At 53.5% G+C, this 63,971-nt stretch overlaps 1 long non-coding RNA gene across 1 annotated transcript; it reads left to right on the top strand.

Moving 5' to 3' along the window:
* Positions 1-3,742: 3,742 nt before the first annotated feature.
* On the top strand, positions 3,743-30,499 carry LOC116665076. The gene is made up of 3 exons (XR_004321666.1): positions 3,743-3,756; positions 17,487-17,527; positions 30,461-30,499. It is a non-coding gene; the product is annotated as an uncharacterized LOC116665076 (long non-coding RNA).
* The last annotated feature ends 33,472 nt before the right edge of the window (positions 30,500-63,971 follow it).

Raw genomic sequence — 63,971 nt, 5'->3', positions numbered from 1 at the left:
AGGCAGCACTCCCCATTTAGATAGGCACACAGAGACACTCTAGGCTGAATCACCAAGGTAGATAGGCAGGGAGATAGGCACACAGAGACACTCAATGCTTCACTCCCCAGTAGATAGGCACACAGAGATACTCTAGGCAGTAGTCCCCAGGTAGATAGGCACACAGAGACACTCTAAGCTGCATCTACCACGTAGACAGGCAGAGAGATAGGCACACAGAGACACTCTGGCTGCATCTCCGAGAAGATAGACAGGGAGATAGGCACACAGAGACAGTCTAGGCTGCATCTCCCAGGTAGACAGGCAGAGAGATAGTGACACAGAGACAGTCTAGCTTCACTCCCCAGGTAGATAGGCACACAGAGACAGCAGGCTGCAGTCCCCGAGGTAGACAGGCAGGGAGATAGGCACACAGAGACATCTAGGCTGAATCCCCGTTGGTACAAAGACAGTGATGTGGGATGGAGATAGGCACACAGAGACACTAAAACTGCACTCCCATGTAGATAGGCACAGAGGACACTCGAGGCTGCATCTCTGAGGAAGATAGGCAGGGAGATAGGCACCAGAGACACTCCAGGCTGCAGTCTCAGGCAGAATAGGCACACAGAGACACCTAGGCTGCATCTCCCAGGTAAACAGGCAGAGATAGGAAGACAGAGACACTCTAAACTGCACTCCCCATGTAGATAGACACAGAGAGGACACTCGAGGCTGCATCTCTGAAGGATGATAGGCAGGGAGATAGGCACACAGAGACACTCCAGGCTGCAGCTCCAGGTAGATTGGCACACAGAGACACTCTACGCTGCAGTCCGAGGTAGATAGGACATAAGGGTAGATAGGCACACAGAGACACTTAAGGCTGCACTCCCCAGGTAGATAGGCACACAACAAGACACTCTAGGTTCACTCCCAAGTAGATAGGCAGGACAGAGACACTCGAGGCTGCATCTTCGAGGAATATAGGGTAGGATGGATAGGGAACACAGAGACCACTCAAGGTTGCACACCCCAGGTAGATAGCCACACAGAGACACTGCAGCCTGCAGTCCCCGAGGTAGAAGATAGCAGAGAGATAGGCAACAGAGAACACTAAAGACTGCACTCCACCAGGTAGATAGGCACACAGAGACACTCTAGGCTGCAGTCCCCGAGGTAGATAGGCGTTCGATAGGCACACAGAGACACTCAAGGCTTGAATTACCGGGGTACAAAGACAGTGATGTAGGCATGGAATAGGCACACAGAAACACTCTAAACTGCACTCCCAAGGTAGATAGGTATAGAGAGACACTCGCGGCTGCATCTCTGAGGAAGATAGGCAGGGAGATAGGCACACAGAGACACCTCCGGCTGAACTCCCCAGGTAGATAGGCACACAAAGGACACTCTAGGCTGCACTCCCCAGGGTAGATAGGCAGGCACACAGAGACATCTGGCTGCATACCCAGGTAAAACAGGCAGAGAGAAGGAAGACAGGGACACTCCAGGCTGCACTCCCCAGGTAGATAGGCAAATAGAGACACTCCCGGCAGCATCCCCAGTTAGACAGTCACACAGAGACACTCTAGCTGCATCTCCGTGGAAGATAGGCAGGGAGATAGGCAGGGAGATAGGCAAACAGAGACACTCTAGGCTGCACTCCCCAGCGTAGATAGGCACACAGAGACACTCTAGGCGCATCTCCGTGGGAAGATAGGCAGGGAGATGGCAGGGAGATAGGCAAACAGAGACACCTAGGCTGCACTCCCCAGGTAGATAGGCACACAGAGACAGTCTAGGCGCATCTCCGGGAAGATAGGCAGGGAGATAGGCAGGGAGATAGGCAAACAGAGACACTCTAGGCTGCACTCCCCAGGTTAGATAGGCACACAAAGACACTCGAGGCTGCATCTCCGAGGAAGATAGGCAGGGAGATCGGCACACAGACACATTCTAGGCTGCATCTTCCAGGTAGACAGGAGGGAGGTAGCCAAGGATATAAGCACACAGAGACACTCCAGGCTGCAGTCCCCGAGGTAGTTAGGCAGGTAGATAGGCACACCGAGATTACTCCGGCATCCCCGAGGTAGATTAGGAACACAGAGACACTCTAGGCTTGCATCTCCCAGGTAAACAGGCAGAGAGGATAGGAAGACAGAAACACTCAGGCTGCCACTCCCAGGTAGATAGGCACACAGAATCACTGTAGGCTGCAGTATACCCGAGGTTTATAGGCAGGTTGATAGGTACACAGAGACACTCAAGGCTGCCACTCCCAGGTAGATAGGCAAATAGAGACACTCCAGGAGACACTCCCATTTAGATAGGCACACAGAGACCTCTAGGCTGAATACCAAGGTAGATAGGCAGGAGATAGGCACACAGAGAGACACTCAATGCCTTCACTACCCAGTAGATAGGCACACAGAGATACTCTAGGCAGTAGTCCCCAGGTAGATAGGCACACAGAGACACTCTAGCGGCATCTACCACGTAGACAGGCAGAGGTATAGGCACACAGAGACACCTAGGCTGCATCTCGAGGAAGATAGACAGGGAGATAGGCACACAGAGAAGTCTAGGCGCATTCTCCCAGGTAGACAGCAGGCAGAGAGATAGTGACACAGGACACTCTAGGCTTCACTCCCCAGGTAGATAGGCACAGAGACACTGCAGGCTGCAGCCCCGAGGTAGACAGGCAGGGAGATAGGCACACAGAGACACTCTAGGCTGAACCCCGTGGTACAAGCAGTGATGTAGGCATGGAGATAGGCACACAGTGACACTCAAGGCGGCACTCCCCAGGTAGATAGGCACAGAGAGACCTCTAGGCAGCAGTAGTACCCAGGTAAATAGGCACACAGAGACACTCCAGGCTGCCCTTCCCAGGTAGTGATAGCAGGGAGATAGGCACACAGAGACACTCTAGGCTGCATCCCGTGGGTAGGTAGGCCACAGCGACACTCTAGGCTTGCAGTCCCTGAGGTTGTAGGCACACAGAGACACTCAAGGCTTCACCCCCAGGTAGATAGACACACAGAGCACTCTAGGCTGCAGTCTCCAGTTAGATAGGCACACAGAGACACTCTAGGCTGCAGTCCCGAGGTAGATAGGCAGGGAGATAGTCAAACAGTGACACTATAGGCTGCATACCGAGGAGATTAGGCAGGGAGATAGGCAGGGAGATAGACACAGAGAGACATTCTAGGCTTCACTCCCCAGGTAGATAGGCACTCAGAGACACTGCAGGATGCGCTCCGAAGGTAGATAGCACACAGAGTCACTGTATGTGCACCCGAGGTAGATGGGCACACACAGACAACTGTAGGCTTCATCTCCTAGGTAAGTAGACAGGCAGAGAGATAGGCAGGGGAGGAAAATAGCACACAGAGACAGTCTAGCCGGCCAGTCGCCCAGTAGATAGGCACACAGACCACTCTAGGCTGCATCCCCAGTTAGATAGGCACACAGAGACACTCAAGCTGAATCCCCGAGGGTACAGAGACAGTGGTAGGCAGGGAGATAGGCACACGGACACTCAAGGCGGCACTCCCAGGTTAGAAGGCACAGAGAGACACTCTAGGCAGCAGTCCCCAAGGGAGTAGGCAAACAGAGACATCCAGCTGCCCTTCCCAGGTAGATAGGCATAGAGAGACACTCGAGGTTGCCATCTCCGAGGAAGATAGGGCAGGGAGATAGGCCACCACAGAGACACTCCAGGCTGAACCCCAGGTAGATCGGACACAAACAACACTCTGCGGCACTCCCCAGGTAGAGTAGGCACACAGAGACACTCCAGGCTGCATCTCCCAGGTAGACAGGCCAGAGAGATAGGCAACACAGAGACACTCTAGGCTGCACTCCCCAGGTTGATAGGCACACAGAGACACTCTAGGCTGCACTCCCCAGGTAGATAGGCACACAAAGACACTCTAGGCTGCACTTCCCAAGTAGATAGGCAGACGAGACACTCGAGGCTGCACTCCGAGGAATATAGGTAGGGAGAGAGGCACACAGAGACACTCAAGGTTGCACACCCCAGGTAGATAGCACACAGAGACCCTGCAGCCTGCAGTCCCCGAGGTAGATAGGCAGAGAGATAGGCACACAGAGACACTAAAGACTGCACTCCACCAGGTAGATAGGCACACAGAGACACTCTAGGCTGCCAGTTCCCGAGGTAGATAGCAGTTCGATAGGGCACACAGAGACACTCAAGGCTGAATTACCGTGGTACAAAGACAGTGATGTAGGCATGGAGATAGGCACAGAAAACACTCTAAACTGCACTCCCAGGTAGATAGGTATAGAGAGACACTCGGGCGCATCTCGAGGAAGATAGGCAGGGAGATAGGCACACAGAGACATCCAGGCTGAACTCCCCATAGTAGATAGGCACACAAAGACACTCTAGGCTGCACTCCCAGGTAGATAGGCACACAGAGACACTCTAGGCTGCATCACCCAGGTAAACGGCAGAGAGATAGGAAGACGGGACACTCCAGGCTGCACTCCCCAGGTAGATAGGCAAAATAGAGACACTCAGGCAGCAACTCCTCAGTTAGACAGTCACACAGAGACACTCTAGGCTGCATCTCCGTGGAAGATAGGCAGGGAGATAGGCAGGGAGATAGGCAAACAGAGACACTCTAGGCTGCACTCCCCAGGTAGATAGGCACACAGAGACCACTCTAGGCTGCATCTCCGTGGAAGATAGGCAGGGAGCTAGGCAGGAGATAGGCAAACAGAGACACTCTAGGCTGCACTCCCCAGGTAGATAGCACACAGAGACAGTCTAGGCTGCACTCCGTGGAAGATAGGCAGGGAGATAGGCAGGGAGATGGCAAACAGAGAACTCTAGGCTGCACTCCCCAGGTAGATAGGCACACAGAGACACTCGAGGCTGCATCTCCGAGGAAGTAGGCAGGGAGATAGGCACACAGACACATTCTAGGCGCCATCTTCCAGGTAGACAGGCCAGGGGTAGCCAAGGATATAGGCACACAGAGAACACTCCAGGCTGCAGTCCCGAGGTAGTTAGCAGGAGATAGGCACACCGAGATACTCCTGGCAGCACCCCGAGGTAGATAGGAACACAGAGACACTCTAGGCTGCATCCTCCAGGTAAACAGGCAGAGAGATAGGAAGACAGAAAACACTCCAGGCTGCACTCCCAGGTAGATAGGCCACACAGAATCACTGTAGGCTGCAGTACCCGAGGTTATAGCAGGTTGATAGGTACACAGAGCCACTCAGGCTGCACTCCCCAGGTAGATAGGCAAATAGAGACACTCCAGGCAGCACTCCCCAGTTAGATAGGCACACAGAGACACTCTAGGCTGAATCACCAAGGTAGATAGGCGGGAGATAGGCACACAGAGACACTCAATGCTTCACTCCCCAGTAGACGGCACACAGAGATATCTAGGCAGTAGTCCCCAGGTAGATAGGCACACAGAGACACTCTAAGCTGCATCTCCCACGTAGACAGGCAGGAGAGATAGGACACAGAGACACTCTAGGCTGCATCTCCGAGGAAGATAGACAGGGAGATAGGCACACAGAGAACAGTCTAGCTGCATCTCCCAGGTAGACAGGCAGAGAGATAGTGACACAGAGACACTCTAGGCTTCACTCCCCAGGTAGATAGGCACACAGAGACATGCAGGCTTGCAGTCCCCGAGGTAGACAGGCAGGGAGATAGGCACCACAGAGACACTCTAGCGAATCCCCGTGGTACAAAGACAGTGATGTAGGCATGGGAGATAGGCACACAGAGACACTATAAACTGCACTCCCCATGTAGATAGGCACAAGAGAGACCACTCGAGGCTGCATCTCTGAGGAAGATAGGCAGGGAGATAGGCACACAGAGACACTCCAGGCTGCAGTCTCCAGGCAGATAGGCACACAGAGACACTCTAGGCTGCATCTCCCAGGTAAACAGGCAGAGAGATAGGAAGACAGAGACACTCTAAACTGCACTCCCATGTGATAGACACAGAGAGACACGAGCTGCATCTTGAGGATGATAGGGCAGGGAGATAGGCACCACAGAGACACTCCAGGCTGCAGCTCCAGGTAGATTGGCAACACAGAGACACTCTACGCTGCAGTCCCCGAGGTTATAGGCAGGTAGATAGGCACCAGAGACACTTAAGGCTGCACTCCCCAGGTAGATAGGCACAAGACACTCTAGTTGCACTTCCCAAGTAGATAGGCAGACACAGGAGACACTCTAAGCTGCATCTACCACGTAGACAGGCAGAGAGATAGGCACACAGAGACACTCTAGGTGCATCTCCGAGGAAGATAGACAGGGAGATAGGCACACAGAGACAGTCTAGGCTGCATCTCCCAGGTAGACAGGCAGAGAGATAGTGACACAGAGACACTCTGGCTCACTCCCAGGTAGATAGGCACACAGAGACACTGCAGGCTGCAGTCCCCGAGGGTAGACAGGCAGGGAGATAGGCACACAGAGACACTCTAGGCTGAATCCCCGTGGTACAAAGACAGTGATGTAGGCATGGAGATAGGCACACAGTGACACTCAAGGCGGCACTCCCCAGGTAGATAGGCACAGAGAGACACTCTAGGCAGCAGTACCAGGTAAATAGGCACACAGAGACACTCCAGGCTGCCCTTCCCAGGTAGATAGGCAGGGAGATAGGCACACAGAGACACTTAGGCTGCATCCCCGTGGTAGGTAGGCACACAGAGACACTCTAGGCTGCAGTCCCTGAGGTTGTTAGGCACACAGAGACACTCAAGGCTTCACTCCCCAGGTAGATAGATACACAGAGACACTCTAGGCTGCAGTCTCCAGTTAGATAGGCACACAGAGACACTCAAGGCTGAATTACCGTGGTACAAAGACAGTGATGTAGGCATGGAGATAGGCACACAGAAACACTCTAAACTGCACTCCCCAGGTAGATAGGTATAGAGAGACACTCGAGGCTGCATCTCTGAGGAAGATAGGCAGGGAGATAGGCACACAGAGACACTCCAGGCTGAACTCCCCAGGTAGATAGGCACACAAAGACACTCTAGGCTGCACTCCCCAGGTAGATAGGCACACAGAGACACTCTAGGCTGCATCACCCAGGTAAACAGGCAGAGAGATAGGAAGACAGGGACACTCCAGGCTGCACTCCCCAGGTAGATAGGCAAATAGAGACACTCAGGCAGCACTCCTCAGTTAGACAGTCACACAGAGACACTCTAGGCTGCATCTCCGTGGAAGATAGGCAGGGAGATAGGCAGGGAGATAGGCCAAACAGAGACACTCTAGGCTGCACTCCCCAGGTAGATAGGCACACAGAGACACTCTAGGCTGCATCTCCGTGGAAGATAGGCAGGGATGATAGGCAGGGAGATAGGCAAACAGAGACACTCTAGGCTGCACTCCCCAGGTAGATAGGCACACAGAGACAGTCTAGGCTGCATCTCCGTGGAAGATAGGCAGGGAGATAGGCAGGGAGATAGGCAAACAGAGACACTCTAGGCTGCACTCCCCAGGTAGATAGGCACACAGAGACACTCGAGGCTGCATCTCCGAGGAAGATAGGCAGGGAGATAGGCACACAGACACATTCTAGGCTGCATCTTCCAGGTAGACAGGCAGGGAGGTAGCCAAGGATATAGGCACACAGAGACACTCCAGGCTGCAGTCCCCGAGGTAGTTAGGCAGGTAGATAGGCACACCGAGATACTCCTGGCAGCATCCCCGAGGTAGATAGGAACACAGAGACACTCTAGGCTGCATCTCCCAGGTAAACAGGCAGAGAGATAGGAAGACAGAAACACTCCAGGCTGCACTCCCCAGGTAGATAGGCACACAGAATCACTGTAGGCTGCAGTACCCGAGGTTTATAGGCAGGTTGATAGGTACACAGAGACACTCAAGGCTGCACTCCCCAGGTAGATAGGCAAATAGAGACACTCCAGGCAGCACTCCCCAGTTAGATAGGCACACAGAGACACTCTAGGCTGAATCACCAAGGTAGATAGGCAGGGAGATAGGCACACAGAGACACTCAATGCTTCACTCCCCAGTAGATAGGCACACAGAGATACTCTAGGCAGTAGTCCCCAGGTAGATAGGCACACAGAGACACTCTAAGCTGCATCTACCACGTAGACAGGCAGAGAGATAGGCACACAGAGACACTCTAGGCTGCATCTCCGAGGAAGATAGACAGGGAGATAGGCACACAGAGACAGTCTAGGCTGCATCTCCCAGGTAGACAGGCAGAGAGATAGTGACACAGAGACACTCTAGGCTTCACTCCCCAGGTAGATAGGCACACAGAGACACTGCAGGCTGCAGTCCCCCGAGGTAGACAGGCAGGGAGATAGGCACACAGAGACACTCTAGGCTGAATCCCCGTGGTACAAAGACAGTGATGTAGGCATGGAGATAGGCACACAGAGACACTATAAACTGCACTCCCCCATGTAGATAGGCACAGAGAGACACTCGAGGCTGCATCTCTGAGGAAGATAGGCAGGGAGATAGGCACACAGAGACACTCCAGGCTGCAGTCTCCAGGCAGATAGGCACACAGAGACACTCTAGGCTGCATCTCCCAGGTAAACAGGCAGAGAGATAGGAAGACAGAGACACTCTAAACTGCACTCCCCATGTAGATAGACACAGAGAGACACTCGAGGCTGCATCTCTGAGGATGATAGGCAGGGAGATAGGCACACAGAGACACTCCAGGCTGCAGTCTCCAGGTAGATTGGCACACAGAGACACTCTACGCTGCAGTCCCCGAGGTAGATAGGCAGGTAGATAGGCACACAGAGACACTTAAGGCTGCACTCCCCAGGTAGATAGGCACACAAAGACACTCTAGGTTGCACTTCCCAAGTAGATAGGCAGACAGAGACACTCTAAGCTGCATCTACCACGTAGACAGGCAGAGAGATAGGCACACAGAGACACTCTAGGCTGCATCTCCGAGGAAGATAGACAGGGAGATAGGCACACAGAGACAGTCTAGGCTGCATCTCCCAGGTAGACAGGCAGAGAGATAGTGACACAGAGACACTCTAGGCTTCACTCCCCAGGTAGATAGGCACACAGAGACACTGCAGGCTGCAGTCCCCGAGGTAGACAGGCAGGGAGATAGGCACACAGAGACACTCTAGGCTGAATCCCCGTGGTACAAAGACAGTGATGTAGGCATGGAGATAGGCACACAGTGACACTCAAGGCGGCACTCCCCAGGTAGATAGGCACAGAGAGACACTCTAGGCAGCAGTACCCAGGTAAATAGGCACACAGAGACACTCCAGGCTGCCCTTCCCAGGTAGATAGGCAGGGAGATAGGCACACAGAGACACTCTAGGCTGCATCCCCGTGGTAGGTAGGCACACAGAGACACTCTAGGCTGCAGTCCCTGAGGTTGTTAGGCACACAGAGACACTCAAGGCTTCACTCCCCAGGTAGATAGACACACAGAGACACTCTAGGCTGCAGTCTCCAGTTAGATAGGCACACAGAGACACTCTAGGCTGCAGTCCCAGAGGTAGATAGGCAGGGAGATAGTCAAACAGTGACACTATAGGCTGCATACCCGAGGAAGATAGGCAGGGAGATAGGCAGGGAGATAGACACAGAGAGACATTCTAGGCTTCACTCCCCAGGTAGATAGGCACTCAGAGACACTGCAGGATGCGCTCCGAAGGTAGATAGGCACACAGAGTCACTGTATGCTGCACTCCCGAGGTAGATGGGCACACACAGACACTGTAGGCTTCATCTCCTAGGTAGACAGGCAGAGAGATAGGCAGGGAAATAGGCACACAGAGACAGTCTAGGCTGCAGTCGCCCAGTTAGATAGGCACACAGACACACTCTAGGCTGCACTCCCCAGGTAGATAGGCACACAGAGACACTCTAAGCTGAATCCCCGAGGTACAGAGACAGTGATGTAGGCAGGGAGATAGGCACACAGTGACACTCAAGGCGGCACTCCCCAGGTAGATAGGCACAGAGAGACACTCTAGGCAGCAGTCCCCAGGTAGATAGGCAAACAGAGACACTCCAGGCTGCCCTTCCCAGGTAGATAGGCATAGAGAGACACTCGAGGTTGCATCTCCGAGGAAGATAGGCAGGGAGATAGGCACACAGAGACACTCCAGGCTGAACTCCCCAGGTAGATAGGCACACAAACACACTCTAGGCTGCACTCCCCAGGTAGATAGGCACACAGAGACACTCCAGGCTGCATCTCCCAGGTAGACAGGCAGAGAGATAGGCACACAGAGACACTCTAGGCTGCACTCCCCAGGTAGATAGGCACACAGAGACACTCTAGGCTGCACTCCCCAGGTAGATAGGCACACAAAGACGCTCTAGGCTGCACTTCCCAAGTAGATAGGCAGACAGAGACACTCGAGGCTGCATCTCCGAGGAATATAGGTAGGGAGATAGGCACACAGAGACACTCAAGGTTGCACACCCCAGGTAGATAGCACACAGAGACACTGCAGCCTGCAGTCCCCGAGGTAGATAGGCAGAGAGATAGGCACACAGAGACACTAAAGACTGCACTCCAGCAGGTAGATAGGCACACAGAGACACTCTAGGCTGCAGTCCCCGAGGTAGATAGGCAGGTAGATAGGCACACAGAGACACTCAAGGCTGAATTACCGTGGTACAAAGACAGTGATGTAGGCATGGAGATAGGCACACAGAAACACTCTAAACTGCACTCCCCAGGTAGATAGGTATAGAGAGACACTCGAGGCTGCATCTCTGAGGAAGATAGGCAGGGAGATAGGCACACAGAGACACTCCAGGCTGAACTCCCCAGGTAGATAGGCACACAAAGACACTCTAGGCTGCACTCCCCAGGTAGATAGGCACACAGAGACACTCTAGGCTGCATCACCCAGGTAAACAGGCAGAGAGATAGGAAGACAGGGACACTCCAGGCTGCACTCCCCAGGTAGATAGGCAAATAGAGACACTCCAGGCAGCACTCCCCAGTTAGACAGTCACACAGAGACACTCTAGGCTGCATCTCCGTGGAAGATAGGCAGGGAGATAGGCAGGGAGATAGGCAAACAGAGACACTCTAGGCTGCACTCCCCAGGTAGATAGGCACACAGAGACACTCTAGGCTGCATCTCCGTGGAAGATAGGCAGGGAGATAGGCAGGGAGATAGGCAAACAGAGACACTCTAGGCTGCACTCCCCAGGTAGATAGGCACACAGAGACAGTCTAGGCTGCATCTCCGTGGAAGATAGGCAGGGAGATAGGCAGGGAGATAGGCAAACAGAGACACTCTAGGCTGCACTCCCCAGGTAGACAGGCACACAGAGACACTCGAGGCTGCATCTCCGAGGAAGATAGGCAGGGAGATAGGCACACAGACACATTCTAGGCTGCATCTTCCAGGTAGACAGGCAGGGAGGTAGCCAAGGATATAGGCACACAGAGACACTCCAGGCTGCAGTCCCCGAGGTAGTTAGGCAGGTAGATAGGCACACCGAGATACTCCTGGCAGCATCCCCGAGGTAGATAGGAACACAGAGACACTCTAGGCTGCATCTCCCAGGTAAACAGGCAGAGAGATAGTAAGACAGAAACACTCCAGGTTGCACTCCCCAGGTAGATAGGCACACAGAATCACTGTAGGCTGCAGTACCCGAGGTTTATAGGCAGGTAGATAGGTACACAGAGACACTCAAGGCTGCACTCCCCAGGTAGATAGGCAAATAGAGACACTCCAGGCAGCACTCCCCAGTTAGATAGGCACACAGAGACACTCTAGGCTGAATCACCAAGGTAGATAGGCAGGGAGATAGGCACACAGAGACACTCAATGCTTCACTCCTCAGTAGATAGGCACACAGAGATACTCTAGGCAGTAGTCCCCAGGTAGATAGGCACACAGAGACACTCTAAGCTGCATCTACCACGTAGACAGGCAGAGAGATAGGCACACAGAGACACTCTAGGCTGCATCTCCGAGGAAGATAGACAGGGAGATAGGCACACAGAGACAGTCTAGGCTTCACTCCCCAGGTAGATAGGCACACAGAGACACTGCAGGCTGCAGTCCCCGAGGTAGACAGGCAGGGAGATAGGCACACAGAGACACTCTAGGCTGAATCCCCGTGGTACAAAGACAGTGATGTAGGCATGGAGATAGGCACACAGAGACACTATAAACTGCACTCCCCATGTAGATAGGCACAGAGAGACACTCGAGGCTGCATCTCTGAGGAAGATAGGCAGGGAGATAGGCACACAGAGACACTCCAGGCTGCAGTATCCAGGTAGATAGGCACACAGAGACACTCTAGGCTGCAGTCCCCGAGGTAGATAGGCAGGTAGATAGGCACACAGAGATACTCAAAGCTTCACTCCCCAGGTAGATAGGCACACAGAGACACTCTAGGCAGCAGTCCCCAGGTAGATAGGCACACAGAGACGCTCTAAGCTTCATCTACCAGGTAGACAGGCAGAGAGATAGGCACACCGAGACACTCTAGACTCCATTCCCCAGGTAGACAGGCACACAGAGACACTCTAAGCTGCATCTCCCAGGTAAACAGGCAGAGAGATAGGAAGACAGAGACACTCTAAACTGCACTCCCCATGTAGATAGACACAGAGAGACACTCGAGGCTGCATCTCTGAGGATGATAGGCAGGGAGATAGGCACACAGAGACACTCCAGGCTGCAGTCTCCAGGTAGATTGGCACACAGAGACACTCTACGCTGCAGTCCCCGAGGTAGATAGGCAGGTAGATAGGCACACAGAGACACTTAAGGCTGCACTCCCCAGGTAGATAGGCACACAAAGACACTCTAGGTTGCACTTCCCAAGTAGATAGGCAGACAGAGACACTCGAGGCTGCATCTTCGAGGAATATAGGTAGGGAGATAGGGACACAGAGACACTCAAGGTTGCACACCCCAGGTAGATAGCACACAGAGACACTGCAGCCTGCAGTCCCCGAGGTAGATAGGCAGAGAGATAGGCACACAGAGACACTAAAGACTGCACTCCACCAGGTAGATAGGCACACAGAGACACTCTAGGCTGCAGTCCCCGAGGTAGATAGGCAGGTAGATAGGCACACAGAGACACTCAAGGCTGAATTACCGTGGTACAAAGACAGTGATGTAGGCATGGAGATAGGCACACAGAAACACTCTAAACTGCACTCCCCAGGTAGATAGGTATAGAGAGACACTCGAGGCTGCATCTCTGAGGAAGATAGGCAGGGAGATAGGCACACAGAGACACTCCAGGCTGAACTCCCCAGGTAGATAGGCACACAAACACACTCTAGGCTGCACTCCCCAGGTAGATAGGCACACAGAGACACTCCAGGCTGCATCTCCCAGGTAGACAGGCAGAGAGATAGGCACACAGAGACACTCTAGGCTGCACTACCCAGGTAGATAGGCACACAGAGACACTCTAGGCTGCACTCCCCAGGTAGATAGGCACACAAAGACACTCTAGGCTGCACTTCCCAAGTAGATAGGCAGACAGAGACACTCGAGGCTGCATCTCCGAGGAATATAGGTAGGGAGATAGGCTCACAGAGACACTCAAGGTTGCACACCCCAGGTACATAGCACACAGAGACACTGCAGGCTGCAGTCCCCAAGGTAGATAGGCAGAGAGATAGGCACACAGAGACACTAAAGACTGCACTCCAGCAGGTAGATAGGCACACAGAGACACTCTAGGCTGCAGTCCCCGAGGTAGATAGGCAGGTAGATAGGCACACAGAGACACTCAAGGCTGAATTACCGTGGTACAAAGACAGTGATGTAGGCATGGAGATAGGCACACAGAAACACTCTAAACTGCACTCCCCAGGTAGATAGGTATAGAGAGACACTCGAGGCTGCATCTCTGAGGAAGATAGGCAGGGAGATAGGCACACAGAGACACTCCAGGCTGAACTCCCCAGGTAGATAGGCACACAAAGACACTCTAGGCTGCACTCCCCAGGTAGATAGGCACACAGAGACAGTCTAGGCTGCATCACCCAGGTAAACAGGCAGAGAGATAGGAAGACAGGGACACTCCAGGCTGCACTCCCCAGGTAGATAGGCAAATAGAGACACTCCAGGCAGCACTCCCCAGTTAGACAGTCACACAGAGACACTCTAGGCTGCATCTCCGTGGAAGATAGGCAGGGACATAGGCAGGGAGATAGGCAAACAGAGACACTCTAGGCTGCACTCCCCAGGTAGATAGGCACACAGAGACAGTCTAGGCTGCATCTCCGTGGAAGATAGGCAGGGAGATAGGCAGGGAGATAGGCAAACAGAGACACTCTAGGCTGCACTCCCCAGGTAGATAGGCACACAGAGACACTCGAGGCTGCATCTCCGAGGAAGATAGGCAGGGAGATAGGCACACAGACACATTCTAGGCTGCATCTTCCAGGTAGACAGGCAGGGAGGTAGCCAAGGATATAGGCACACAGAGACACTCCAGGCTGCAGTCCCCGAGGTAGTTAGGCAGGTAGATAGGCACACCGAGATACTCCTGGCAGCATCCCCGAGGTAGATAGGAACACAGAGACACTCTAGGCTGCATCTCCCAGGTAAACAGGCAGAGAGATAGGAAGACAGAAACACTCCAGGCTGCACTCACCAGGTAGATAGGCACACAGAATCACTGTAGGCTGCAGTACCCGAGGTTTATAGGCAGGTAGATAGGTACACAGAGACACTCAATGCTGCACTCCCCAGTTAGATAGGCAAATAGAGACACTCCAGGCAGCACTCCCCAGTTAGATAGGCACACAGAGACAATCTAGGCTGAATCACCAAGGTAGATAGGCAGGGAGATAGGCACACAGAGACACTCAATGCTTCACTCCCCAGTAGATAGGCACACAGAGATACTCTAGGCAGTAGTCCCCAGGTAGATAGGCACACAGAGACACTCTAAGCTGCATCTCCCAGGTAGACAGGCAGAGAGATAGTGACACAGAGACACTCTAGGCTTCACTCCCCAGGTAGATAGGCACACAGAGACACTGCAGGCTGCAGTCCCCGAGGTAGACAGGCAGGGAGATAGGCACACAGAGACACTCTAGGCTGAATCCCCGTGGTACAAACACAGTGATGTAGGCATGGAGATAGGCACACAGAAACACTATAAACTGCACTCCCCATGTAGATAGGCACAGAGAGACACTCGAGGCTGCATCTCTGAGGAAGATAGGCAGGGAGATAGGCACACAGAGACACTTCAGGCTGCAGTCTCAAGGTAGATAGGCACACACAGACATTCTAGGCTGCAGTCCCCGAGGTAGATAGGCAGGTTGATAGGCACACAGAGATACTCAAAGCTTCACTCCCCAGGTAGATAGGCACACAGAGACACTCTAGGCTGAACTCCCCAAGTAGATAGGCACACAAAGACACTGTAGGCTGCATCTCCCATGTAAACAGGCAGAGAGATAGGAAGACAGAGACACTCCAGGCTGCACTCCCCAGGTAGACAGGCACACAGAATCACTGTAGGCAGCAGTACCCGAGGTTTATAGGCAGGTAGATAGGCACACAGAGACACTCTAGGCTGCACTCCCCAGGTAGATAGGCACACAGAGACACTCCAGGCTGCACTCCCCAGGTAGATAGGCACACAGAGACACTCTAGGCTGAATCCCCGAGGTACAGAGACAGTGATGTAGGCAGGGAGATAGGCACACAGAGACATTCTAGGCTTCACTCCCCAGGTAGATAGGCTCACAGAGACACTCTAGGCTGCACTCCCCAGGTAGATCGGCACACAGAGACACTGCAGGCTGCATTCCCGAGGGAGATAGGCACACAATGACACTCTAGGCTAAATCCCCATGGTACAAAGACACTGATGTAGGCATGGAGATAGGCACACAGAGACACTCTAAACTGCACTCCCCAGGTAGATAGGCACGGAGAGACACTCGAGGCTGCATCTCCGAGGAAGATAGGCAGGGAGATACGCACATAGAGATACTCAAGGCTTCACTCCCCAGGTAGATAGGCACTCAGAGACACTGCAGGATGAACTCCGAAGGTAGATAGGCACACAGAGACACTGTATGCTGCACTTCCGAGGTAGATGGGCACACACAGACACTGTAGGCTGCATCTCCTAGGTAGACAGTCAGAGAGATAGGCAGGGAAATAGGCACACAGAGACAGTCTAGGCTGCAGTCCCCGAGGTAGATAGGCACAGAGACACACTCTAGGCTGCACTCCCCAGGTAGATAGGCACACAGAGACACTCTAAGCTGAATCCCCGAGGTACAGAGACAGTGATGTAGGCAGGGAGATAGGCACACAGTGACACTCAAGGCGGCACTACCCAGGTAGATAGGCACAGAGAGACACTCTAGGCAGCAGTCCCTAGGTAGACAGGCACACAGAGACACTCCAGGCTGCCCTTCCCAGGTAGATAGGCAGGGAGATAGGCACACAGAGACACTCCAGGCTGAACTCCCCAGGTAGATAGGCACACAGAGACACTCCAGGCTGCATCTCTGAGGAAGACAGGCAGGTAGATAGGCAGCGAGATAGGCACACTGAGACACTCTAGTCTGTATCTCTCAGGTAGAGAGGCAGAGAGATCGTAACACAGAGACAATCTAGGGTGCACTCCCCAGGTAGATAGGCACACAGAGACAGTGCAGGCTGCAGTCCCCGAGGTAGATAGGTAGAGAGATAGGCACACAGAGACATTCTAGGCTGCAGTACCCGAGGTAGACAGGTAGGGAAATAGACAGGGAGATAGGCACACAGAGACACTCAAGGCTGCAATCCCCACGTAGATAGGCACACAGAGACACTCTAGGCTGCATCTCCGAGGAAGATAGGCAGTGAGATAGGCAGGGACATAGGCACACAGAGACACTCCAGGCTACACTCCCCAGGTAGATAGGCACAGAGACACTCTAGGCTGAATCCCCGAGGTACAGAGACAGTGATGTAGGCAGGGAGATAGGCACACAGAAACATTCTAGGCTTCAATCCCCAGGTAGATAGGCAAAGAGAGACACTCTAGGATGCATTTCCCAGGTAGACAGGCAGAGAGATAGTGACAGAGAGACACTCTAGGCTGCACTCCCCAGGTAGATAGGCACACAGAGTCACTGCAGGCTGCATTCCCCGAGGGAGTTAGGCACACAGAGACACTGTATGCTGCACTCCCGAGGTAGATGTGCACACACAGACACTGTAGGCTGCATCACCTAGGTAGACAGGCAGAGAGATAGGCAGGGAAATAGGCACACAGAGACAGTCTAGGCTGCAGTCCCCGAGGTAGATAGGCACACAGACACACTCTAGGCTGCACTCCCCAGCTAGATAGGCACACAGAGACACTCTAAGCTGAATCCCCGAGGTACAGAGACAGTGATGTAGGCAGGGAGATAGGCACACAGTGAAACTCAAGGCGGCACTCCCCAGGTGGATAGGCACAGAGAGACACTCTAGGCAGCAGTACCCAGGTAGATAGGCACACAGAGACACTCCAGGCTGCCCTTCCCAGGTAGATAGGCAGGTAGGTAGGCACACAGAGACACTCTAGGCTGCATCCCCGTGGTAGGTAGGCACACAGAGACACTCTAGGCTGCAGTCCCTGAGGTTGTTAGGCACACAGAGACACTCAAGGCTTCACTCCCCAGGTAGATAGACACACAGAGACACCCTAGGCTGCAGTCTCCAGTTAGATAGGCACACAGAGACACTCTAGGCTGCACTTCCCAAGTAGATAGGCAGACAGAGACACTCGAGGCTGCATCTCCGAGGAATATAGGTAGGGAGATAGGCACACAGAGACACTCAAGGTTGCACACCCCAGGTAGATAGCACACAGAGACACTGCAGCCTGCAGTCCCCGAGGTAGATAGGCAGAGAGATAGGCACACAGAGACACTAAAGACTGCACTCCACCAGGTAGATAGGCACACAGAGACACTCTAGGCTGCAGTCCCCGAGATAGATAGGCAGGTAGATAGGCACACAGAGACACTCAAGGCTGAATTACCGTGGTACAAAGACAGTGATGTAGGCATGGAGATAGGCACACAGAAACACTCTAAACTGCACTCCCCAGGTAGATAGGTATAGAGAGACACTCGAGGCTGCATCTCTGAGGAAGATAGGCAGGGAGATAGGCACACAGAGACACTCCAGGCTGAACTCCCCAGGTAGATAGGCACACAAAGACACTCTAGGCTGCACTCCCCAGGTAGATAGGCACACAGAGACACTCTAGGCTGCATCACCCAGGTAAACAGGCAGAGAGATAGGAAGACAGGGACACTCCAGGCTGCACTCCCCAGGTAGATAGGCAAATAGAGACACTCCAGGCAGCACTCCCCAGTTAGACAGTCACACAGAGACACTCTAGGCTGCATCTCCGTGGAAGATAGGCAGGGAGATAGGCAGGGAGATAGGCAAACAGAGACACTCTAGGCTGCACTCCCCAGGTAGATAGGCACACAGAGACACTCTAGGCTGCATCTCCGTGGAAGATAGGCAGGGAGATAGGCAAACAGAGACACTCTAGGCTGCACTCCCCAGGTAGATAGGCACACAGAGACAGTCTAGGCTGCATCTCCGTGGAAGATAGGCAGGGAGATAGGCAGGGAGATAGGCAAACAGAGACACTCTAGGCTGCACTCCCCAGGTAGACAGGCACACAGAGACACTCGAGGCTGCATCTCCGAGGAAGATAGGCAGGGAGATAGGCACACAGACACATTCTAGGCTGCATCTTCCAGGTAGACAGGCAGGGAGGTAGCCAAGGATATAGGCACACAGAGACACTCCAGGCTGCAGTCCCCGAGGTAGTTAGGCAGGTAGATAGGCACACCGAGATACTCCTGGCAGCATCCCCGAGGTAGATAGGAACACAGAGACACTCTAGGCTGCATCTCCCAGGTAAACAGGCAGAGAGATAGGAAGACAGAAACACTCCAGGCTGCACTCCCCAGGTAGATAGGCACACAGAATCACTGTAGGCTGCAGTACCCGAGGTTTATAGGCAGGTAGATAGGTACACAGAGACACTCAAGACTGCACTCCCCAGGTAGATAGGCAAATAGAGACACTCCAGGCAGCACTCCCCAGTTAGATAGGCACACAGAGACACTCTAGGCTGAATCACCAAGGTAGATAGGCAGGGAGATAGGCACACAGAGACACTCAATGCTTCACTCCCCAGTAGATAGGCACACAGAGATACTCTAGGCAGTAGTCCCCAGGTAGATAGGCACACAGAGACACTCTAAGCTGCATCTACCACGTAGACAGGCAGAGAGATAGGCACACAGAGACACTCTAGGCTGCATCTCCGAGGAAGATAGACAGGGAGATAGGCACACAGAGACAGTCTAGGCTGCATCTCCCAGGTAGACAGGCAGAGAGATAGTGACACAGAGACACTCTAGGCTTCACTCCCCAGGTAGATAGGCACACAGAGACACTGCAGGCTGCAGTCCCCGAGGTAGACAGGCAGGGAGATAGGCACACAGAGACACTCTAGGCTGAATCCCCGTGGTACAAAGACAGTGATGTAGGCATGGAGATAGGCACACAGAGACACTATAAACTGCACTCCCCATGTAGATAGGCACAGAGAGACACTCGAGGCTGCATCTCTGAGGAAGATAGGCAGGGAGATAGGCACACAGAGACACTCCAGGCTGAACTCCCCAGGTAGATAGGCACACAGAGACACTCTAGGCAGCAGTCCCCAGGTAGATAGGCACACAGAGACACTCTAAGCTTCATCTACCAGGTAGACCGGCAGAGAGATAGGCACACCGAGACACTCTAGACTCCATTCCCCAGGTAGACAGGCACACAGAGACACTCTAGGCTGCATCTCCCAGGTAAACAGGCAGAGAGATAGGAAGACAGAGACACTCTAAACTGCACTCCCCATGTAGATAGACACAGAGAGACACTCGAGGCTGCATCTCTGAGGATGATAGGCAGGGAGATAGGCACACAGAGACACTCCAGGCTGCAGTCTCCAGGTAGATTGGCACACAGAGACACTCTACGCTGCAGTCCCCGAGGTAGATAGGCAGGTAGATAGGCACACAGAGACACTTAAGGCTGCACTCCCCAGGTAGATCGGCACATAGAGACACTCCAGGCAGCACTCCCCAGTTAGATAGGCACACAGAGACACTCTAGGCTGAATCACCAAGGAAGATAGGTAGGGAGATAGGCACATAGAGCAACTCCAGGATGCACTCCCCAGGTAGATAAGCACACAGAGAAACTGTAGGCTGTGGTCATCGAGGTAGAATGGCAGGGAGATAGGCACACAGAGACACTCAATGCTTCACTCCCCACGTAGATAGGCACACAGAGACACTCTAGGCTGCGGTCCCCAGGTAGATAGGCACACAGAGACACTGCAGGCTGCAGTCCCCGAAGTAGATAGGCAGGGAGATAAGCAGACAGAGACATTATAGGCTACAGTACCCGAGGTAGATAGGCAGGTAGATAGGCACAAAGAGACACTCCATGCTGCCCTTCCCAGGTAGATAGGCAGGGAGATACGCACACAGAGACACTCTAGGCTGCATCCCTGTGGTAGGTAGGCACACAGAGACACTCTAGGCTGCAGTCCCCGAGGGAGTTAGGCACACAGAGACACTCCAGGCTGCACTCCCCAGGTAGATAGGCACACAGAGACACTCTAGGCTGCACTTCCCAGGTAGATAGGCACACATAGACACTCTAGGCTGCACTCCCCAGGTAGATAGACACAAAAGGACACTCTAGGCTGAACTCCCCAATAGATAGGCACACAGAGACACTCTAGGCTGCACTCCCCAGGTAGATAGGCACGGAGAGACACTCGAGGCTGCATCTCCGAGGAAGATAGGCAGGGAGATACGCACATAGAGATACTCAAGGCTTCACTCCCCAGGTAGATAGGCACACAGAGACACTGTATGCTGCACTTCCGAGGTAGATGGGCACACACAGACACTGTAGGCTGCATCTCCTAGGTAGACAGTCAGAGAGATAGGCAGGGAAATAGGCACACAGAGACAGTCTAGGCTGCAGTCCCCGAGGTAGATACGCACACAGACACACTCTAGGCTGCACTCCCCAGGTAGATAGGCACACAGAGACACTCTAAGCTGAATCCCCGAGGTACAGAGACAGTGATGTAGGCAGGGAGATAGGCACACAGTGACACTCAAGGCGGCACTACCCAGGTAGATAGGCACAGAGAGACACTCTAGGCAGCAGTCCCTAGGTAGACAGGCACACAGAGACACTCCAGGCTGCCCTTCCCAGGTAGATAGGCAGGGAAATAGGCACACAGAGACACTCTAGGCTGCATCCCCGTGGTAGGTAGACACAAAGAGACACTCTAGGCTGCACTCCCCGAGGGAGTTAGGCACACAGAGACACTCAAGGCTTCACTCCCCAGGTAGATAGACACACAGACACACTCTAGGCTGCAGTCTCCAGGTAGATAGGCACACAGAGACACTCTAGGCTGTAGTCCCCAGGTAGATAGGCATAGAGAGACACTCGGGATGCATCTGCGAGGAAGATAGGAAGGGAGATAGGCACACAGAGACACTCCAGGCTGAATTCCCCAGGTAGATAGGCATGGAGATAGGCACCCAGAGACACTCTAAACTGAACTCCCCTGGTAGATAGGCACAGAGAGACACTCGAGGCTGTATCTCCGAGGAAGATAGGCAGGGAGATAGGCACACAGAGACACTGCAGGCTGCAGTCCCCGAGGTAGATAGGCAGGGAGATAGGCACACAGAGACACTCAAGTCTGCAATCCCCATGTATAGGCACACAGAGACACTTTAGGCTGCACTCCCCAGGTAGATAGGCACACAAAGACACTCTAGGCTGCACTTCCCAGGTAGATAGGCACACAGAAACACTCGCGGCTGCATCTCCGAGGAAGATAGGCAGGGACATAGGCACATAGAGACACTCAAGGCTGCACACCCCACGTAGATAGCACACAGAGACACTGCAGGCTGCAGTCCCCAAGGTAGATTGAAAGGGAGATAGGCACACAGAGACATTCCAGGCTGCAGTCCCCGAGGTAGATAGGCACAAAGAGACACTGCAGGCTGCAGTCCCCGAGGTAGATTGTCAGGGAGATAGGCACACAGAGACACTCTAGGCTGCATATCCGAAGTAGACAGACTGAGAGATAGGCACACAGAGACAATCTAGGCTGCACTCCCCAGGTAGATAGACACAAAGAGACACTCTAGGCTGAACTCCCCATGTAGATAGGCACACAGAGACACTGTAGGCTGCATCTCCTAGGTAGACAGGCAGAGAGATAGGCAGGGAAATAGGCACACAGAGACAGTCTAGGCTGCAGTCGCCGAGTTAGATAGGCACACAGACACACTCTAGGCTGCACTCCCCAGGTAGATAGGCACACAGAGACACTCTAAGCTGAATCCCCGAGGTACAGAGACAGTGATGTAGGCAGGGAGATAGGCACACAGTGACACTCAAGGCGGCACTCCCCAGGTAGATAGGCACAGAGAGACACTCTAGGCAGCAGTCCCCAGGTAGATAGGCAAACAGAGACACTCCAGGCTGCCCTTCCCAGGTAGATAGGCATAGAGAGACACTCGAGGTTGCATCTCCGAGGAAGATAGGCAGGGAGATAGGCACACAGAGACACTCCAGGCTGAACTCCCCAGGTAGATAGGCACACAAACACACTCTAGGCTGCACTCCCCAGGTAGATAGGCACACAGAGACACTCCAGGCTGCATCTCCCAGGTAGACAGGCAGAGAGATAGGCACACAGAGACACTCTAGGCTGCACTCCCCAGGTAGATAGGCACACAGAGACACTCTAGGCTGCACTCCCCAGGTAGATAGGCACACAAAGACACTCTAGGCTGCACTTCCCAAGTAGATAGGCAGACAGAGACACTCGAGGCTGCATCTCCGAGGAATATAGGTAGGGAGATAGGCACACAGAGACACTCAAGGTTGCACACCCCAGGTAGATAGCACACAGAGACACTGCAGGCTGCAGTCCCCGAGGTAGATAGGCAGAGAGATAGGCACACAGAGACACTAAAGACTGCACTCCACCAGGTAGATAGGCACGCACAGACACTCTAGGCTGCAGTCCCCGAGGTAGATAGGCAGGTAGATAGGCACACAGAGACACTCAAGGCTGAATTACCGTGGTACAAAGACAGTGATGTAGGCATGGAGATAGGCACACAGAAACACTCTAAACTGCACTCCCCAGGTAGATAGGTATAGAGAGACACTCGAGGCTGCATCTCTGAGGAAGATAGGCAGGGAGATAGGCACACAGAGACACTCCAGGCTGAACTCCCCAGGTAGATAGGCACACAAAGACACTCTAGGCTGCACTCCCCAGGTAGATAGGCACACAGAGACACTCTAGGCTGCATCACCCAGGTAAACAGGCAGAGAGATAGGAAGACAGGGACACTCCAGGCTGCACTCCCCAGGTAGATAGGCAAATAGAGACACTCCAGGCAGCACTCCCCAGTTAGACAGTCACACAGAGACACTCTAGGCTGCATCTCCGTGGAAGATAGGCAGGGAGATAGGCAGGGAGATAGGCAAACAGAGACACTCTAGGCTGCACTCCCCAGGTAGATAGGCACACAGAGACACTCTAGGCTGCATCTCCGTGGAAGATAGGCAGGGAGATAGGCAGGGAGATAGGCAAACAGAGACACTCTAGGCTGCACTCCCCAGGTAGATAGGCACACAGAGACAGTCTAGGCTGCATCTCCGTGGAAGATAGGCAGGGAGATAGGCAAACAGAGACACTCTAGGCTGCACTCCCCAGGTAGATAAGCACACAGAGACACTCGAGGCTGCATCTCCGAGGAAGATAGGCAGGGAGATAGGCACACAGACACATTCTAGGCTGCATCTTCCAGGTAGACAGGCAGGGAGGTAGCCAAGGATATAGGCACACAGAGACACTCCAGGCTGCAGTCCCCGAGGTAGTTAGGCAGGTAGATAGGCACACCGAGATACTCCTGGCAGCATCCCCGAGGTAGATAGGAACACAGAGACACTCTAGGCTGCATCTCCCACGTAAACAGGCAGAGAGATAGGAAGACAGAAACACTCCAGGCTGCACTCCCCAGGTAGATAGGCACACAGAATCACTGTAGGCTGCAGTACCCGAGGTTTATAGGCAGGTAGATAGGTACACAGAGACACTCAAGACTGCACTCCCCAGGTAGATAGGCAAATAGAGACACTCCAGGCAGCACTCCCCAGTTAGATATGCACACAGAGACACTCTAGGCTGAATCACCAAGGTAGATAGGCAGGGAGATAGGCACACAGAGACACTCAATACTTCACTCCCCAGTAGATAGGCACACAGAGATACTCTAGGCAGTAGTCCCCAGGTAGATAGGCACACAGAGACACTCTAAGCTGCATCTACCACGTAGACAGGCAGAGAGATAGGCACACAGAGACACTCTAGGCTGCATCTCCGAGGAAGATAGACAGGGAGATAGGCACACAGAGACCGTCTAGGCTGCATCTCCCAGGTAGACAGGCAGAGAGATAGTGACACAGAGACACTCTAGGCTTCACTCCCCAGGTAGATAGGCACACAGAGACACTGCAGGCTGCAGTCCCCGAGGTAGACAGGCAGTGAGATAGGCACACAGAGACACTCTAGGCTGAATCCCCGTGGTACAAAGACAGTGATGTAGGCATGGAGATAGGCACACAGAGACACTATAAACTGCACTCCCCATGTAGATAGGCACAGAGAGACACTCGAGGCTGCATCTCTGAGGAAGATAGGCAGGGAGATAGGCACACAGAGACACTCCAGGCTGAACTCCCCAGGTAGATAGGCACACAGAGACACTCTAGGCAGCAGTCCCCAGGTAGATAGGCACACAGAGACACTCTAAGCTTCATCTACCAGGTAGACAGGCAGAGAGATAGGCACACCGAGACACTCTAGACTCCATTCCCCAGGTAGACAGGCACACAGAGACACTCTAGGCTGCATCTCCCAGGTAAACAGGCAGAGAGATAGGAAGACAGAGACACTCTAAACTGCACTCCCCATGTAGATAGACACAGAGAGACACTCGAGGCTGCATCTCTGAGGATGATAGGCAGGGAGATAGGCACACAGAGACACTCCAGGCTGCAGTCTCCAGGTAGATAGGCACACAGAGACACTCTAGGCTACACTCCCCAGGTAGATAGACACAAAGAGACACTCCAGGCATCACTCCCCAGTTAGATAGGCACACAGAGACACTCTAGGCTGAATCCCCAAGATAGATAGGTAGGGAGATAGGCTGACAGAGACACTCAATGCTTCACTCCCCAGGTAGATAGGCACACAGAGACACTCTAGGCTGCATCCCCGAGGTAGAGAGGTAGAGAGATAGGCACATAGAGACAGTCTAGGCTGCATCTCCGAAATGATAGGCAGGGAGACAGGCAGGGAGATACGCACACAGAGACACTCTAGGCTGCACTCCCGAGGTGTTTTGGGACACAGAGACACTCAAGACTGCACTCCCCAGGTAGACAGGTAGAGAAATAGACAGGGAGATAGGCACACAGAGACATTCTAGGCTTCACTCCCCAGGTAGATACGAACACAGAGATATTCTAGGCTGCAGTCTCCGAGGTACACAGACAGTGATGTAGGCAGGGAAATACGCACATAGAGACAGTCTAGGCTGCACTCCCCAGGTAGACAGGCAGGGAAATAGACAGGGAGATAGGCACACAGAGACATTCTAGCCTTCACTCCCCAGATAGATAGGCACACAGAGACACTCTAGGCTGCAATCCCCAGGTAGATAGGCACACATAGACACTCTAGGATGCACTCCCCAGGTAGACAGGTAGAGAGATACACATACAGAGACACTCTATGCTGAATTCTCGAGGTACACAGACAGTGATGTAGGCAGGCGGATAGGCAGACAGAGACACTCTAGGCTGCACTCCCCAGGTAGATAGGAACACAGAGACACTATAGGCTGCATGTCCGAAGGTGATAGGCAGGGAGATAGGCACACAGAGACACTCTAGGCTGTATCTCCCAGGTAGACAGGTAGAGACATAGGCACACAGAGACACTCTAGGCTGCATCTCCCAGGTGGACAAGCAGGCAGATAGGCACACAGAGACACTCTAGGCTGCATCTACGAGGCTGACAGGAAGGGAGATAGGCAGAGAGATAGGCACACAGAGACACCCTAGGCTGCATCTACGAGGTAGACAGGTAGAGAGATAGGCAGGGAGATAGGGACATAGAGACACTCTAGGCTGCACTCCCCAGGTATATAGGCAGGGACATAGGCACACAGAGATACTCTAGGCTTCACTCCCCAGGTAGGTAGGAACACAGAGACACTCTAGGCTGCATGTCCGAAGGTGATAGGCAGGGAGACAGGCAGGGAGATAGGCACACAGAGACATTCTAGGCTGCATCTCCCAGGTACACAGGCAGAGAGATAGGCACATAGACACACTCTAGGCTGCATCTCCCAGGTAGACAGGCAGGGAGATAGGCACACAAGACACTACAGTCTGCATCCCCGAGGTAGACAGGTAGAGATATAGGCACACAGAGACACTCTAGGCTTCATCCCCGAGGTAGAGAGGTAGAGAGATAGGCACATAGAGAAAGTCTAGGCTGCATCTCCGAAATGATAGGCAGGGAGACAGGCAGGGAGATACGCACACAGAGACACTCTAGGCTGCATTCCCGAGGTGGATTGGCACACAGAGACACTCAAGACTGCACTCCCCAGGTAGACAGGTAGGGAAATAGACAGGGAGATAGGCACACAGAGACATTCTAGGCTTCATTCCCCAGGTAGATACGTACACAGAGATACTCTAGGCTGCAGTCTCCGAGGTACACAGACAGTGATGTAGGCAGGGAAATAGGCACATAGAGACACTCTAGGCTGCACTCCCCAGGTAGACAGGCAGGGAAATAGACAGGGAGATAGGCACACAGAGACATTCTAGGCTTCACTCCCCAGGTAGATAGGCACACAGAGACACTCTAGGCTGCACTCCGCAGGTAGATAGGCACACATAGACACTCTAGGATGAACTACCCAGGTAGACAGGTAGAGAGATACGCATACAGAGACACTCTATGCTGAATTCTCGAGGTACACACACAGTGATGTAGGCAGGCGGATAGGCACATAGAGACACTCTAGGCTGCACTCCCCAGGTAGATAGGAACACAGAGACACTCTAGGCTGCATGTCCGAAGGTGATAGGCAGGAAGACAGGCCAAAGATAGGCACATAGAGACACTCTAGGCTGCATCCCCGAGGTAGACAGGTAGAGAGATAGGCACAGAGAGACACTCTAGGCTGCATGTCCGAAGGTGATAGGCAGGGAGATAGGCACACAGAGACACTCTAGGCTGCATCTCCCAGGTAGACAGGTAGAGAGATAGGCACACAGAGACACTCTAGGCTGCATGTCCGAAGGTGATAGGCAGGGAGATAGGCACACAGAGACACTCTAGGCTGCATCTCCCAGGTAGACAGGTAGGGAAATAGGCACACAGAGACACTCTAGGCTGCATCTCCCAGGTGGACAAGCAGGCAGATAGGCACACAGAGACACTCTAGGCTGCATCTACGAGGCTGACAGGAAGGGAGATAGGCAGAGAGATAGGCACACAGAGACAGTCTAGGCTGCATCTCCCAGGTAGACAGGCAGAGAGATAGGCACACAGAGACACTACAGTCTGCATCCCCGAGGTAGACAGGTAGAGAGATAGGCACACAGAGACACTCTAGGCTGCATCTCCCAGGTAGACAGGCAGGGAGATAGGCACACAGAGACACTCTAGGCCTCACTCCCTAGGTAGACAGGCAGGGAAATAGACAGGGAGATAGGCACACAAAGACACTCTAGGCTGCACTCCCCAGGTATATAGGCAGGGAGATAGGCACACAGAGATACTCTAGGGTTCACTCCCCAGGTAGGTAGGAACACAGAGACACTCTAGGCTGCATGTCCGAAGGTGATAGGCAGGGAGACAGGCAGGGAGATATGCACACAGAGACACTCTAGGGTGCATCTCCCAGGTACACAGGCAGAGAGATAGGCACATAGACACACTCTAGGCTGCATCTCCCAGGTAGACAGGCAGGGAGATAGGCACACAAGACACTACAGTCTGCATCACCGAGGTAGACAGGTAGAGAGATAGGCACACAGAGACACTCTACGCTGCATCTCCCAGGTACACAGGCAGAGAGATAGGCACAGAGAGACACTACAGTCTGCATCCCCGAGGAAGACAGGTAGAGATATAGGCACACAGAGGCACTCTAGGCTGAATTCCCGAGGTACACAGACAGTGATGTAGGCAGGGAAATAGGCACATAGAGACACTCTAGGCTGCACTCCCCAGGTAGATACGAACACAGAGACACTCTAGGCTGCATGTCCGAAGGTGATAGGCAGGGAGACAGGCAGGTAGATAGGCACACAGAGACACTCTAGGCTGCATCCCCGAGGTAGAGAGGTAGAGAGATAGGCACATACAGACAGTCTAGGCTGCATCTCCGAAATGATAGGCAGGGAGACAGGCAGGGAGATACGCACACAGAGACACTCTAGGCTGCACTCCCGAGGTGGTTTGGGACACAGAGACACTAGGCTGCACTCCCCAGGTAGATAGGAACACAGAGACACTCTAGGCTGCATGTCCGAAGGTGATAGGCAGGAAGACAGGCCGGTAGATAGGCACACAGAGACACTCTAGGCAGCATCCCCGAGGTAGACAGGTAGAGAGAAAGGCACACAGAGACACTCTAGGCTGCATCTCCCAGGTAGACAGGTAGGGAAATAGGCACACAGAGACACTCTAGGCTGCATCTCCCAGGTGGACAAGCAGGCAGATAGGCACACAGAGACACTCTATGCTGCATCTACGAGGCTGACAGGAAGGGAGATAGGCAGAGAGATAGGCACACAGAGACACTCTAGGCTGCATCTCCCAGGTAGACAGGCAGAGAGATAGGCACACAGAGACACTACAGTCTGCATCCCCGAGGTAGACAGGTAGAGAGAAGGGACACAGAGACACTCTAGGCTGCATGTCGGAAAGTGATAGGCAGGGAGACAGGCAGGGAGATAGGGACACAGAGACACTCTAAGCTGCACTCCCCAGGTAGACAGGCAGGGAAATAGACAGGGAGATAGGCACACAGAGACACTCTAGGCTGCACTCCCGAGGTAGATATACACACAGAGACACTCAAGGCTGCACTCCCCAGGTAGACAGGAAGGGAAATACACAGGGAGATAGGCACACAGAGACATTCTAGGCTACAGTCCCCAGGTAGATAGGCACACAGAGACACTCTAGGCTGCAGTCTCCGAGGTAGACAGGCAGGGAGATAGGCACAAAGAGACACTCTAGGCTGCACTCCCGAGGTAGATAGGCACACAGAGACACTCTAGGCTGCACTCCCCAGGTAGATAGGCATACGGAGACACAGCCGGCTGCCCTTCCCAGGTAGATAGGCAGGGAGATAGGCACACAGAGACACTCAAGGCTGCACTCCCCAGGTTGATAGGCACACAGAGACACACCAGGCTGTCCTTCCCAGGTAGATAGGTAGGGAGATAGGCACACAGAGACACTCAAGGCTGCACTCCCCAGGTAGATAGGTACACAGAGACACTCTAGGCTGCATCTCCCAGGTAGACAGGCAGAGAGATAGGCACACAGAGACACTACAGTCTGCATCCCCGAGGTAGACAGGTAGCGAGATAGGCACACAGAGACACTCTAGGCTGCATGTCCGAAAGTGATAGGCAGGGAGACCGGCAGGGAGATAGGCACACAGAGACACTCTAGGCTCCAATCCCCAGGTAGATAGGCACACAGAGACAATCCAGGCTGCAGTCTCCGAGGTAGACAGGCAGAGAGATAGGCAGGGAGATAGGCACACAGAGACACTCAAGGCTTCACTCCCCAGGTAGATAGGAACACAGAGACATTCTAGGCTTCACTCCCCAGGTAGATAGGCACACAGAGACACTGTAGGCTGCATCTCCGAAGGTGATAGGCAGGGAGACAGGCAGGGAGATAGGCACACAGATACACTCTAGGCTGCATCCCTGAGGTAGACAGGCAGGGAGATAGGCATAAAGAGACACTCAAGGCTCCACTCCCCTGGTAGATAGGCACACAGAGACACTCTAGGCTGCAGTCTCCGAGGTACACAGACAGTGATGTAGGCAGGGAAATAGGCACATAGAGACACTCTAGGCTGCATCTCCCAGGTAGACAGGCGTAGAGATAGGCACACAGAGACACTCTAGGCTGCATGTCTGAAAGTGATAGGCAGGGAGACAGGCAGGGAGATAGGCACAAACAGACACTCAAGGCTGCACTCCCCAGGTAGATAGGCACACAGAGACACTCTAGGCTGCATCTCCCAGGTAGACAGGCAGGGATATAGGCAGGGAGATAGGCAGAAAGAGACAGTCAAGGTTGCATCACCCAGGTAGACAGGCAGGGCGATAGGCACACAGAGACACTCTAGGCTCCAATCCCCAGGTAGATAGGCACACACAGACACTGTAGGCTGCATGTCCGAAGGTGATAGGCAGGGAGACAGGCAGGGATATAGGCACACAGAGACACTCTAGGGTGCATCTCCCAGGTACACAGGCAGAGATATAGGCACATAGACACACTCTAGGCTGCATCTCCCAGGTAGACAGGCAGGGAGATAGGCACACAAGACACTACAGTCTGCATCACCGAGGTAGACAAGTAGAGAGATAGGCACACAGAGACACTCTACGCTGCATCTCCCAGGACACAGGCAGAGAGATAGACACAGAGAGACACTACAGTCTGCATCCCCGAGGTAGACAGGTAGAGATATAGGCACACAGAGGCACTCTAGGCTGAATTCCCGAGGTACACAGACAGTGATGTAGGGAGGGAAATAGGCACATAGAGACACTCTAGGCTTCACTCCCCAGGTAGATAGGAACACAGAGACACTCTAGGCTGCATGTCCGAAGGTGATAGGCAGGGAGACAGGCAGGTAGATAGGCACACAGAGACACTCTAGGCTGCATCCCCGAGGTAGAGAGGTAGAGAGATAGGCACATAGAGACAGTCTAGGCTGCATCTCCGAAATGATAGGCAGGGAGACAGGCAGGGAGATACGCACACAGAGACACTCTAGGCTGCACTCCCGAGGTGGTTTGGGACACAGAGACACTCAAGACTGCACTCCCCAGGTAGACAGGTAGAGAAATAGACAGGGAGATAGACACACAGAGACATTCTAGGCTTCACTCCCCAGGTAGATACGAACACAGAGATATTCTAGGCTGCAGTCTTCGAGGTACACAGACAGTGATGTAGGCAGGGAAATACGCACATAGAGACAGTCTAGGCTGCACTCCCCAGGTAGACAGGCAGGGAAATAGACAGGGAGATAGGCACACAGAGACATTCTAGGCTTCACTCCCCAGATACATAGGCACACAGAGACACTCTAGGCTGCACTCCCCAGGTAGATAGGCACACATAAACACTCTAGGATGCACTCCCCAGGTAGACAGGTAGAGAGATACACATACAGAGACACTCTATGCTGAATTCTCGAGGTACACAGACAGTGATGTAGGCAGGCGGATAGGCAGACAGAGACACTGTAGGCTGCACTCCCCAGGTAGATAGGAACACAGAGACACTATAGGCTGCATGTCCGAAGGTGATAGGCAGGGAGATAGGCACACAGAGACACTCTAGGCTGCATCTCCCAGCTAGACAGGTAGAGACATAGGCACACAGAGACACTCTAGGCTGCATCTCCCAGGTGGACAAGCAGGCAGATAGGCACACAGAGACACTCTAGGCTGCATCTACGAGGCTGACAGGAAGGGAGATAGGCAGAGAGATAGGCACACAGAGACACCCTAGGCTGCATCTACGAGGTAGACAGGTAGAGAGATAGGCAGGGAGATAGGGACATAGAGACACTCTAGGCTGCACTCCCCAGGTATATAGGCAGGGACATAGGCACACAGAGATACTCTAGGCTTCACTCCCCAGGTAGGTAGGAACACAGAGACACTCTAGGCTGCATGTCCGAAGGTGATAGGCAGGGAGACAGGCCGGTAGATAGGCACACAGAGACACTCTAGGCTGCATCTCCCAGGTACACAGGCAGAGAGATAGGCACATAGACACACTCTAGGCTGCATCTCCCAGGTAGACAGGCAGGGAGATAGGCACACAAGACACTACAGTCTGCATCCCCGAGGTAGACAGGTAGAGATATAGGCACACAGAGACACTCTAGGCTTCATCCCCGAGGTAGAGAGGTAGAGAGATAGGCACATAGAGAAAGTCTAGGCTGCATCTCCGAAATGATAGGCAGGGAGACAGGCAGGGAGATACGCACACAGAGACACTCTAGGCTGCATTCCCGAGGTGGATTGGCACACAGAGACACTCAAGACTGCACTCCCCAGGTAGACAGGTAGGGAAATAGACAGGGAGATAGGCACACAGAGACATTCTAGGCTTCATTCCCCAGGTAGATACGTACACAGAGATACTCTAGGCTGCAGTCTCCGAGGTACACAGACAGTGATGTAGGCAGGGAAATAGGCACATAGAGACACTCTAGGCTGCACTCCCCAGGTAGACAGGCAGGGAAATAGACAGGGAGATAGGCACACAGAGACATTCTAGGCTTCACTCCCCAGGTAGATAGGCACACAGAGACACTCTAGGCTGCACTCCGCAGGTAGATAGGCACACATAGACACTCTAGGATGCACTACCCAGGTAGACAGGTAGAGAGATACGCATACAGAGACACTCTATGCTGAATTCTCGAGGTACACAGACAGTGATGTAGGCAGGCGGATAGGCACATAGAGACACTCTAGGCTGCACTCCCCAGGTAGATAGGAACACAGAGACACTCTAGGCTGCATGTCCGAAGGTGATAGGCAGGAAGACAGGCCAAAGATAGGCACATAGAGACACTCTAGGCTGCATCCCCGAGGTAGACAGGTAGAGAGATAGGCACAGAGAGACACTCTAGGCTGCATGTCCGAAGGTGATAGGCAGGGAGATAGGCACACAGAGACACTCTAGGCTGCATCTCCCAGGTAGACAGGTAGGGAGATAGGCACACAGAGACACTCTAGGCTGCATCTCCCAGGTGGACAAGCAGGCAGATAGGCACACAGAGACACTCTAGGCTGCATCTACGAGGCTGACAGGAAGGGAGATAGGCAGAGAGATAGGCACACAGAGACACTCTAGGCTGCATCTCCCAGGTAGACAGGCAGAGAGATAGGCACACAGAGACACTACAGTCTGCATCCCCGAGGTAGACAGGTAGAGAGATAGGCACACAGAGACACTCTAGGCTGCATCTCCCAGGTAGACAGGCAAGGAGATAGGCACACAGAGACACTCCAGGCCTCACTCCCCAGGTAGACAGGCAGGGAAATAGACAGGGAGATAGGCACACAAAGACACTCTAGGCTGCACTCCCCAGGTATATAGGCAGGGAGATAGGCACACAGAGATACTCTAGGGTTCACTCCCCAGGTAGGTAGGAACACAGAGACACTCTAGGCTGCATGTCCGAAGGTGATAGGCAGGGAGACAGGCAGGGAGATATGCACACAGAGACACTCTAGGGTGCATCTCCCAGGTACACAGGCAGAGAGATAGGCACATAGACACACTCTAGGCTGCATCTCCCAGGTAGACAGGCAGGGAGATAGGCACACAAGACACTACAGTCTGCATCACCGAGGTAGACAGGTAGAATGATAGGCACACAGAGACACTCTACGCTGCATCTCCCAGGTACACAGGCAGAGAGATAGGCACAGAGAGACACTACAGTCTGCATCCCCGAGGAAGACAGGTAGACATATAGGCACACAGAGGCACTCTAGGCTGAATTCCCGAGGTACACAGACAGTGATGTAGGCAGGGAAATAGGCAAATAGAGACACTCTAGGCTGCACTCCCCAGGTAGATACGAACACAGAGACACTCTAGGCTGCATGTCCGAAGGTGATAGGCAGGGAGACAGGCAGGTAGATAGGCACACAGAGACACTCTAGGCTGCATCCCCGAGGTAGAGAGGTAGAGAGATAGGCACATACAGACAGTCTAGGCTGCATCTCCGAAATGATAGGCAGGGAGACAGGGAGGGAGATACGCACACAGAGACACTCTAGGCTGCACTCCCGAGGTGGTTTGGGACACAGAGACACTCTAGGCTGCACTCCCCAGGTAGATAGGAACACAGAGACACTCTAGGCTGCATGTCCGAAGGTGATAGGCAGGAAGACAGGCCGGTAGATAGGCACACAGAGACACTCTAGGCTGCATCCCCGAGGTAGACAGGTAGAGAGATAGGCACACAGAGACACTCTAGGCTGCATGTCCGAAGGTGTTAGGCAGGGAGATAGGCACACAGAGACACTCTAGGCTGCATCTCCCAGGTAGACAGGTAGAGAGATAGGCACACAGAGACACTCTAGGCTGCATCTCCCAGGTGGACAAGCAGGCAGATAGGCACACAGAGACACTCTATGCTGCATCTACGAGGCTGACAGGAAGGGAGATAGGCAGAGAGATAGGCACACAGAGACACTCTAGGCTGCATCTCCCAGGTAGACAGGCAGAGAGATAGGCACACAGAGACACTACAGTCTGCATCCCCGAGGTAGACAGGTAGAGAGAAGGGACACAGAGACACTCTAGGCTGCATGTCGGAAAGTGATAGGCAGGGAGACAGGCAGGGAGATAGGGACAAAGAGACACTCTAAGCTGCACTCCCCAGGTAGACAGGCAGGGAAATAGACAGGGAGATAGGCACACAGAGACACTCTAGGCTGCACTCCCGAGGTAGATATACACACAGAGACACTCAAGGCTGCACTCCACAGGTAGACAGGAAGGGAAATACACAGGGAGATAGGCACACAGAGACATTCTAGGCTACAGTCCCCAGGTAGATAGGCACACAGAGACACTCTAGGCTGCAGTCTCCGAGGTAGACAGGCAGAGAGATAGGCAGGGAGATAGGCACAAAGAGACACTCTAGGCTGCACTCCCGAGGTAGATAGGCACAGAGAGACACTCTAGGCTGCACTCCCCAGGTAGATAGGCACACAGAGACACTCTAAGCTGAATCCCCGAGGTACAGAGACAGTGATGTAGGCAGGGAGATAGGCACACAGTGACACTGAAGGCGGCACTACCCAGGTAGATAGGCACAGAGAGACACTCTAGGCAGCAGTCCCTAGGTAGACAGGCACACAGAGACACTCCAGGCTGCCCTTCCCAGGGAGATAGGCAGGGAGATAGGCACACAGAGACACTCCAGGCTGAACTCCCCAGGTAGATAGGCACACAGAGACACTCCAGGCTGCCCTTCCCAGGTAGATAGGCAGGGAGATAGGCACACAGAGACACTCCAGGCTGCACTCCCCAGGTAGATAGGCACACAGAGACACTCCAGGCTGCATCTCTGAGGAAGACAGGCAGGTAGATAGGCAGCGAGATAGGCACGCTGAGACACTCTAGTCTGTATCTCTCAGGTAGAGAGGCAGAGAGATCGTAACACAGAGACAATCTAGGGTGCACTCCCCAGGTAGATAGGCACACAGAGACAGTGCAGGCTGCAGTCCCCGAGGTAGATAGGTAGAGAGATAGGCACACAGAGACATTCTAGGCTGCAGTACCCGAGGTAGACAGGTAGGGAAATAGACAGGGAGATAGGCACACAGAGACACTCAAGGCTGCAATCCCCACGTAGATAGGCACACAGAGACACTCTAGGCTGCATCTCCGAGGAAGATAGGCAGTGAGATAGGCAGGGACATAGGCACACAGAGACACTCCAGGCTACACTCCCCAGGTAGATAGGCACAGAGACACTCTAGGCTGAATCCACGAGGTACAGAGACAGTGATGTAGGCAGGGAGATAGGCACACAGAAACATTCTAGGCTTCAATCCCCAGGTAGATAGGCACACAGAGACACTCTAGGATGCATTTCCCAGGTAGACAGGCAGAGAGATAGTGACAGAGAGACACTCTAGGCTGCACTCCCCAGGTAGATAGGCACACAGAGTCACTGCAGGCTGCAGTCCCCGAGGGAGTTAGGCACACAGAGACACTCATGGCTTCACTCCCCAGGTAGATAGACACACAGAGACACTCTAGGCTGCAGTCTCCAGGTAGATAGGCACACAGAGACACTCTAGGCTACACTCCCCAGGTAGATAGACACAAAGAGACACTCCAGGCATCACTCCCCAGTTAGATAGGCACACAGAGACACTCTAGGCTGAATCCCCAAGATAGATAGGTAGGGAGATAGGCTGACAGAGACACTCAATGCTTAACTCCCCAGGTAGATAGGCACACAGAGACACTCTAGGCTGCAGTCCCAGAGGTAGATAGGCAGGGAGATAGTCAAACAGTGACACTATAGGCTGCATACCCGAGGAAGATAGGCAGGGAGATAGGCAGGGTTAGACACACAGAGACATTCTAGGCTTCACTCCCCAGGTAGATAGGCACTCAGAGACACTGCAGGATGCACTCCGAAGGTAGATAGGCCCACAGAAACACTCTAGGCTGCATCTCCCAGGTAGACAAGCAGGGAGATAGGCACACAGAGACATTCTAGGCTGCATCTACGAGGCTGACAGGAAGGGAGATAGGCACACAGAGACACAATAGGCTGCACTCCCTAGGTAGACAGGCAGGGAAATAGACAGGGAGATAGGCACACAAAGACACTCTAGCCTGCACTCCCCAGGTAGATAGGCAGGGAGATAGGCACACAGAGACACTCTAGGCTGCACTCCCGAGGTAGATAGGCACATAGAGACACTCTAGGCTGCACTCCCCAGGTATATAGGCAGGGAGATAGGCACACAGAGATACTCTAGGCTTCACTCCCCAGTTAGGTAGGAACACAGAGACACTCTAGGCTGCATGTCCGAAGGTGATAGGCAGGGAGACAGGCAGGGAGATAGGCACACAGAGACACTCTAGGGTGCATCTCCCAGGTACACAGGCAGAGAGATAGGCACATAGACACACTCTAGGCTGCATCTCCCAGGTAGACAGGCAGGGACATAGGCACAAGACACTACAGTCTGCATCACCGAGGTAGACAAGTAGAGAGATAGGCACACAGAGACACTCTACGCTGCATCTCCCAGGACACAGGCAGAGAGATAGACACAGAGAGACACTACAGTCTGCATCCCCGAGGTAAACAGGTAGAGATATAGGCACACAGAGGCACTCTAGGCTGAATTCCCGAGGTACACAGACAGTGATGTAGGCAGGGAAATAGGCACATAGAGACACTCTAGGCTTCACTCCCCAGGTAGATAGGAACACAGAGACACTCTAGGCTGCATGTCCGAAGGTGATAGGCAGGGAGACAGGCAGGTAGATAGGCACACAGAGACACTCTAGGCTGCATCCCCGAGGTAGAGAGGTAGAGAGATAGGCACATAGAGACAGTCTAGGCTGCATCTCCGAAATGATAGGCAGGGAGACAGGCAGGGAGATACGCACACAGAGACACTCTAGGCTGCACTCCCGAGGTGGTTTGGGACACAGAGACACTCAAGACTGCACTCCCCAGGTAGACAGGTAGAGAAATAGACAGGGAGATAGGCACACAGAGACATTCTAGGCTTCACTCCCCAGGTAGATACGAACACAGAGATATTCTAGGCTGCAGTCTCCGAGGTACACAGACAGTGATGTAGGCAGGGAAATACGCACATAGAGACAGTCTAGGCTGCACTCCCCAGGTAGACAGGCAGGGAAATAGACAGGGAGATAGGCACACAGAGACATTCTAGCCTTCACTCCCCAGATAGATAGGCACACAGAGACACTCTAGGCTGCACTCCCCAGGTAGATAGGCACACATAGACACTCTAGGATGCACTCCCCAGGTAGACAGGTAGAGAGATACACATACAGAGACACTCTATGCTGAATTCTCGAGGTACACAGACAGTGATGTAGGCAGGCGGATAGGCAGACAGAGACACTAGGCTGCACTCCCCAGGTAGATAGGAACACAGAGACACTATAGGCTGCATGTCCGAAGGTGATAGGCAGGGAGATAGGCACACAGAGACACTCTAGGCTGTATCTCCCAGGTAGACAGGTAGAGACATAGGCACACAGAGACACTCTAGGCTGCATCTCCCAGGTGGACAAGCAGGCAGATAGGCACACAGAGACACTCTAGGCTGCATCTACGAGGCTGACAGGAAGGGAGATAGGCAGAGAGATAGGCACACAGAGACACCCTAGGCTGCATCTACGAGGTAGACAGGTAGAGAGATAGGCAGGGAGATAGGGACATAGAGACACTCTAGGCTGCACTCCCCAGGTATATAGGCAGGGACATAGGCACACAGAGATACTCTAGGCTTCACTCCCCAGGTAGGTAGGAACACAGAGACACTCTAGGCTGCATGTCCGAAGGTGATAGGCAGGGAGACAGGCAGGGAGATAGGCACACAGAGACATTCTAGGCTGCATCTCCCAGGTACACAGGCAGAGAGATAGGCACATAGACACACTCTAGGCTGCATCTCCCAGGTAGACAGGCAGGGAGATAGGCACACAAGACACTACAGTCTGCATCCCCGAGGTAGACAGGTAGAGATATAGGCACACAGAGACACTCTAGGCTTCATCCCCGAGGTAGAGAGGTAGAGAGATAGGCACATAGAGAAAGTCTAGGCTGCATCTCCGAAATGATAGGCAGGGAGACAGGCAGGGAGATACGCACACAGAGACACTCTAGGCTGCATTCCCGAGGTGGATTGGCACACAGAGACACTCAAGACTGCACTCCCCAGGTAGACAGGTAGGGAAATAGACAGGGAGATAGGCACACAGAGACATTCTAGGCTTCATTCCCCAGGTAGATACGTACACAGAGATACTCTAGGCTGCAGTCTCCGAGGTACACAGACAGTGATGTAGGCAGGGAAATAGGCACATAGAGACACTCTAGGCTGCACTCCCCAGGTAGACAGGCAGGGAAATAGACAGGGAGATAGGCACACAGAGACATTCTAGGCTTCACTCCCCAGGTAGATAGGCACACAGAGACACTCTAGGCTGCACTCCGCAGGTAGATAGGCACACATAGACACTCTAGGATGAACTACCCAGGTAGACAGGTAGAGAGATACGCATACAGAGACACTCTATGCTGAATTCTCGAGGTACACACACAGTGATGTAGGCAGGCGGATAGGCACATAGAGACACTCTAGGCTGCACTCCCCAGGTAGATAGGAACACAGAGACACTCTAGGCTGCATGTCCGAAGGTGATAGGCAGGAAGACAGGCCAAAGATAGGCACATAGAGACACTCTAGGCTGCATCCCCGAGGTAGACAGGTAGAGAGATAGGCACAGAGAGACACTCTAGGCTGCATGTCCGAAGGTGATAGGCAGGGAGATAGGCACACAGAGACACTCTAGGCTGCATCTCCCAGGTAGACAGGTAGAGAGATAGGCACACAGAGACACTCTAGGCTGCATGTCCGAAGGTGATAGGCAGGGAGATAGGCACACAGAGACACTCTAGGCTGCATCTCCCAGGTAGACAGGTAGGGAAATAGGCACACAGAGACACTCTAGGCTGCATCTCCCAGGTGGACAGGCAGAGAGATAGGCACACAGAGACACTACAGTCTGCATCCCCGAGGTAGACAGGTAGAGAGAAGGGACACAGAGACACTCTAGGCTGCATGTCGGAAAGTGATAGGCAGGGAGACAGGCAGGGAGATAGGGACACAGAGACACTCTAAGCTGCACTCCCCAGGTAGACAGGCAGGGAAATAGACAGGGAGATAGGCACACAGAGACACTCTAGGCTGCACTCCCGAGGTAGATATACACACAGAGACACTCAACGCTGCACTCCCCAGGTAGACAGGAAGGGAAATACACAGGGAGATAGGCACACAGAGACATTCTAGGCTACAGTCCCCAGGTAGATAGGCACACAGAGACACTCTAGGCTGCAGTCTCCGAGGTAGACAGGCAGGGAGATAGGCACAAAGAGACACTCTAGGCTGCACTCCCGAGGTAGATAGGCACACAGAGACACTCTAGGCTGCACTCCCCAGGTAGATAGGCATACGGAGACACAGCCGGCTGCCCTTCCCAGGTAGATAGGCAGGGAGATAGGCACACAGAGACACTCAAGGCTGCACTCCCCAGGTTGATAGGCACACAGAGACACACCAGGCTGTCCTTCCCAGGTAGATAGGTAGGGAGATAGGCACACAGAGACACTCAAGGCTGCACTCCCCAGGTAGATAGGTACACAGAGACACTCTAGGCTGCATCTCCCAGGTAGACAGGCAGAGAGATAGGCACACAGAGACACTACAGTCTGCATCCCCGAGGTAGACAGGTAGCGAGATAGGCACACAGAGACACTCTAGGCTGCATGTCCGAAAGTGATAGGCAGGGAGACCGGCAGGGAGATAGGCACACAGAGACACTCTAGGCTCCAATCCCCAGGTAGATAGGCACACAGAGACAATCCAGGCTGCAGTCTCCGAGGTAGACAGGCAGAGAGATAGGCAGGGAGATAGGCACACAGAGACACTCAAGGCTTCACTCCCCAGGTAGATAGGAACACAGAGACATTCTAGGCTTCACTCCCCAGGTAGATAGGCACACAGAGACACTGTAGGCTGCATCTCCGAAGGTGATAGGCAGGGAGACAGGCAGGGAGATAGGCACACAGATACACTCTAGGCTGCATCCCTGAGGTAGACAGGCAGGGAGATAGGCATAAAGAGACACTCAAGGCTCCACTCCCCTGGTAGATAGGCACACAGAGACACTCTAGGCTGCAGTCTCCGAGGTACACAGACAGTGATGTAGGCAGGGAAATAGGCACATAGAGACACTCTAGGCTGCATCTCCCAGGTAGACAGGCGTAGAGATAGGCACACAGAGACACTCTAGGCTGCATGTCTGAAAGTGATAGGCAGGGAGACAGGCAGGGAGATAGGCACAAACAGACACTCAAGGCTGCACTCCCCAGGTAGATAGGCACACAGAGACACTCTAGGCTGCATCTCCCAGGTAGACAGGCAGGGATATAGGCAGGGAGATAGGCAGAAAGAGACAGTCAAGGTTGCATCACCCAGGTAGACAGGCAGGGCGATAGGCACACAGAGACACTCTAGGCTCCAATCCCCAGGTAGATAGGCACACACAGACACTGTAGGCTGCATGTCCGAAGGTGATAGGCAGGGAGACAGGCAGGGATATAGGCACACAGAGACACTCTAGGGTGCATCTCCCAGGTACACAGGCAGAGAGATAGGCACATAGACACACTCTAGGCTGCATCTCCCAGGTAGACAGGCAGGGAGATAGGCACACAAGACACTACAGTCTGCATCACCGAGGTAGACAAGTAGAGAGATAGGCACACAGAGACACTCTACGCTGCATCTCCCAGGACACAGGCAGAGAGATAGACACAGAGAGACACTACAGTCTGCATCCCCGAGGTAGACAGGTAGAGATATAGGCACACAGAGGCACTCTAGGCTGAATTCCCGAGGTACACAGACAGTGATGTAGGGAGGGAAATAGGCACATAGAGACACTCTAGGCTTCACTCCCCAGGTAGATAGGAACACAGAGACACTCTAGGCTGCATGTCCGAAGGTGATAGGCAGGGAGACAGGCAGGTAGATAGGCACACAGAGACACTCTAGGCTGCATCCCCGAGGTAGAGAGGTAGAGAGATAGGCACATAGAGACAGTCTAGGCTGCATCTCCGAAATGATAGGCAGGGAGACAGGCAGGGAGATACGCACACAGAGACACTCTAGGCTGCACTCCCGAGGTGGTTTGTGACACAGAGACACTCAAGACTGCACTCCCCAGGTAGACAGGTAGAGAAATAGACAGGGAGATAGGCACACAGAGACATTCTAAGCTTCACTCCCCAGGTAGATACGAACACAGAGATATTCTAGGCTGCAGTCTTCGAGGTACACAGACAGTGATGTAGGCAGGGAAATACGCACATAGAGACAGTCTAGGCTGCACTCCCCAGGTAGACAGGCAGGGAAATAGACAGGGAGATAGGCACACAGAGACATTCTAGGCTTCACTCCCCAGATACATAGGCACACAGAGACACTCTAGGCTGCACTCCCCAGGTAGATAGGCACACATAAACACTCTAGGATGCACTCCCCAGGTAGACAGGTAGAGAGATACACATACAGAGACACTCTATGCTGAATTCTCGAGGTACACAGACAGTGATGTAGGCAGGCGGATAGGCAGACAGAGACACTGTAGGCTGCACTCCCCAGGTAGATAGGAACACAGAGACACTATAGGCTGCATGTCCGAAGGTGATAGGCAGGGAGATAGGCACACAGAGACACTCTAGGCTGCATCTCCCAGCTAGACAGGTAGAGACATAGGCACACAGAGACACTCTAGGCTGCATCTCCCAGGTGGACAAGCAGGCAGATAGGCACACAGAGACACTCTAGGCTGCATCTACGAGGCTGACAGGAAGGGAGATAGGCAGAGAGATAGGCACACAGAGACACCCTAGGCTGCATCTACGAGGTAGACAGGTAGAGAGATAGGCAGGGAGATAGGGACATAGAGACACTCTAGGCTGCACTCCCCAGGTATATAGGCAGGGACATAGGCACACAGAGATACTCTAGGCTTCACTCCCCAGGTAGGTAGGAACACAGAGACACTCTAGGCTGCATGTCCGAAGGTGATAGGCAGGGAGACAGGCCGGTAGATAGGCACACAGAGACACTCTAGGCTGCATCTCCCAGGTACACAGGCAGAGAGATAGGCACATAGACACACTCTAGGCTGCATCTCCCAGGTAGACAGGCAGGGAGATAGGCACACAAGACACTACAGTCTGCATCCCCGAGGTAGACAGGTAGAGATATAGGCACACAGAGACACTCTAGGCTTCATCCCCGAGGTAGAGAGGTAGAGAGATAGGCACATAGAGAAAGTCTAGGCTGCATCTCCGAAATGATAGGCAGGGAGACAGGCAGGGAGATACGCACACAGAGACACTCTAGGCTGCATTCCCGAGGTGGATTGGCACACAGAGACACTCAAGACTGCACTCCCCAGGTAGACAGGTAGGGAAATAGACAGGGAGATAGGCACACAGAGACATTCTAGGCTTCATTCCCAGGTAGATACGTACACAGAGATACTCTAGGCTGCAGTCTCCGAGGTACACAGACAGTGATGTAGGCAGGGAAATAGGCACATAGAGACACTCTAGGCTGCACTCCCCAGGTAGACAGGCAGGGAAATAGACAGGGAGATAGGCACACAGAGACATTCTAGGCTTCACTCCCCAGGTAGATAGGCACACAGAGACACTCTAGGCTGCACTCCGCAGGTAGATAGGCACACATAGACACTCTAGGATGCACTACCCAGGTAGACAGGTAGAGAGATACGCATACAGAGACACTCTATGCTGAATTCTCGAGGTACACAGACAGTGATGTAGGCAGGCGGATAGGCACATAGAGACACTCTAGGCTGCACTCCCCAGGTAGATAGGAACACAGAGACACTCTAGGCTGCATGTCCGAAGGTGATAGGCAGGAAGACAGGCCAAAGATAGGCACATAGAGACACTCTAGGCTGCATCCCCGAGGTAGACAGGTAGAGAGATAGGCACAGAGAGACACTCTAGGCTGCATGTCCGAAGGTGATAGGCAGGGAGATAGGCACACAGAGACACTCTAGGCTGCATCTCCCAGGTAGACAGGTAGGGAGATAGGCACACAGAGACACTCTAGGCTGCATCTCCCAGGTGGACAAGCAGGCAGATAGGCACACAGAGACACTCTAGGCTGCATCTACGAGGCTGACAGGAAGGGAGATAGGCAGAGAGATAGGCACACAGAGACACTCTAGGCTGCATCTCCCAGGTAGACAGGCAGAGAGATAGGCACACAGAGACACTACAGTCTGCATCCCCGAGGTAGACAGTTAGAGAGATAGGCACACAGAGACACTCTAGGCTGCATCTCCCAGGTAGACAGGCAAGGAGATAGGCACACAGAGACACTCTAGGCCTCACTCCCTAGGTAGACAGGCAGGGAAATAGACAGGGAGATAGGCACACAAAGACACTCTAGGCTGCACTCCCCAGGTATATAGGCAGGGAGATAGGCACACAGAGATACTCTAGGGTTCACTTCCCAGGTAGGTAGGAACACAGAGACACTCTAGGCTGCATGTCCGAAGGTGATAGGCAGGGAGACAGGCAGGGAGATATGCACACAGAGACACTCTAGGGTGCATCTCCCAGGTACACAGGCAGAGAGATAGGCACATAGACACACTCTAGGCTGCATCTCCCAGGTAGACAGGCAGGGAGATAGGCACACAAGACACTACAGTCTGCATCACCGAGGTAGACAGGTAGAGAGATAGGCACACAGAGACACTCTACGCTGCAATCTCCCAGGTACACAGGCAGAGAGATAGGCACAGAGAGACACTACAGTCTGCATCCCCGAGGAAGACAGGTAGACATATAGGCACACAGAGGCACTCTAGGCTGAATTCCCGAGGTACACAGACAGTGATGTAGGCAGGGAAATAGGCACATAGAGACACTCTAGGCTGCACTCCCCAGGTAGATACGAACACAGAGACACTCTAGGCTGCATGTCCGAAGGTGATAGGCAGGGAGACAGGCAGGTAGATAGGCACACAGAGACACTCTAGGCTGCATCCCCGAGGTAGAGAGGTAGAGAGATAGGCACATACAGACAGTCTAGGCTGCATCTCCGAAATGATAGGCAGGGAGACAGGGAGGGAGATAGGCACACAGAGACACTCTAGGCTGCACTCCCGAGGTGGTTTGGGACACAGAGACACTCTAGGCTGCACTCCCCAGGTAGATAGGAACACAGAGACACTCTAGGCTGCATGTCCGAAGGTGATAGGCAGGAAGACAGGCCGGTAGATAGGCACACAGAGACACTCTAGGCTGCATCCCCGAGGTAGACAGGTAGAGAGATAGGCACACAGAGACACTCTAGGCTGCATGTCCGAAGGTGTTAGGCAGGGAGATAGGCACACAGAGACACTCTAGGCTGCATCTCCCAGGTAGACAGGTAGAGAGATAGGCACACAGAGACACTCTAGGCTGCATCTCCCAGGTGGACAAGCAGGCAGATAGGCACACAGAGACACTCTATGCTGCATCTACGAGGCTGACAGGAAGGGAGATAGGCAGAGAGATAGGCACACAGAGACACTCTAGGCTGCATCTCCCAGGTAGACAGGCAGAGAGATAGGCACACAGAGACACTACAGTCTGCATCCCCGAGGTAGACAGGTAGAGAGAAGGGACACAGAGACACTCTAGGCTGCATGTCGGAAAGTGATAGGCAGGGAGACAGGCAGGGAGATAGGGACACAGAGACACTCTAAGCTGCACTCCCCAGGTAGACAGGCAGGGAAATAGACAGGGAGATAGGCACACAGAGACACTCTAGGCTGCACTCCCGAGGTAGATAACACACAGAGACACTCAAGGCTGCACTCCACAGGTAGACAGGAAGGGAAATACACAGGGAGATAGGCACACAGAGACATTCTAGGCTACAGTCCCCAGGTAGATAGGCACACAGAGACACTCTAGGCTGCAGTCTCCGAGGTAGACAGGCAGAGAGATAGGCAGGGAGATAGGCACAAAGAGACACTCTAGGCTGCACTCCCGAGGTAGATAGGCACAGAGAGACACTCTAGGCTGCACTCCCCAGGTAGATAGGCATACGGAGACACAGCCGGCTGCCCTTCCCAGGTAGATAGGCAGGGAGGATAGGCACACAGAGACACTCAAGGCTGCACTCCCCAGGTTGATAGGCACACAGAGACACTCTAGGCTGCATGTCCCATGTAGATAGGCAGGGAGATAGGCACACAGAGACACTCAAGGCTGCACTCCCCAGGTAGATAGGCACACAGAGACACACCAGGCTGTCCTTCCCAGGTAGATAGGTAGGGAGATAGGCACACAGAGACACTCAAGGCTGCACTCCCCAGGTAGATAGGTACACAGAGACACTCTAGGCTGCATCTCCCAGGTAGACAGGCAGAGAGATAGGCACACAGAGACACTACAGTCTGCATCCCCGAGGTAGACAGGTAGAGAGATAGGCACACAGAGACACTGTAGGCTGCATGTCCGAAAGTGATAGGCAGGGAGACCGGCAGGGAGATAGGCACACAGAGACACTCTAGGCTCCAATCCCCAGGTAGATAGGCACACAGAGACAATCCAGGCTGCAGTCTCCGAAGTAGACAGGCAGAGAGATAGGCAGGGAGATAGGCACACAGAGACACTCAAGGCTTCACTCCCCAGGTAGATAGGAACACAGAGACATTCTAGGCTTCACTCCCCAGGTAGATAGGCACACAGAGACACTGTAGGCTGCATCTCCGAAGGTGATAGGCAGGGAGACAGGCAGGGAGATAGGCACACAGATACACTCTAGGCTGCATCCCTGAGGTAGACAGGCAGGGAGATAGGCATAAAGAGACACTCAAGGCTCCACTCCCCTGGTAGATAGGCACACAGAGACACTCTAGGCTGCAGTCTCCGAGGTACACAGACAGTGATGTAGGCAGGGAAATAGGCACATAGAGACACTCTAGGCTGCATCTCCCAGATAGACAGGCGTAGAGATAGGCACACAGAGACACTCTAGGCTGCATCTCCCAGGTAGACAGGCAGGGATATAGGCAGGGAGATAGGCACAAAGAGACAGTCAAGGTTGCATCACCCAGGTAGACAGGCAGGGCGATAGGCACACAGAGACACTATAGGCTCCAATCCCCAGGTAGATAGGCACACACAGACACTGTAGGCTGCATGTCCGAAGGTGATAGGCAGGGAGACAGGCAGGGAGATAGGCACACAGAGACACTCTAGGCTGCACTCTCCAGGTAGACAGGCAGGGAAATAGACAGGGAGATAGGCACACAGAGACACTCTAGGCTGCACTCCCCAGGTAGATAGGCACACAGAGACACTCTAGGCTGCACTCCCCAGGAAGACAGGCAGGGAAGTAGACAGGGAGATTGGCACACAGAGACATTCTAGGCTTCACTCCCTAGGTAGATAGGCACATAGAGACACAAAAGGCTGCACTCCCCAGGTAGATAGGCCCACAGAAACACTCTAGGCTGCATCTCCCAGGTACACAGGCAGAGAGATAGCCACATAGACACACTCTAGGCTGCATCTCCCAGGTAGACAGGCAGGGAGATAGGCACACAAGACACTACAGTCTGCATCCCCGAGGTAGACAGTTAGAGATATAGGCTCACAGAGACACTCTAGGCTGAATTCCCGAGGTACACAGACAGTGATGTAGGCAGGGAAATAGGCACATAGAGACACTCTAGGCTGCACTCCCCAGGTAGATAGGAACACAGAGACACTCTAGGCTGCATGTCCGAAGGTGATAGGCAGGGAGACAGGCTGGTAGATAGGCACACAGAGACACTCTAGGCTGCACTCCCGAGGTGGATTGGCACACAGAGACACTCAAGACTGCGCTCCCCAGGTAGACAGGTCGGGAAATAGACAGGGAGATAGGCACACAGAGACATTCTAGGCTTCACTCCCTAGGTAGATACGAACACAGAGATACTCTAGGCTGCAGTCTCCGAGGTACACAGACAGTGATGTAGGCAGGGAAATAGGCACATAGAGACACTCTAGGCTGCACTCCCCAGGTAGACAGGCAGGGAAATAGACAGGGAGATAGGCACACAGAGACATTCTAGGCTTCACTCCCCAGGTAGATAGGCACACAGAGACACTCTAGGCTGCACTCCCCGGGTAGATAGGCACACATAGACACTCTAGGATGCACTCCCCAGGTAGACAGGTAGAGAGATACGCATACACAGACACACTATGCTGAATTCTCGAGGTACACAGACAGTGATGTAGGCAGGCGGATAGGCACATAGAGACACTCTAGGCTGCACTCCCCAGGTAGATAGGAACACAGAGACACTCTAGGCTGCATGTCCGAAGGTGATAGGCAGGAAGACAGGCCGGTAGATAGGCACACAGAGACACTCTAGGCTGCATCCCCGAGGTAGGACAGGTAGAGAGATAGGCACACAGAGACACTCTAGGCTGCATGTCCGAAGGTGTTAGGCAGGGAGATAGGCACACAGAGACACTCTAGGCTGCATCTCCCAGGTAGACAGGTAGAGAGATAGGCACACAGAGGACACTCTAGGCTGCATGTCCGAAGGTGATAGGCAGGGAGATAGGCACACAGAGACACTCTAGGCTGCATCTCCCAGGTAGACAGGTAGAGAGATAGGCACACAGAGACACTGTAGGCTGCATCTCCCAGGTGGACAAGCAGGCCGATAGGCACACAGAGACACTCTAGGCTGCATGTCCGAAAGTGATAGGCAGGGAGACAGGCCGGGAGATAGGCACACAGAGACACTCTAGGCTGCATGTCGGAAAGTGATAGGCAGGGAGACAGGCAGGGAGATAGGGACACAGAGACACTCTAAGCTGCACTCCCCAGGTAGACAGGCAGGGAAATAGACAGGGAGATAGGCACACAGAGACACTCTAGGCTGCACTCCTGAGGTAGATATACACACAGAGACACTCTAGGCTGCAGTCTCCGAGGTACACAGACAGTGATGTAGGCAGGGAAATAGGCACATAGAGACACTCTAGGCTGCATCTCCCAGGTAGACAGGCGTAGAGATAGGCACACAGAGACACTCTAGGCTGCATGTCTGAAAGTGATAGGCAGGGAGACAGGCAGGGAGATAGGCACAAAGAGACACTCAAGGCTGCACTCCCCAGGTAGATAGGCACACAGAGACACTCTAGGCTGCATCTCCCAGGTAGACAGGCAGGGATATAGGCAGGGAGATAGGCACAAAGAGACAGTCAAGGTTGCATCTCCCAGGTAGACAGGCAGGGCGATAGGCACACAGAGACACTCTAGGCTCCAATCCCCAGGTAGATAGGCACACACAGACACTGTAGGCTGCATGTCCGAAGGTGATAGGCAGGGAGACAGGCAGGGAGATAGGCACACAGAGACACTCTAGGCTGCACTCTCCAGGTAGACAGGCAGGGAAATAGACAGGGAGATAGGCACACAGAGACACTATAGGCTGCACTCCCCAGGTAGATAGGCACACAGAGACACTCTAGGCTGCACTCCCCAGGAAGACAGGCAGGGAAGTAGACAGGGAGATTGGCACACAGAGACATTCTAGGCTTCACTCCCTAGGTAGATAGGCACATAGAGACACAAAAGACTGCACTCCCCAGGTAGATAGGCCCACAGAAACACTCTAGGCTGCATCTCCCAGGTACACAGGCAGAGAGATAGCCACATAGACACACTCTAGGCTGCATCTCCCAGGTAGACAGGCAGGGAGATAGGCACACAAGACACTACAGTCTGCATCCCCGAGGTAGACAGGTAGAGATATAGGCACACAGAGACACTCTAGGCTGAATTGCCGAGGTACCAGACAGTGATGTAGGCAGGGAATAGGCACATAGAGACACTCTAGGCTGCACTCCCCAGGTAGATAGGAACACAGAGAACACTCTAGGCTGCATGTCCGAAGTGATAGGCAGGGAGACAGGCAGGTAGATAGGCACACAGAGACCACTCTAGGCTGCATCCCCGAGGTAGAGAGATAGGCACATAGAGACAGTCTAGGCTGCATCTCCGAAATGATAGGCAGGGAGACAGGCAGGGAGATACGCACACAGAGACACTCTAGGCTGCACTCCCGAGGTGGATTGGCACACAGAGACACTCAAGACTGCACTCCCCAGGTAGACAGGCAGGGAAATAGACAGGGAGATAGGCACACAGAGACATTCTAGGCTTCACTCCCCAGGTAGATATAGGCACACAGAGACACTCTAGGCTGCACTCCCAGGTAGATAGGCACACATAGACACTCTAGGATGCACTCCCCAGGTAGACAGGTAGAAAGATACGCATACAGAGACACTCTATGCTGAATTCTCGAGGTACACAGACAGTGATGTAGGCAGGCGGATAGGCACATAGGAGACACCCTAGGCTGCACTCCCCAGGTAGATAGGAACACAGAGACACTCTAGGCTGCATGTCCGAAGGTGATAGGCAGGGAGACAGGCCGGTAGATAGGCACACAGAGACACTCTAGGCTGCATCTCCCACGTACACAGGCAGAGAGATAGCCACATAGACACACTCTAGGCTGCATCTCCCAGGTAGACAGGCAGGGAGATAGGCACACAAGACACTACAGTCTGCATCCCCGATGTAGACAGGTAGAGATATAGGCACACAGAGACACTCTAGGCTGAATTCCCGAGGTACACAGACAGTGATGTAGGCAGGGAAATAGGCACATAGAGACACTCTAGGCTGCACTCCCCAGGTAGATAGGAACACAGAGACACTCTAGGCTGCATGTCCGAAGGTGATAGGCAGGGAGACAGGCAGGTAGATAGGCACACAGAGACACTCTAGGCTGCATCTCCCAGGTAGACAGGCAGAGAGATAGGCACACAGACACACTACAGTCTGCATCCCCGAGTTAGACAGGTAGAGACATAGGCACACAGAGACACTCTAGGCTGTATGTCCGAAAGTGATAGGCAGGGAGACAGGCAGGGAGATAGGGACACAAAGACACTCTAAGCTGCACTCCCCAGGTAGACAGGCAGGGAAATAGACAGGGAGATAGGCATACAGAGACACACTAGGCTGCACTCCCGAGGTAGATATACACACAGAGACACTCAAGGCTGCACTCCCCAGGTAGATAGGCACACAGAGACACTCTAGGCTGCATCTCCCAGGTAGACAGGTAGAGAGATAGGCACACAGAGACACTCTAGGCTGCATCTCCCAGGTGGACAAGCAGGCCGATAGGCACACAGAGACACTCTAGGCTGTATCTACGAGGCTGACAGGAAGGGAGATAGGCAGAGAGATAGGCACACAGAGACACTCTAGGCTGCATCTCCCAGGTAGACAGGCAGAGAGATAGGCACACAGAGACACTACAGTCTGCATCCCCGAGGTAGACAGGCAGAGAGATAGGCACACAGAGACACTCAAGGCTGCACTCCCGAGGTAGATAGGCACACAGAGACAGTCTAGGCTGCATCTACGAGGCTGACAGGAAGGGAGATAGGCAGAGAGATAGGCACACAGAGACACTCAAGGCTGCACTCCCCAGGTAGATAGGCACACAGAGACACTCTAGGCTGCATGTCCCATGTAGATAGGCAGGTAGATAGGCACACAGAGACACACCAGGCTGTCATTCCCAGGTAGATAGGTAGGGAGATAGGCACACAGAGACACTCAAGGCTGCACTCCCCAGGTAGATAGGCCCACAGATACACTCTAGGCTGCACTCCCGAGGTAGATAGGCACACAGAGACACTCCAGGCTGCATCTCCCAGGTAGACAGGCGGAGAGATAGGCACACAGAGACACTACAGTCTGCATCCCCGAGGTAGACAGGTAGAGAGATAGGCACACAGAGACACTCTAGGCTGCATCTCCCAGGTAGACAGGCAGAGAGATAGGCACACAGAGACACTCTAGGCTGCATGTCCGAAAGTGTTAGGCAGGGAGACAGGCAGGAAGATAGGCACACAGAGACACTCTTGGCTACAATCCCCAGGTAGATAGGCACACAGAGACACTCTAGGCTGCATCTCCCAGGTAGACAGGCAGGGATATAGGCAGGGAGATAGGCACAAGAGACAGTCAAGGCTGCATCTCCCAGGTAGACAGGCAGGGCGATAGGCATAGAGATAGGCACGCAGAGACACTCTAGGCTGCATCTCCCAGGTAGACAGGCAGGGAGATAGGCAGAGAGATAGGCACACAGAGACACTCTAGGCTGCATCTCCCAGGTAGACAGGCAGAGAGATAGGCACAGACAGACACTACAGTCTGCATCACCGAGGTAGACAGGTAGAGAGATAGGCACACAGAGACACTCAAACCTGCACTCCCCAGGTAGATAGGCACACAGAGACACTCTAGGCTGCATCTCCCAGGCAGACAGGTAGAGTGATTGGCACACAGAGACACTAGAGTCTGCATCACCGAGGTAGACAGGTAGGTAGATAGGCACACAGAGACACTCTAGACTGCATCTCCCAGGCAGACAGGCTGAGAGATAGGCACACAGAGACACTCTAGGCTACATCCCTGAGGTAGACAGGCAGGGAGATAGGCACACAGAGACAATCTAGGCTCCAATCCCCAGGTAGATAGGCACACAGAGACACTGTAGGCTGCATGTCCGAAGGTGATAGGCAGGGAGACAGGCAGGGAGATAGGCACACAGAGATACTCTAAGCTGCACTCCCCAGGTAGACAGGCAGGGAAATAGACAGTGAGATAGGCACACAGAGACATTCTAGGCTTCAATCCCCAGGTAGATAGGAACACAGAGACAATCCAGGCTGCACTCCCCAGGTAGACAGGCAGGGAAATAGACAGTGAGATAGGCACGCAGAGACACTCTAGGCTGCACTCCCCAGGAAGACAGGCAGGGAAGTAGACAGGGAGATAGGCACACAGAGACATTCTAGGCTTCACTCCCCAGGTAGATAGGCACATAGAGACACAAAAGGCTGCACTCCCCAGGTAGATAGGCCCACAGAAACACTCTAGGCTGCATCTCCCAGGTAGACAAGCAGGGAGATAGGCACACAGAGACATTCTAGGCTGCATCTACGAGGCTGACAGGAAGGGAGATAGGCAGAGAGATAGGCACACAGAGATACTCTAGGCTGCATCTCCCAGGTAGACAGGCACACAGAGACACTCTAGGCTGCACTCCCTAGGTAGACAGGCAGGGAAATAGACAGGGAGATAGGCACACAGAGACACTCTAGGCTGCACTCCCAAGGTAGGCAGGAACACAGAGACACTCTAGGCTGCATGTCCGAAGGTGATAGGCAGAGAGACAGGCAGGGAGATAGGCACACAGAGACATTCTAGGCTGCATCTCCCAGGTACACAGGCAGAGAGATAGGCACATAGACACACTCTAGGCTGCATCTCCCAGGTAGACAGGCAGGGAGATAGGCACACAAGACACTACAGTCTGCATCCCCGATGTAGACAGGTAGAGATATAGGCACACAGAGACACTCTAGGCTGAATTCCCGAGGTACACAGACAGTGATGTAGGCAGGGAAATAGGCACATAGAGACACTCTAGGCTGCACTCCCCAGGTAGATAGGAACACAGAGACACTCTAGGCTGCATGTCCGAAGGTGATAGGCAGGGAGACAGGCCGGTAGATAGGCACACAGAGACACTCTAGGCTGCATCCCCGAGGTAGAGAGGTAGAGAGATAGGCACATAGAGACAGTCTAGACTGCATCTCCGAAATGATAGGCAGGGAGACAGGCAGGGAGATACGCACACAGAGACACTCTACGCTGCACTCCCGAGGTGGATTGGCACACAGAGACACTCAAGTCTGTACTCCCCAGGTAGACAGGTAGGGAAATAGACAGGGAGATATGCACACAGAGACATTCTAGGCTTCACTCCCCAGGTAGATACGTACACAGAGATACTCTAGGCTGCAGTCTCCGAGGTACACAGACAGTGATGTAGGCAGGGAAATAGGCACATAGAGACACTCTAGGCAGCACTCCCCAGTTAGACAGGCAGGGAAATAGACAGGGAGATAGGCACACAGAGACATTCTAGGCTTCACTCCCCAGGTAGATAGGCACACAGAGACACTCTAGGCTGCACTCCCCAGGTAGATAGGCACACATAGACACTCTAGGATGCACTCCCCAGGTAGACAGGTAGAGAGACACGCATACAGAGACACTCTATGATGAATTCTCGAGGTACACAGACAGTGATGTAGGCAGGCGGATAGGCACATAGAGACACTCTAGGCTGCACTCCCCAGGTAGATAGGCACACAGAGACACTCTAGGCTGCATCCCCGAGGTAGACAGGTAGAGAGATAGGCACACAGAGACACTCTAGGCTGCACGTCCGAAGGTGATAGGCAGGGAGATAGGCACACAGAGACACTCTAGGCTGAATCTCCCAGGTAGACAGGTAGAGAGATAGGCACACAGAGACACTCTAGGCTGCATCTCCCAGGTGGACAAGCAGGCAGATAGGCACACAGAGACACTCTAGTCTGCATCTACGAGGCTGACAGGAAGGGAGATAGGCAGAGAGATAGGCACACAGAGACACTCTAGGCTGCATCTCCCAGGTAGACAGGCAGAGAGATAGGCACACAGAGACACTACAGTCTGCATCCCCGAACTAGACAGGTAGAGAGATAGGCACACAGAGACACTCTAGGCTGCATGTCCGAAAGTGATAGGCAGGGAGACAGGCCGGGAGATAGGCACACAGAGACACTCTAGGCTGCATGTCTGAAAGTGATAGGCAGGGAGACAGGCAGGGAGATAGGGACACAGAGACACTCTAAGCTGCACTCCCCAGGTACACAGGCAGGGAAATAGACAGGGAGATAGGCACACAGAGACACTCTAAGCTGCATCTCCCAGGTAGACAGGTAGAGAGACAGGCACACAGAGACACTCTAGGCTGCATCTCCCAGGTGGACAAGCAGGCAGAGAGGCACACAGAGACAATCTAGGCTGCATCTACGAGGCTGACAGGAAGGGAGATAGGCAGAGAGATAGGCACACAGAGACACTCAAGGCTGCACTCCCCAGGTAGATAGGCACACAGAGACAGTCTAGGCTGCATCTACGAGGCTGACAGGAAGGGAGATAGGCAGAGAGATAGGCACACAGAGACACTCAAGGCTGCACTCCCCAGGTAGATAGGCACACAGAGACACACCAGGCTGTCCTTCCCAGGTAGATAGGTAGGGAGATAGGCACACAGAGACACTCAAGGCTGCACTCCCCAGGTAGATAGGCCCACAGAGACACTCTAGGCTGCACTCCCGAGGTAGATAGGCACACAGAGACACTCTAGGCTGCATCTCCCAGGTAGACAGGCGGAGAGATAGGCACACAGAGACACTACAGTCTGCATCCCCGAGGTAGACAGGTAGAGAGATAGGCACAAAGAGACACTCTAGGCTGCATCTTCCAGGTAGACAGGCAGAGAGATAGGCACACAGAGACACTACAGTCTGCATCCCCGAGGTAGACAGGTAGAGAGATAGGCACACACAGACACTCTAGGCTGCATGTCCGAAAGTGATAGGCAGGGAGACAGGCAGGGAGATAGGCACACAGAGACACTCTGGAGTGCATCCTAGAGGTAGACAGGCAGGGAGATAGGCACACAGAGACACTCTTGGCTCCAATCCCCAGGTAGATAGGCACACAGAGACAATCCAGGATGCAGTCTCCGAGGTAGACAGGCAGAGAGATAGGCAGGGAGATAGGCACACAGAGACACTCTAGGCTGCACTCCCCAGGTAGATCGGCACACAGAGACCCTCTAGGCTGCACTCCCGAGGTAGATAGGCACACAGAGACACTCTAGGCTGCACTCCCCAGGTAGATAGGCACACAGAGACATTCTAGGCTTCACTCCACAGCTAGATAGGAACACAGAGACACTCTAGGCTGCACTCCCCAGGTAGATAGGCACACAGAGACACTCTAGGCTGCATGTCCGAAGGTGATAGGCAGGGAGACAGGCAGGGAGATAGGCACACAGCGACACTCTAGGCTGCATCTCCCAGGTAGACAGGCAGAGAGATAGGCACACAGAGACACTACAGTCTGCATGCCCGAGGTAGACAGGTAGAGAGATAGGCACACAGAGACACTCTAGGCTGCACTCCCCAGGTAGATAGGCACACAGCGACCCTCTAGGCTGCATCTCCCAGGTACACAGGCAGAGATATAGGCACATAGACACACTCTAGGCTGCATCTCCCAGGTAGACAGGCAGGGAGATAGGCACACAAGACACTACAGTCTGCATCCCCGATGTAGACAGGTAGAGATATAGGCACACAGAGACACTCTAGGCTGAATTCCCGAGGTACACAGACAGTGATGTAGGCAGGGAAATAGGCACATAGAGACACTCTAGGCTGCACTCCCCAGGTAGATAGGAAGACAGAGACACTCTAGGCTGCATGTCCGAAGGTGATAGGCCGGGAGACAGGCCGGTAGATAGGCACACAGAGACACTCTAGGCTGCATCCCCGAGGTAGAGAGGTAGAGAGATAGGCACATAGAGACAGTCTAGACTGCATCTCCGAAATGATAGGCAGGGAGACAGGCAGGGAGATACGCACACAGAGACACTCTACGCTGCACTCCCGAGGTGGATTGGCACACAGAGACACTCAAGTCTGTACTCCCCAGGTAGACAGGTAGGGAAATAGACAGGGAGATATGCACACAGAGACATTCTAGGCTTCACTCCCCAGGTAGATACGTACACAGAGATACTCTAGGCTGCAGTCTCCGAGGTACACAGACAGTGATGTAGGCAGGGAAATAGGCACATAGAGACACTCTAGGCAGCACTCCCCAGTTAGACAGGCAGGGAAATAGACAGGGAGATAGGCACACAGAGACATTCTAGGCTTCACTCCCCAGGTAGATAGGCACACAGAGACACTCTAGGCTGCACTCCCCAGGTAGATAGGCACACATAGACACTCTAGGATGCACTCCCCAGGTAGACAGGTAGAGAGACACGCATACAGAGACACTCTATGATGAATTCTCGAGGTACACAGACAGTGATGTAGGCAGGCGGATAGGCACATAGAGACACTCTAGGCTGCACTCCCCAGGTAGATAGGCACACAGAGACACTCTAGGCTGCATCCCCGAGGTAGACAGGTAGAGAGATAGGCACACAGAGACACTCTAGGCTGCACGTCCGAAGGTGATAGGCAGGGAGATAGGCACACAGAGACACTCTAGGCTGAATCTCCCAGGTAGACAGGTAGAGAGATAGGCACACAGAGACACTCTAGGCTGCATCTCCCAGGTGGACAAGCAGGCAGATAGGCACACAGAGACACTCTAGTCTGCATCTACGAGGCTGACAGGAAGGGAGATAGGCAGAGAGATAGGCACACAGAGACACTCTAGGCTGCATCTCCCAGGTAGACAGGCAGAGAGATAGGCACACAGAGACACTACAGTCTGCATCCCCGAACTAGACAGGTAGAGAGATAGGCACACAGAGACACTCTAGGCTGCATGTCCGAAAGTGATAGGCAGGGAGACAGGCCGGGAGATAGGCACACAGAGACACTCTAGGCTGCATGTCTGAAAGTGATAGGCAGGGAGACAGGCAGGGAGATAGGGACACAGAGACACTCTAAGCAGCACTCCCCAGGTACACAGGCAGGGAAATAGACAGGGAGATAGGCACACAGAGACACTCTAAGCTGCATCTCCCAGGTAGACAGGTAGAGAGACAGGCACACAGAGACACTCTAGGCTGCATCTCCCAGGTGGACAAGCAGGCAGAGAGGCACACAGAGACAATCTAGGCTGCATCTACGAGGCTGACAGGAAGGGAGATAGGCAGAGAGATAGGCACACAGAGACACTCAAGGCTGCACTCCCCAGGTAGATAGGCACACAGAGACAGTCTAGGCTGCATCTACGAGGCTGACAGGAAGGGAGATAGGCAGAGAGATAGGCACACAGAGACACTCAAGGCTGCACTCCCCAGGTAGATAGGCACACAGAGACACACCAGGCTGTCCTTCCCAGGTAGATAGGTAGGGAGATAGGCACACAGAGACACTCAAGGCTGCACTCCCCAGGTAGATAGGCCCACAGAGACACTCTAGGCTGCACTCCCGAGGTAGATAGGCACACAGAGACACTCTAGGCTGCATCTCCCAGGTAGACAGGCGGAGAGATAGGCACACAGAGACACTACAGTCTGCATCCCCGAGGTAGACAGGTAGAGAGATAGGCACAAAGAGACACTCTAGGCTGCATCTTCCAGGTAGACAGGCAGAGAGATAGGCACACAGAGACACTACAGTCTGCATCCCCGAGGTAGACAGGTAGAGAGATAGGCACACACAGACACTCTAGGCTGCATGTCCGAAAGTGATAGGCAGGGAGACAGGCAGGGAGATAGGCACACAGAGACACTCTGGAGTGCATCCTAGAGGTAGACAGGCAGGGAGATAGGCACACAGAGACACTCTTGGCTCCAATCCCCAGGTAGATAGGCACACAGAGACAATCCAGGATGCAGTCTCCGAGGTAGACAGGCAGAGAGATAGGCAGGGAGATAGGCACACAGAGACACTCTAGGCTGCACTCCCCAGGTAGATCGGCACACAGAGACCCTCTAGGCTGCACTCCCGAGGTAGATAGGCACACAGAGACACTCTAGGCTGCACTCCCCAGGTAGATAGGCACACAGAGACATTCTAGGCTTCACTCCACAGCTAGATAGGAACACAGAGACACTCTAGGCTGCACTCCCCAGGTAGATAGGCACACAGAGACACTCTAGGCTGCATGTCCGAAGGTGATAGGCAGGGAGACAGGCAGGGAGATAGGCACACAGCGACACTCTAGGCTGCATCTCCCAGGTAGACAGGCAGAGAGATAGGCACACAGAGACACTACAGTCTGCATGCCCGAGGTAGACAGGTAGAGAGATAGGCACACAGAGACACTCTAGGCTGCACTCCCCAGGTAGATAGGCACACAGCGACCCTCTAGGCTGCATCTCCCAGGTACACAGGCAGAGATATAGGCACATAGACACACTCTAGGCTGCATCTCCCAGGTAGACAGGCAGGGAGATAGGCACACAAGACACTACAGTCTGCATCCCCGATGTAGACAGGTAGAGATATAGGCACACAGAGACACTCTAGGCTGAATTCCCGAGGTACACAGACAGTGATGTAGGCAGGGAAATAGGCACATAGAGACACTCTAGGCTGCACTCCCCAGGTAGATAGGAACACAGAGACACTCTAGGCTGCATGTCCGAAGGTGATAGGCCGGGAGACAGGCCGGTAGATAGGCACACAGAGACACTCTAGGCTGCATCCCCGAGGTAGAGAGGTAGAGAGATAGGCACATAGAGACAGTCTAGACTGCATCTCCGAAATGATAGGCAGGGAGACAGGCAGGGAGATACGCACACAGAGACACTCTACGCTGCACTCCCGAGGTGGATTGGCACACAGAGACACTCAAGTCTGTACTCCCCAGGTAGACAGGTAGGGAAATAGACATGGAGATATGCACACAGAGACATTCTAGGCTTCACTCCCCAGGTAGATACGTACACAGAGATACTCTAGGCTGCAGTCTCCGAGGTACACAGACAGTGATGTAGGCAGGGAAATAGGCACATAGAGACACTCTAGGCAGCACTCCCCAGTTAGACAGGCAGGGAAATAGACAGGGAGATAGGCACACAGAGACATTCTAGGCTTCACTCCCCAGGTAGATAGGCACACAGAGACACTCTAGGCTGCACTCCCCAGGTAGATAGGCACACATAGACACTCTAGGATGCACTCCCCAGGTAGACAGGTAGAGAGACACGCATACAGAGACACTCTATGATGAATTCTCGAGGTACACAGACAGTGATGTAGGCAGGCGGATAGGCACATAGAGACACTCTAGGCTGCACTCCCCAGGTAGATAGGCACACAGAGACACTCTAGGCTGCATCCCCGAGGTAGACAGGTAGAGAGATAGGCACACAGAGACACTCTAGGCTGCACGTCCGAAGGTGATAGGCAGGGAGATAGGCACACAGAGACACTCTAGGCTGCATCTACGAGGCTGACAGGAAGGGAGATAGGCAGAGAGATAGGCACACAGAGACACTCTAGGCTGCATCTCCCAGGTAGACAGGCAGAGAGATAGGCACACAGAGACACTACAGTCTGCATCCCCGAACTAGACAGGTAGAGAGATAGGCACACAGAGACACTCTAGGCTGCATGTCCGAAAGTGATAGGCAGGGAGACAGGCCGGGAGATAGGCACACAGAGACACTCTAGGCTGCATGTCGGAAAGTGATAGGCAGGGAGACAGGCAGGGAGATAGGGACACAGAGACACTCTAAGCTGCACTCCCCAGGTACACAGGCAGGGAAATAGACAGGGAGATAGGCACACAGAGACACTCTAAGCTGCATCTCCCAGGTAGACAGGTAGAGAGACAGGCACACAGAGACACTCTAGGCTGCATCTCCCAGGTGGACAAGCAGGCAGAGAGGCACACAGAGACAATCTAGGCTGCATCTACGAGGCTGACAGGAAGGGAGATAGGCAGAGAGATAGGCACACAGAGACACTCAAGGCTGCACTCCCCAGGTAGATAGGCACACAGAGACACACCAGGCTGTCCTTCCCAGGTAGATAGGTAGGGAGATAGGCACACAGAGACACTCAAGGCTGCACTCCCCAGGTAGATAGGCCCACAGAGACACTCTAGGCTGCACTCCCGATGTAGATAGGCACACAGAGACACTCTAGGCTGCATCTCCCAGGTAGACAGGCGGAGAGATAGGCACACAGAGACACTACAGTCTGCATCCCCGAGGTAGACAGGTAGAGAGATAGGCACAAAGAGACACTCTAGGCTGCATCTTCCAGGTAGACAGGCAGAGAGATAGGCCACAGAGACACTACAGTCTGCATCCCCGAGGTAGACAGGTAGAGAGATAGGCACACACAGACACTCTAGGCTGCAAGTCCGAAAGTGATAGGCAGGGAGACAGGCAGGGAGATAGGCACACAGAGACACTCTGGAGTGCATCCTAGAGGTAGACAGGCAGGGAGATAGGCACACAGAGACACTCTTGGCTCCAATCCCCAGGTAGATAGGCACACAGAGACAATCCAGGATGCAGTCTCCGAGGTAGACAGGCAGAGAGATAGGCAGGGAGATAGGCACACAGAGACACTCTAGGCTGCACTCCCCAGGTAGATCGGCACACAGAGACCCTCTAGGCTGCACTCCCGAGGTAGATAGGCACACAGAGACACTCTAGGCTGCACTCCCCAGGTAGATCGGCACACAGAGACCCTCTAGGCTGCACTCCCGAGGTAGATAGGCACACAGAGACATTCTAGGCTTCACTCCACAGCTAGATAGGAACACAGAGACACTCTAGGCTGCACTCCCCAGGTAGATAGGCACACAGAGACACTCTAGGCTGCATGTCCGAAGGTGATAGGCAGGGAGACAGGCAGGGAGATAGGCACACAGCGACACTCTAGGCTGCATCTCCCAGGTAGACAGGCAGAGAGATAGGCACACAGAGACACTACAGTCTGCATGCCCGAGGTAGACAGGTAGAGAGATAGGCACACAGAGACACTCTAGGCTGCACTCCCCAGGTAGATAGGCACACAGCGACCCTCTAGGCTGCATCTCCCAGGTACACAGGCAGAGATATAGGCACATAGACACACTCTAGGCTGCATCTCCCAGGTAGACAGGCAGGGAGATAGGCACACAAGACACTACAGTCTGCATCACCGATGTAGACAGGTAGAGATATAGGCACACAGAGACACTCTAGGCTGAATTCCCGAGGTACACAGACAGTGATGTAGGCAGGGAAATAGGCACATAGAGACACTCTAGCCTGCACTCCCCAGGTAGATAGGAACACAGAGACACTCTAGGCTGCATGTCCGAAGGTGATAGGCAGGGAGACAGGCCGGTAGATAGGCACACAGGGACACTCTAGGCTGCATCCCCGAGGTAGAGAGGTAGAGAGATAGGCACATAGAGACAGTCTAGACTGCATCTCCGAAATGATAGGCAGGGAGACAGGCAGGGAGATACGCACACAGAGACACTCTACGCTGCACTCCCGAGGTGGATTGGCACACAGAGACACTCAAGTCTGTACTCCCCAGGTAGACAGGTAGGGAAATAGACAGGGAGATATGCACACAGAGACATTCTAGGCTTCACTCCCCAGGTAGATACGTACACAGAGATACTCTAGGCTGCAGTCTCCGAGGTACACAGACAGTGATGTAGGCAGGGAAATAGGCACATAGAGACACTCTAGGCAGCACTCCCCAGTTAGACAGGCAGGGAAATAGACAGGGAGATAGGCACACAGAGACATTCTAGGCTTCACTCCCCAGGTAGATAGGCACACAGAGACACTCTAGGCTGCACTCCCCAGGTAGATAGGCACACATAGACACTCTAGGATGCACTCCGCAGGTAGACAGGTAGAGAGACACGCATACAGAGACACTCTATGATGAATTCTCGAGGTACACAGACAGTGATGTAGGCAGGCGGATAGGCACATAGAGACACTCTAGGCTGCACTCCCCAGGTAGATAGGCACACAGAGACACTCTAGGCTGCATGTCCGAAGGTGATAGGCAGGAAGACAGGCCGGTAGATAGGCTCACAGAGACACTCGAGGCTGCATCCCCGAGGTAGACAGGTAGAGAGATAGGCACACAGAGACACTCTAGGCTGCATGTCCGAAGGTGATAGGCAGGGAGATAGGCACACAGAGACACTCTAGGCTGCATGTCCGAAAGTGATAGGCAGGGAGACAGGCAGGGAGATAGGGACACAAAGACACTCTAAGCTGCACTCCCCAGGTAGACAGGCAGGGAAATAGACAGGGAGATAGGCACACAGAGACACTCTAGGCTGCACTCCTGAGGTAGATATACACACAGAGACACTCTTGGCTCCAATCCCCAGGTAGATAGGCACACAGAGACAATCCAGGCTGCAGTCTCCGAGGTAGACAGGCAGAGAGATAGGCAGGGAGATAGGCACACAGAGACACTCTAGGCTGCACTCCCCAGGTAGATCGGCACACAGAGACCCTCTAGGCTGCACTCCCGAGGTAGATAGGCACACAGAGACACTCTAGGCTGCACTCCCCAGGTAGACAGGCAGGGAAATAGACAGGGAGATAGGCACACAGAGACATTCTAGGCTTAACTCCCCAGGTAGATCGGCACACAGAGACCCTCTAGGCTGCACTCCCGAGATAGATAGGCAAACAGAGACACTCTAGGCTGCACTCCCCAGGTAGACAGGCAGGGAGACAGGCACACAGAGACACTCTAGGCTGCACTCCCTAGGTAGACAGGCAGGGAAATGGACAGGGAGATAGGCACACAGAGACACTCTAGGCTGCACTCCCCAGGTATATAGGCAGGGAGATAGGCACACAGAGATACTCTAGGCTTCATTCCCCAGGTAGGTAGGAACACAGAGACACTCTAGGCTGCATGTCCGAAGGTGATGGGCAGGGAGACAGGCAGGGAGATAGGCACACAGAGACACTCTAGGCTGCATCTCCCAGGTACACAGGCAGAGAGATAGGCACATAGACACACTCTAGGCTGCATCTCCCACGTAGACAGGCAGGGAGATAGGCACACAAGACACTACAGTCTGCATCCCCGAGGTAGACAGGTAGAGATATAGGCACACAGAGACACTCTAGGCTGAATTCCCGAGGTACACAGACAGTGATGTAGGCAGGGAAATAAGCACATAGAGACACTCTAGGCTGCACTCCCCAGGTAGATAGGAAGACAGAGACACTCTAGGCTGCATGTCCGAAGGTGATAGGCAGGGAGACAGGCCGGTAGATAGGCACACAGAGACACTCTAGGCTGCATCCCCGAGGTAGACAGGTAGAGAGATAGGCACACAGAGTCACTCTAGGCTGCATGTCCGAAGGTGATAGGCAGGGAGATAGGCACACAGAGACACTCTAG

The sequence above is a fragment of the Camelus ferus genome, chromosome 7, assembly GCF_009834535.1.
Source record: "Camelus ferus isolate YT-003-E chromosome 7, BCGSAC_Cfer_1.0, whole genome shotgun sequence".
Taxonomy (NCBI): Eukaryota; Metazoa; Chordata; class Mammalia; order Artiodactyla; family Camelidae; genus Camelus; species Camelus ferus.
The sequence above is the reverse complement of the archived record's forward strand: the minus strand, read 5'-3'. Positions and strand labels throughout refer to the sequence as shown.